General features: G+C 48.7%; 1 protein-coding gene across 2 annotated transcripts; it reads right to left on the reverse strand.

The window, feature by feature from the left end:
* Window positions 1-23,121: 23,121 nt before the first annotated feature.
* Window positions 23,122-60,171, reverse strand: GABRE (gamma-aminobutyric acid type A receptor subunit epsilon). Of its 2 annotated transcripts, none has more exons than XM_059824500.1 (9): window positions 60,116-60,171; window positions 54,595-54,743; window positions 54,324-54,391; window positions 33,593-33,813; window positions 32,915-32,997; window positions 31,324-31,461; window positions 29,623-29,775; window positions 24,525-24,727; window positions 23,122-23,415 (listed from the first exon to the last, which is right to left on the reverse strand). In XM_059824500.1, the coding sequence occupies exons 1-9, from the start codon at window positions 60,169-60,171 to the stop codon at window positions 23,122-23,124; spliced, it is 1,365 nt and encodes a 454-aa protein (XP_059680483.1). The 2 variants fall into 2 exon arrangements, with proteins under 2 accessions (XP_059680483.1, XP_059680482.1); XM_059824499.1 differs by lacking the exon at window positions 60,116-60,171 and adding an exon at window positions 54,925-54,998.
* Window positions 60,172-62,061: the final 1,890 nt, after the last annotated feature.

Consider the following 62,061-nt stretch of genomic DNA (forward strand, 5'->3'; position numbering starts at 1 on the left):
ATCATTTTGCAGGCCACTTGCACATGATGGGCTAGGGTATTTAAGTATTATTTTTAAGACAGCCAAACTTTTGCAGAGAGAGAGGGCAGATTTTATTTTAGCAAGGGACTGCAGAAGCTATGGGTAACTGCACTGCTTGATGCTATTGTGCTGGGCTCCGGGTTAAAAGGGGCTAGTAACCTCTAGCAGGATTAGAGAGAACATCGAAAGGAGAACCCTGAGTTTGGATTAAAGATGTTTAAAAGTCTCTTGTATCAGCAAGCTCTTTTCTCTGTGAGAGATTAGGAGTGCAGCTTCTCTCAGCCACTCTGTTAATCTGGTCTCCATGGAAACAGGATGATGTTAGTGGTGATGAGCTCCCCTAAATGGCTGTTCAGCAGCCGCGTTAGAGGGGGAGACTGGCTTTAGTTTGCCACCCAAATCTGCTTAGCTCATCCCCTGTCAGTCACTGACAGTTGCTGCTGGGGGAATTTTTGCTGCTCATTTTGTGCTGGTGAACCTGCACCAGTGCACCCATGCTGCAGATATTTTGCTGGAGAGTTCACAGGCTCAAGTCTTCACACCTTGCTCAGCCAATCCAGAAAAAGCCACAGACATTTACACAACCACGATTTTACTAGTGCTCCTGAGTGGGACAGACTATGGCTCTCCTGCAAATGTGGCAGACCTGTATGTCTCCCACCGTCCTACGTTGCCTGGTGTGACTGAGGTATCTCCTTATCATTGGACTATATTCAGGAGGTCTCCTGGGTCTGCTGCAGTGACCACTCTTGGACACATATTGCAATGCAGCCTATGGCCAAGGCATCGAGCAAGAAGTAAGGAAACTTGCCTTGTCTTAAAGCAAATCCAGCCGTACAATGCCCAGCCAACAGTAATCACTGAGGCTGACCTTGTGCGGCTTTGCTCTGTGCCAGTTTGTGCTGGATACAGAAGAAACGCCTGTCCCAGGGATTCATCCCAAATGCTGGCCAGTCTGGCCTCTAAATGCAAACTGGAGGTACTAATCAGGCCATCCAGGCTGAGGATGAAATGGTGGGTGGCTTGTAAACGTTCCCGGCATCTTTCTAAATCCCTTTTCATCCTGAGTCACACGTGGAAGGAGCGTGGGTGAGTGTGAGTAGGCAGAGAGAGAGGGATGGTAGGGCTGCATGAATTTGGATATGCACATCAGCTATCAAACATAGTGCAAAATTGCTGTTAAAGCAAGGGAAAAAGATAAATTTCATGTCACAGTCTTCAGATGATGAGCTACTGCTGTTACTGTTTTCTGTGTCAGCAGAGTTAAAGTGGGACTTGTTTATTGAGATGAGCAAGGTGTCTTCTGCACCTCATGTCTCCTCTTCCTAACCCTTCCCTCTTTTTTTCTTTCCACTGCTCCACAGCTGTGTTTCCCAGTGGATCTCAGCCAGGTATGTGTGACTGCTGCTGCCTCTAGTCCTTTCAGATCAGCCACAGGTTTGGCTAAAGAAAGTTGAAACAAAGCAAACAAAACGTAGACAACCTTTCTGCCTATCTGACTCCAGCTTCTGCTTCAATAACATTTTATGCCATCAGCTAATTCCACCTAAATCTGGAACTGTATACTTATAAATGTCATGAAACTGGAGTCAGGGGAGACACTTTATCAGTAGTCTTGTTGGCCTCACTGTGAGCTCAACCCTAAATCAGAGTTCAGAGATTTTCGTCCTGGAGACAACTCCACAGTGATCCAAGCTTCCCTCGCAGAGCAGCTCACTGGCTTCCTGGGTCCATCTGGAATTGCACTGGAACAAGGCCATGGGTGTTCCCTGTAAAACCCATTGCTTTTTCAGCCCATGTGAAAGTTTTTGCAGAAAACATGTCTAGTCCAAACAGCCACTTCAGATTTAATATGAGTGATGACTTGAATAAAAAACCAGCTACAGCAGCACAGTGTCAGCCAACACCAGGAAGCCTATTAAAGAGGGGCCCAGCCCTCGTCTGGCTGTGAGTGAGAGACCGGCCTCTGCGCACCTTGCCTGGGTGGCCCCTTCCCAGCTAGCAAGCCCTGTGGAGGGGTCCTGCAGCCTCATGTATCATTTAAAGAGTCTGCTCTGCAAAGCAGGCAGCAGCTCCCATGTGGGCTATACCTCAGCAATCGTAATTCGTCCCAGTTTATTAATAAGATGGTTTTCCTTGACTGCCAGGTCCTACTGACATCTACAAGGCAAGCTGTGATCTCTATGGCCTGTGAATCATCACTGATAATGGTGACCCTCTCGGCTGACTCCTACTTTGGCCAGCTGTACAGCACCAGAATTTGTAGATGTACCCAGAGAGAGCTCCCAGGCACTATGATGAGGGAAATGGCCTCTTCCTTCTGGAGCACAGCCCAGAAGGAGATCACCTGTGAGGGATGCTCTTATGGACAGAAGGGTGGTACAGCTCACCTCTGCTGTCCCTGGAAGGTATTCTTACCTCCCTGACACAGCCTGGGGAAGGTTTGGCTTCTCCCTTCCCCTTCCTTCATGTTCATTGACCAAGGCCAGATTAAATCTGAATTTTCTCCTGTCTTGCCCTCGGAACTGCTCACTGCCTGGCCCTTGTGCAATAGTCTCCAGCAAAAAGGGGAAAACTTTGGCTGTTCTTTGGGTCCCAGTATCTCCTCCTGCTCTTCCCTCTGGAGCATCAGCATCTTGGCCTCCATCCCTGGGATGTTTCCCTGCTCAGTTCAGAACTCAGGTAAGTCCTCTGCTTGCTCTGTGCATCAGTGTCCTCTTTTCTGTGATTGTAAGAGCATTGCCCTTTGTCAGAGTGAACATAGCATCAAAAACTGTGGGGCTTAGTAATGGACACCAGCTACATCTTGTATGGTGAGAGACTGCAACCTGTGCATTTGCTGGGAACAACGCTCAGATGATGCTGGAGGCACTGGCTGGTTGGTGAAGTGTCTTGGGTCCTCTACATCCTCCTCCTCTACATCCATCTGGCACAGCTGATGGTGTGTTATTTAGTTGCTCTGCACCTCCCTTACAGCCAGGATAACAACACCTTGTGGGGGTGAGAGTAGATGTTCACTGGCATTTGTAATTGGCTGGGCTGCAAGCACCCTGGGGAGGCCTATAAATAAGTGAGGGGCTGTGATTCAGCAGCCACTGGAAGAGCAGCAGCTGCCACTGCGTCCATTTCATGATTGCTTCAAAAGCCTAATCTCTCTTTTTGATTTGTGTTTTTGCATTAAATTTGCAAGAGCCCCCTCTTGGAACAGGGGAAGGCGATCTGCTGTGCCTCCAGGGAGGATGGTGTGGAAGTAACCACTGTGGTAATGATGCAGCCCATGAGACTGATTGGAGGCTCCACCTCAGCACCCTCATTCCTTTTTGATGTGCACCTGCTTTCCTGTTTCTTTCTTCTTCTGTTTGCTAGGGTGGGTTTTCCTGATGTCTGTTGTCACTGGGCAGAGAGAGGCACTAAAAGAAATTGTTTAGGTCAGGCTTGTGGAGAAGCAACCAGGTATCTGGATGCGTTATCAAGGTAGCAGCGCTTTTGCATCTGCAAAGTCAGTGATGGGACTAATATGAGACTGAGTGATCTGAGCAAAAAGCACAACTGTGTACACCTCGAGGCTCTGAGCAGCAAAATTGCAGCTTGGATTTAGATTCAGATCACCGAATTCAGCTTTGCTCATTTAATTCACCCAGTGATTTGGGACATTATTGACAGTCATGCTTTTGTAAAGCTGTGTGGGCCTGTGTCTGCTGGGACATGCTGAAGTAAAGGTTCTTTTCTGTGTGCATGTTGGGGGAAAAAGTGTCTGTGTGTGTATGAACTTCTGTCAGCTACAGCATCAAAGCAGCGCTGCTCTCTGTGGCATTTTTATGGTCTGTCCTCTGCTAAAATAATCTTAGTGAAGACCTTGGCTTTGGCTCTGTTTGGGACAGAGGATGTATGTCTGTCCCTTGTGTCAGGGTGTAAATGCCCCCACAGTTTGATGGGGTAAAGCTTGCTGAGCAGAGCTGTCCATTTCCCCGCTGATGAAAGCAGGAAAATGTTTTGTGGGCAGTGGGAAGGGGAATCAGTTGGCCCAGAGGGAAGTGAACAGTAAGTAACCATGAGAGCACGTGTGAGACCTGCGATGCCCTAGGAGATCCTAGTGACTCCATGTGGACCCAACAGCAGCAGCACTGAGCTCCACTGCTGGCTCAAAACCTCCTGGATGTCAGTCCCATGACGTGTTTGCAGCTTGGTGAATGAACACATGCTCTATGCCCTAGACAAGAACATTGGGAAACAGACACAGAGGCATCACAAAGGCTTCTTGCTGAAGCACAGCCAGTGGGGAGGGAAGATCTCTCGGCCAGGTCATCCTGCGTCTCTCACCCTTTCTAATGAAGCCTTGTTCCTGGTGGCCTCTCAGCCCTTCTGCTTTCAAGTCAACAAATTACAAAAAAGTTAAAAAGCAAAGAGGAGGAGAAAAAGACAGAATGATATATTTTTGTGGACACTCTCCCTCTCCCTCTTCATTCCTTTGAGCCATTTTTAACCCAAGTTAATTCAGCTGGAAATATTAATAACCCTATAAGGACGCCACCTCCTTGTAATGAAGTGTAAAGGTCACTTCTGCTCAAATTACACAACTCTTTCATTTTGTTCTCTGCGAGGAACAGCTCCTCTCTTTAATTATTCAGTTTGCTTTTATATTGCAGTCACTGCTCTCTTGTCTCTAATCTCTGACACTTCCCCATTACACTAGCCCCCAGGAGGCTGGGTGATGCAGCCTGCTGGGTCCACCGAAGACCGCAGATGCTGTGAGCAGCAGTCGGGACTTGCCTGGGGGAGGAAGGAGAGGCTGGATGTGGAGAAGGAGAGCTGATTCTTGGTTTTCAGAGTTATTTCTTTGATGGTGTGGGTCCACCAGTGTTTCTTCAGGGTGTGGGCACTGTAAAATATATTAATTTTTGGTTAAGTTAAATTCTTATGCATGAGGTGCCACTTGATATGATGGCAAGGAGAGGGGCTGGAGGGGATTTGGGGCATTCCTGTCCACTGGGCTCACCTGATGGATGAATGGAGGTGGGAGGCTGTGGAATGGGAAGTGACCTCTGGCTATTGGCTGCTCGCTGAGGAACATAGGCCCTGAGATGAAGCAAAACCTCTGTCATCAGTGCAATATCCTCAGTCCTCAGGTGTCTCTTGGCCCATGATGCCCATGGCTGGGGAGAAATCACAGCGGCATGCTGCAAACGTGAGGACTCCTGTGACAGGCCATGGGAGTCACCAGCACAAAAATGGTTGATGGATTTGGGGAAAGCCATTCTCTGGGGATGAATTTGGGGTCACATGCAAGTCCTTCTTGGACTGGTGCCCAAGAGAGGGCTGAGGAACAGGGCCAGCAGGACCACGCCATAGCTCCCCCTTTCCCCCAAAGATGCTTGGGTTTGGCAGGCCCTCAGGGTCTTTCCCCACTCCATGCTGGCACCCAATGAGTCTTCCCAGGAAAGCTGCAGCATCCAAACAACGTGCTCCCTGCTACCCTCCCATGTGGGAGCAGCTCCCATCGCCCTCCACCCCTCATGTATCTGGAGGGTGCTGGGGCCCTGGCTGGGGTGGTCTTTTCTCCCTGCTGGGGCCACCAGCCTTCACTGTCCCAAGGGTGCAGTAGGGAGTCTAAGACCACAGGCAGCGAGACAAGAGACTGCATGGGAATCTGTGAGGTCCTGTAAGATCTTCAGGGGCTGGAAGGGGTTATTTCAGTGGCTGAGATGATTATTAAACTAATTATTACTGTAGCATCCTAAATAATTAATAACCATAATTAATTGTATGGACCCAAGAGATGCAGAAACAACTTTTGCAGTGGCTGTAACCCCTCCCTCCGCCAAGCACTGCTCCCTCCAGAACTTCTCTGCGGTGTTTTATCTCCCTGAATGTTTAAATGACTTGAGCAATGTGGGGTTTCCTCCATTTCCCCATGGGACTCCTCATTCTCTGCTCTAATTATAACACCACAGCAGCTATTAATGCCCACAAACAAACACAGGTCCTTGGTAGCTGAGATGAGTTAAGGTTTATATAATCATGTGAAGATTTAAGAGCTGAAAAGACTTTCACTGTGCTCTGTATTAATCATTTAAAAGGAGCCTGACTGATAGGTTTTGCATGTATGTGTGGTTGTTTTCTTTTTTCCCTGCTCCCCATGGCTATACTTGGTGTGCTCAGCACCAGCCAAGCCATTGCTAAAGCCAAAATGATTTCTGAAGACTCATGTTCACGTTAATCTGGTGATGCACTCATGCAAGTCATGTACTGTGCTGGTAGTAAAGAAGTATACCAGGACCTCTGTTGAGAATGTGTAAAAGTTTTGCTTCTTAATGGTAAGACATATTTCACGGTATAAGAAGTCTCTCACTGAAAGGATAGAACCAGCATGGTCATTTCCAAATTATAGCTGGCAGCCGAGGCACAGAGATGTGAAGCAACGCTGGCACAGATATATGGGAAGTCTAATGAAGAGCATAGCACTGATCACCTCTTTGGCTGAGGATGGAGATGTCCTCTTCCAAGCTGTGCTAGTACCAGGGGTTTACCCTCTCATTGCCCCTTTTGGACATGCTGTGGGAGCAGTAGCAGCATGGTTAAGTGAAGCTACCGATTTAAACTTGGAAGCTATTTTCTCTGATGTTGCCTGAACACTGGGCTTCAGCAGCAGCCATCCTTGACACAACTAGCTACAGAAGATAACTGCTGTCCATAGCATAAGCTGTGTACCAGAATCATCCCTCGCTCCCTTCCCTTCTATGATTGCTCCAGCAGACTGTTAACAGCAGTGCAACATGCAGTAGCGCAGACCAGATTGAGGCACAGTTTTCTCTATACGGATTTACAAATGTAGCTTGGTTCCAGCTGACAGGCTTATATGACCTCATCTCTATAAACCCGGATCTTAAAAATGCATCACTCATTCATTCAAAACCTCACATGGACATAAAATCCAGAGTTCAAAAGCTGTAACTTTCCAGAGGCAGGGGAGGGAAAAAATAGCTGTGAGATTTTAGGTGAAAATCCAGAAACATTTGACTGTGTTTTTGCAGATGTGATTTCTATGCTGCATCCAGGATGAACTTTGGAGAGTACAGTGTGAGGTTCGACACCTCTGCTGCCACCACCCTCCTTCTAAGCCCCTAAGCATGGCTCATGGTAATGAGATTTAAGGATATCAAGAAGTCTTAGAAGAGCTAAGGAAAGATAATCAGGGTTAGTGTGTTGACAATGGGGGAACAGGCTGAAAAAGTGTGGGGGTCTATGGCCAGGATGGCCGAAATGACACTTTCCAGAGTCATCATTAAGGCAAATCTAGTCTTCTGGCTGAAGATGTGGACTGTTTTCATAATGAAGACATCGGGATTAGAAACAGAAGCTGAGAAAACAAGGGGACTTGCTCAGTCCTATAGGTAGTAATGCTCTGGGTAATTCATGTCCTAAACCTGTTTGTTTGAAAGCATCTCTGCTGAAATTGATACAGCAGGTATTCCTATGGTAACCATAAGTTATGATGCCTTCTGGCCCCAGCCAAAGGCATTGCAATTAAGGAAACAAATATCAGCTTTTTCTCCTGGTCTTGTTTAATACTCCAGATGTCTGGTGCGGTACTATCTTGCTCTTTGGTGGATGGTCTGTGCTGTACAGTGACAGCCCTCACCTGGGTGGAAACGCTAAACCCTGGCATGCAGGGGCTGGTGTAGCTGTCTGTAACCCGGGGGAACAGATGGCACTGCCTGACAAATGCAGAATGTCCCCCCCTTCCCTGCTCCTTTCTGCTGCAAATTGAGGCCTTAAAAAGGATTGATGGGGCTAACAACAACCTCATCTAGGATGACTCTTTGGGGGATTAATGACTAGTTGCTGAGGAAAGGTTTAATGGTCCAAAGAGATCAGCAGTCTCAAGCCAGTTTATTAATCAGCTGGGGCTAAGGCCATTATAGCTTAACGGCTCAGATTGCGTGGAGGCAGAGGAGACAAGGGGCGGCAGTGATCCATCTCTGCACAGAAACAAACCAAGCAAAGCAAGGAGATCCCTGGAATCCAGTACAGAAACTCACTGATTGTAAGGGACTAAGATTTAGCAAGGAAATGCAAAGAGAAGAAGGAGTGACGGGCTTGTTTAATTTACACCTCATACACTGCAACCCACCTCACTCCCTCCCTGCTGCAGCAGCTCCTCAACAAGCCACTAGACACTACTAAACCCTATGCTGTGGCCTGGACGGTTGGGGACTACTATTGGGAGAGGAAATTTCTTTCTAACACCTTGTTCAGAGATCAGGTTTCTGCCCTGGAATATGAAAACTGAGGTTCTTATTATTTTTATCACAGCAAGTCGAAGCGCAGAAGCTATTCTTATTCATATAAATGTCTAATCCTACTCTGATTCCTCCTGAGCTGTTGCATTTGCTTTGATTACTTTTTCCCATTATAGCTAAAATAAATTTTGCAGTATAATAATCTGCCTTTACAATTCAGCAGTCCCTGAGATGAGGAGAGGAGGCACTGAGCAAGTCCTGCTATGGACCCTGTCCCATCTCAGGGCTCAGGGAAGGCTTGGCTGTGTCCTGGCTGCCCCAGTGAAGTTAGATGCCATTTGTTTGGCATCTAATTGTATGGCAGAGGGGGCTAGTGCTATTTCTGGATTACCTAATGCGGTGTCTCAATGCCTGAATCTAATTACTTGCTCTTCAATTTAGACCCTTTGGGGGTAACCTATAGCATGATGTCTGAATACAGCACAGGGATAAAGTAATTTCCCCTGGGGCACAGTGTGGGCAAGCAGCAGGAATGCTGGGAAAGGAGACCTGCTCCCAGGTACGGGAGGTCTCTGGAGCAATTTTCAACTGCCTCCATGCTGTGGGACTGAGTAGGAGCCGCTGACTTATTCTGGCCAGGCTAGGGTCTGGGAAATATTACAGCAAGCTGGTACGGGCAGTTTGGGGTCAGTAGCCTCTTTACTTGCTTCAAAGTGAGGTCCTTGTGCTTCATCGTCACAGAGTCTGATTTAAGCAGCCTACAAAGAGTCTGATCTTCTGAAGAGAGCTCTGGCTTTGCTCTAGAATCTGATCCCAGTGAGAAATTGTTTCTGTTCTGATACATTTTTAGGTGGCCGAAATTTTAGGGGTTTTTTGGATATTTTTTTTTTTGCTGTGCTTGCCCCATCCAAAGTCATGAACTACATGTGAAAGCAGATACCTTATCTGCATCCATCAGCTGTCTTTTTGGGTAAAACTTCTAAACTTATATTCTGCTCTTCCTCTTTCTTCCTGTAAATGCACGTATCAGCTGTATGCATTTCTGCTCCCTTGAGACCCTTGCTGATTCACTCTTGCTTTCCTCTGTAGAGCTCCTGGAGATCCTGGACCTCTGGCTGGCCTAAGATGGTGAATACCAGCATGCTGCATACATTCCAGTGCCCCAGCCTGAACAAACATCATGTACAGCACTACAGGTCTCTCCTGATTTGGTGTTTTCAAGAGTCACCGACACAAACTCTTCCCTGGAGAGGAACCTGGACAATCAGCAGGTGAAAGCTGTTTGTGCAAGAGAGAGTTGGTGGCAAAAAGAGTGTGTGTTTGTGTCTTATGGAACAAATGGCGAACTATGTCCTGTGTCTTTGGATGGTTTCTGCACATCACTTAATAAAGATTTTCAGTTTGCAAGGGCAGTAGCCTAAATTTAATGAATCACAGAGCAGAAAGAAGGTGGCAGGCACCAGGGACAAGCTGAATTCTGGAGTGCTATGCCTGGGCCTCACTGCTTTTTATCCATGTTTTCACCAGTGGAATGGCATATGTGGACTCAGTTTTCTGTACTTTTGGATCCCAAGAGTTCCAAACTAAATGTTTCTATTGCTTTAGCTAACAAAGGATGGGGATCAATGTGTAGCATGCTGTGATCTGTGATTCTATAAGATCAATCAAAATTTGGTTATGAGACTTTGTAGCATGTGGCAGAACTTTATACCACTAGTTCAGCTTCAGAGGTGACAGTTCTTGGTGGTCTTGCTTTCTATGACTATAGAGACTCATGCTATTGAGTCTGATAATGATGTTGGCAAGCCAACACGTGGACCTATCACTGAAATTAATCCAGTATAAAATCTCCTGTGTTTTGATTCTTGAAGACTGAGGGCTGCAACAACTGGGGGAGCTGTAGGAGCCAACAAATAACTCCTTTACATGAGCCTGAAGTCTCTGTGCACCAAGTGGAAGTGGAAGAGCAGAGCTCCCTCAGATGAGGTACGCTGGCCCTGCTTGGACCTCACCTTAGACCAAATTCTGAGGTTTCCTAGGAGATGAAGACCACATTGAGGAAACTATGTTAGAAATATGCTGAACTATGTTTCAACCTGCCAAGCTTTCCCCTAATATAAACATATGTACTGGTGCTGAATTTGAATTCAGGTCCTAAACTATGTAGAAATGTTGGCTACCTACAGTCCACATGGAATGGTGACCCTATAACTCCTTATCTGAAGTCTCTGTAGCAAACATTTCAGTCTCCTCAGCCAGGAGAAGTGGGTTACTTTGTGAATATCAATGCAGATCAAATAAAACTTATCTCAAGGACAAATGTATTTGTTCTGAAAATTTGGCCAAAGAAATCAGAAATGGTTCTTTAAAATGTATCAGCCTAGAGCAAGTTTTTATCTTCCATTTTGAGAAGTTGAAAGTTGGTGATCAAGCCATAATTTGAAATATGTGGTAGGATACAGCAAAATTAATGCCACTGAAAATGCCTTGCAGTTTGGACATATGGATCTGAAGATTTGACAGAAATGTGTTCTCTGTTCTACGGACATTAGGCTGCTTTCCTTTCATTTGATTTCACATATATGTAGCCACCCTGGCTTGTTTTGCACTGATCACAACTGCTCTTGTGTTCTCTTTGATGAATCTACTTGTTTGGTTTGTTTGGTTTGTTTTGTTTGCTTCGTTTGGTTTTGGTTTGGGTTTTTTTTTTTGTTGATTTGGTTTAAGGTGGTTTTGGAGGGGGTCATATTGGGCATGATGGTGAGTGTTTTGGGAAAGGGATAGTTATTTTACTTCATGCATTTGGCATAACTGGGCCGTCAATCTCAGAAGAGCATGTACAAGGTGACTAAGTACAGAGATACAAAGATGCAATTGCTGTTTTCTTCCTTTACTTATGTAAAATGAAAGCAAAAGACTTGTGTTTAAAAATCCTCTTTTCTCCTCTGGAGCGAAGCGGTTTATGCCTGCGGCAGGAATAGGTACCTTCTGGTTCCAGGCTGCATGGAACAATCCCAGGGCTATCAGTCAGCAAAGTTGGAAAGGGAGAGGAAAAGGAGGGAAGATGATGACTCACAAGAAGTTTTCCTGCCTGTTATGACTTTGCTTTGTTGCTTTGTGTTCTCTGTATGGCTTAGGGAGAGATGCTTTTCCCTCATCTATAATTTTGTGCCAGATCAATATATTGAGAAGCAGAACATTGAGAAATCTTGGAAAACTAATGAGAAATGCCTGAATGAGCTCCGTGTGTTTCTCCATTCAGCTGTTAGGCTTTCATATCCCAGTGGTGTTGGGCAGAGGGGGCATGGAGGGACTTTGATATGGTTCCACAAGAGTTGTGCGGTTCCATTTCCTTTTTGGTTTAGTACCAAAATAGGACAAGGGGTAATGGTTTTAAACTAAAAGAGTGTAGATTCAGTCTAGATATAAGGAAGAAATTTTTTACAATGAGGGTGGTGAAACACTGGAACAGGTTGCCCTGAGAGGTGGTAGATGCCCCATCCCTGGAAACATTCAAGGTTAGGCTGGACAGGGCTCTGAGCAATCTGATGTAGTTGAAGATGCCCTTGCTCATTGCAGGGGGGTTGGACTAGATGACCTTTAAATGTCCCTTCCAACCCAAATCATTCTATGATTCTATGATTCTACCTGCTTGGCCAAAGCATCAACATACGGTCTTACTCACAGATTTAGTCACCTAGCATTGTACATATCCTTTTGAGGTGTGATAATTCTAGCTTACTAGTTCTTCCTACAGCTTTTTCTTCTCACACATTGCCTTGACTTTTTTCCCTGAGCTGTCGATCTCTGTTAGATACTGCTGGAGGCTGGCTGAAGCTCTGTGATAGAAGGGTTGGTTGGTGAACGACATTTCCTGGAGAGGAGCAATAGAAGATCTCCATTATGGCAAGGACCACAGCAGGTGCCTACCATTTTCAAAATGCTGACTGTAAACTCTTGGGTAGGGATTTCTCTTTTTCTGACCTGGTGTCTCTGCTGCCATATATATTCTTTGGGGCTACTGGGAGTTCCTGTGGCTAAAACGTGAGAAGAGTTGTGGAATTACTGCTGGATGTGACTTAGAAATTAAATCTATATTCACATTTTAAGAAAAGGTACAGCATTGAAGAAACTCTCAGGGTGGAGTGTGGCAGTTATGCAAGGGTTCCATCCCACAGAAGTTCCCTAGGCAACCTTAGATGTTGGCACACCAGGGGAGCTTGTTGTGCTGACTCTAAGAGAAAATGTAAGGAGGGTGGAGCACAGTGGAGAAACCACAGCCAGGCTCTGTGATATGATGGGAACTGGAAGGTACTATGGAACAATGAGATGGAGGCTCACCCTGATAATTAGGATACGTACCTGATCAAAGACAATGCTACTGTACAAAGATACAATAACCTGTTTAGTGTGTGTAACGGTGTGTAGTGGAGTACCTGGGAACGGGCCCCCAGTCTGCCACTTTTTTGACAAAATACTATCCTTGGGTGAACTTGGCTCATTATAATCTCATTATAATACCAAAACACACCTCCATCCCAAAAGTTACCCGCCTCCAAGGTGCGACCACCCCTCACTGAGCTTGTGCTCTGAATTTTTCGTGGTCTATACCTTTAAAAGCAAAGCAAGAAACTTTTACACCAATTACAACAAAGATATGTATGACTAGAGTCACTCAAGCTCCACCTGTAAAGTAAAAAATAGTATAAAAAGTCTTAAGAGAGGAGGGATGTTAGGGAAGATACCATCGCAGACCTCTGACATCTGGGATCAGTTGACGGGCTGAACCTCTCTTCCTCCCCATCGGGATGCCTTTGGGTAAGATTCGAACACTTGGTTATACGTGCTTCCCCGGGAGACTTAGAAATCTCTAGAGTTGTTTTGTATTTTAACACATTTGTAGCCAGGCTATATTACTCATATTCTTGTTATGTGCTTTGTGGGCAGTAGTTCTATCACCGGCAATCCAAAAGAACTTGTGTATCTGTTGCTTTAATAAACTACACTATTCATTAACTTAGCCATGAGAGTTCTCATTGAACGTGACCAAATTCCTTAAGGGTGGCTGTGCTAGTTCATGTAATGCAACTAGACTGAAAGTGTATGGTGTTACGAGTGCATCCGTAATTGTGAGAGTTCAATACATATATTGAACGCAACCAGACTTGTAACACAGAGAATTGGGCATCACTCAGAATCTAAGCCTAGCTGCCCCCAGACCCTCTGATATCTGAGGACAAGCTGGAACGCAAGGGGGTTTATTTTCTGCCAAATTGCTTTGCCCTTTAATGCGACAAGTGTGTAGGCCCAGTTCTGCATTAAAATTGATTTCAGATCTACCTGAACATGGTCCAGCTGTCAATATGGTAAAACACTTTTCCCTTTATAATGGACACAGCTGAAAGCATGGCTGCCAGAAGCCGTGAACTGCGTGATCTTGAAAAACAGATTGCAGCGTGAATGCCTAAATTGGTGCCACAGGTATTTCTTTGATCAGACCTAATGTATTTCTCCAGGAAGGGTGACGTATGCAAGGAAGCTAGTACTCCACTCCCAGATGGGAATTTTTGCCTTCAGCTCGGCTCTGATTCAGGTAATGTTTTACCCTGAGGAGATAAAAACACCTAAGAGAAGCAGAAGAATGTGGAAGGCATCTGTGTTTCACCTCGCATTTGGAAAGGGGAGGTGTCAGAAAAGATTGCCTTAGGAGGTTTGTCAGGGTCAGTAACACATGAAAGATGCAAATCGGCCCAATGGAAGCCTGGCAATGGCTCAACCTTTCCCTACAGCCTGTTTTGCTCGTGTGTGTGAGAGAAGCTATTGCAAAGCTGGCTTTCTGTGTTACCACTACACATGAGGGACTTATCACCTTCCTTGGGCCTTTCACGCTGCAGGCTGATGAAGGGCAGGAAGCTTATGGCAATAGAATAAAAGTCATATCCCAGCAGCTGTGAAACACAAGTCACTACCTTGTTTTTCCATGGAGTCTGTGACTGGGCTTGAAAGAGCATGTTGACACCCATGGGTGCCATCTATTGTCCACAGTGGTTGCTTTCTCTTGGAGCCCTACAGACATGTTATGGCATACGTATCATCCAGAAACCTCACTCAGGGGCACCCGCCATATGCCCTATGGATTTCACATCACATGCAACTTGTATTGATAAGATGGGTCCGTGCCTTCTCGCCTGCTCCTGTACAGCTGGCTGGTGCATCTTGGACCTGCCAACCATTCGAGGTCCAGCAATGGGTGATCTGATTGCAGGAGAGGTGCTGCAGTGTCATTCAGCATCTCACAGAGGACCGGGTGGCTCTGCCATCTGATTTCAAAGTTGTCTGCCTTGACATGTGGTGTCCTGTGCCTTGGTTCAGAAAGCAGTCAAGAGGCCTGAGTTCTCTCAGATAAATGGCTCAGCTTGGAGCACTGTGGCTTGATGTTCCTCAAGCTGCTAATTCTAATTAACAGCTTTTCTGAGTCCATTTTATACTACTCTAGCAGCCCAAGTGGGCTTTAAAGTGAATGGAAATGACCCCATGGAGAGCTCTCTCTGGAGATGTTGCTATGCCGACCTGCTTACAGCGACTATTAAGGCTTCAGTTGCTCTCTTCCATCCTACGGTGTTGTTACTGTCATATGGGCTCAGATGGTGCCAGAAGTGTGGCTGGGATGGATGAGGCCTGGACTCTATTATTTACTTTTTTGAAAGATGTGGGGAGAAGGGGAAAAAACAAGGTGAGAGGGGTAAAATGCCAGGCAGCAATATAAAGAATCAGCAACAGCAACACCAACAAAAAAAACAACCTGAAAGACCTGAGATTCCTCTGACAGAAAATTGAGTCAATTTTCTCTTGCACCACCCTTAAAAAAACCCAACCCCCTTTTTTTTTTTTTCCCCAAACACACTTCTTTATTGAAGGTCTGCAGGCAATAGGGCATTTCCCCTGGGTACCTGGGTTTCCTCACCCAGTCTGATGGGAACACTGGCAGCCTAGCCATGTTACACCCCAACACTTCACAGCGGGTACCTCCTGCCCCTAATGGGCTGCCAGAAGTTGTGCTCTGCTGTCAGGTGATTGATGCCATTTCTCCAAGAGGGGACCAAGATAACCAATTGGCGCGGTGTAGCAGCCACCCTGACACAGGCCTGGGGTGGCAGCTCCTGTCCCAGCCGCGCTGGGGCTGCACAGGCAGAAGTGTTTATGTCTCCCCTCTTGCCCTGCGGCGCACAGCTTGAAACATTTGTGACCACACTCATTCTCCTTAAATTCAATCATCTTCCCAAAGCCTATAATCTGAGGCATTAAGAGGAAGACAAATTATAATGAATATATTTTAGGAATATAAAAAGTAACGACTTAATATAACTTTCTCTCCCCCCCCCCCCCCCTTACCACCTCGTTTTTTTAACATTTTGGGAACTGTCAAAGCTTGAAGGGACATGATGTGCGCCGGAGAGAGGCGGGAGTTTTCCCCTTTCCGGGCTGTGTGAACTGTGCCTGCAGGGCCTTCCTCCCGTGGGCCAACAGCCCTCTGCCCCGGGCACCCCGGCCTCCCTCACAAACCAGCGCCTCGGAAACCAGCGCCCTCCCGCTTCAGGTAAAAATAACGGCGCCTCCCGTTGGCACTCAAAAGTCGGGAAGAAAGGGGAAAAAAACACGTTAGAAATACGATGATTTTACAGTTCAAGCACCGGCGGCTGCGCCGCGGCCTAACGGTTTCCACAGCAACGCGGGCGCGGGTGGGGACGACGGAACTATCGCGGCCCCGCTCCCCGCGTGCGCGGGAGAGGCTGCCCCGGGCCGGGCGCCGGTCGGAGGCGTGAGGCCTGCTGTGTTGGGAAAACCCCGGGCGGCCCGGGGCGGGCTGGGGCGGCAGGATGAAACCCAGAAAACAAGCCCCCGAAGAAAGATTAAGGAGCGGAAATAACATAAGGGGGCGGGAAGTGGCGTGGGCTGCGGCCTCTTGGAGACGGCTCAGCCCCCCGCCGGGAAGTGGGTGAGGTGAGGCGGTGGCGGAGCCGCATCGCCCTGCAGGTTCATGGAGCACATACGGGTTGCAGAGGAGAGGTGGAGGACTCTTTTCAGGGCAGCAGGCCATCTTCAGGCAGGCCTCGAGCAATGCTTTGTGGGTTAGGATGGTCTTGTGCGGTTTTTAAGGGTCGGGGGAGGGGCTTCTTCATTAGCATCAGTGCTCCCTTGCCGCCTTCCCTCACTAAATTGGATGGTTAGAGGAGATTTTAGAGGCGTTTCAAGGCCAAGGGAGTGGCAGTAGCGTGGTGGGGCTGGGCAGGATGTGGGGAGGGAGACGGCGCTGAAGGAGGGAGACAGTGTTTTGGGGGGGAGCGAGGGGCCAATGAATTTCTCTAGCGCATCGAGCATGACTAATGAATGCTTTTCCAAAGGAGCAAAGGGTAAGGTTTCACATACACAGCTGTGTGGGCCTAGGGCTGGATTTGGCAGCCGCACAGGCCTTCGCTCCTCTGTGCGTTTTGGGGACAGGAGGCTGGGTGACTCTTGGGGGAGGCCTTCGTCAGAGCTGGGATTGTCCTTTTGATTATGATCACCCCAAAACTCACCAGCATTACAATGGGGAGCAGAAAGGCCAAAACAGAGTCCACCAAATATTAATGCCAACACCCCCCCCCGCAAACACTCGGAGGAACATCGGTATTTTCTTTACAATGGCAACAGACTGAGGGGACCAAGCAAGGGTTTGTCTTGCATTAGAAACAATGATTTTTAAATCGTAGAAACTGCTTCTGAGCAGTGTTGATTTGAAACAACTTCTGTCTTTCTTTAAAATAAAAAATCAGAAAAATCCCCCACCCACCCCAGAAATATCAGACCAAAATTTTTCCCCACTTTCCAACAAGATATTTATCTCTGGGGAAATAAAGATATTAACCAGCTCCAGTAACCCCATCAGGAGGGGGACAGGGGATGATTTTTAACCTTCTTACAAAGCGTGAATAGACAGTGCTGTTGAAGACGGGTAGTCCATACTGTTGTTTATTATCGATAATAAGTAGCATCCAGAAATCTCAGCTAAGGATCAAGCCCTGGTGTGCTAGTCCTTGTACAAACATACAATAACAGAGTCCCTGCCCTGAAGAGCATAGTCTAAAAATGGTCCCTTACATGGCATAATTTGGAGGGGAAGGATAGGAAACAGGGACAGAGAAATGAGAAATGAACCTTTTTCCTGACTTCCTTTTATCTTCCAAACAAAAGCCATAAAACATAAATGCTGAGGTCATTGTTTCCAGTCCCTATCACTAGCCAAATGTTAGAATCATAGAATCATAGAATCATTTAGGTTGGAAAAGACCCTTAAGATCATCAAGTCCAACTGTTAACCTAACACTGCCAAGACAACCACTAAACTATGTCCCTAAGCTCCTCATCCATGTCTTTTAAATACCTGCAGGGATGGTGACTCAACCACCTCCCTGGGCAGCTTGATAACCCTTTCAGTGGAGAAAGTTTTCCAAATATCCAGTCTAAACCTCCCCTGGCACAACTTGATGCCATTTCCTCTTGTCCTATCACTTGTTAGTTGGGCAAAAAAGACCAACACCCACCTCTCTCCAACACCCTTTCAGGTAATTGTAGAGAGCAATAAGGTCTCCCCTCAGCCTCCTGTTCTGCAGACTGAACAACCCCAGCTCCCTCAACTGCTCCTCATAAGACTTGTGCTTTAGACCCTTCACCAGCTTCATTGCCCTTCTTTGGACATGTTCCAGCACCTCAATGTCCTTCTTGGAGTGAGGGGCCCAAAACTGAACACAGGATTCGACATGTGGCCTCAGTAGTGCCGAGTATAGGGGGACAATCACTTCCCTACTCCTGCTGGCCACACTGTTTCTGATACAGGCCAGGATACCGTTGGCCTTCTTGGCCAACTGGGCACACTGCTGGCTCATATTCAGCCGGCTGCCAACCAACACCCCCAGGTCCTTTTCCACCGTGCAGCTTTCCAGCCACTCATCCCCAAGCCTGTAGCATTGCATGGGGTTGTTGTGACCCAAGTGCAGGACCCAGCACTTAGCTTTGTTGAACCTCATACAACTGGCCTCGGCCCATGGATCCAGCCTGTCCAGATCCCTCTGTAGAGCCTTTGTACGCTCAAGCAGATCAACACTCTGGTCTGCAAAGTTACTAAAGGTGCACTTGATCCCCTTGTCCAGATCATTGATAAAGATATTAAACAGAACTGGCCCCAATACTGAGCCCTGGGTGGCGCAGGAAGGAGACAGCTTGGCAGTGAGTCACACTGCTGACGTTGACTCCATTCACCTCAAGAATATGGTCCCCAGGTGCTATTCTTCCATCTGCAGCAATGACAGAATCCTGCAAGACTTCCTCAACAGCAGTGTTTTCTAGTAGGGTGCCTTTACGCCCAGCTGTCCTCATCCTCAACTGTTCCTCTGGGTCTTCTCGGTGAATTTCAATTGTGTTCATTTTGGCCATAAGACTAACTCTCTGAGGAGGGTCTTCTTCAGTCTCGTCAAAAGCTGGATTAACCAGTCCAGGCTCTGCAGTCCCTAGTGACACCACAGCAGCTGCAGAGCTTTCTGCCACAAGTGACGATCCTCCATTTGGTACCTCTGGATCCATGGGTGTGTTTGTCTCCACCTTGGTAGGAGGATGTTACTTTCCTTTGGAAATGGGATTCTTTTTCTGCTGTAGTTAGGACACCTGTTCTGCAGATGAGCTTCTAGTTCACACCACTGCATTGTCTGCTAACACTCTGCCTTGAAAGGACAGAAGGCAATCAGCTTATCTAACAGGTTTTGTACTAGAAGGCTGGTCTTGTGGCACTTCTGGAAAGAGAGCTTCTTCTGATCCACAGGACAAATTTATATGTCTGCATGAAGTTTTCAAGGCATTTGAAACAGTACATATGTCCACAGGGGGTGTCCATAGATTGCAGCAGAGCCTAAAGGCAGGTATGGCAGATGAGTTCATCGTCCAGTTCATCCTGGAAGTTGTAGAGATGATTGTCCAGCAAGAGGTGGAACTGACCACATTCACAGCAAAGTTCACTAACTTGGGATATGTGTTCTTCTGCTACGGGATCAGCCATGATAGCCAGCATCAGGTACTCTTGGGCCACCAGCAAGGAAACATCATGTAGTAGCTGTCTGACAGAGGTCTTCAGTAGGTGCCAGGGGCAGGAAGATGACTTGCTTGTCCCTGGAAAGGGGAGGGAGGAGGTGAGGAAAGCCCAGCACCAACTCACCTGTGACTGTGGCAATACATGGCTCCTCCACCAAGTTTCTGGGCAGGTAAGAAAGTCAAAACCTACATGAGAGGAGGCAGTGCAGCCACCCAGGTGTCTTGCAGCCACCCAGGTGTCATTGTCCCTCCTGCCCAGCGCAGCATGGCTCAGCCCTGTGTTCTCAGCTCAGCCCCATGTTCTTGGGCTGTGTCCCCTGGAGTGAGCTAGTCAGATGCTGGTTAAAAGGCAAGGGCTGTCCTGGGCTGAAAGACACTACAGTACCATAATCCATTCCAGCATGATGGCAGAAACGACAGCATGCAGGGAAGGGCAGGTGGTTTATGCCAGTCTAGGAGGGGACCAGTGGGTCTTAGCTCCCATTGCCTTGCTGAGCAGGGCCAGACATGGCTACTGGATGTTTCTGTGCCCTGGATTCCCTGCTGATAGCAGGGAAACCTTTTTTCGGGGAACTGGAGCTTTGCAAAGTAATTCCAAAAAATGGTGGATTTTTTCTTTGTCTTTTCTTAGCTTTCCTTTTTTGAGATACTGTAGAAACTTAAAAACATGATTGAATTTGTGCATGCCTTTATTTATTGAGCTATTTATGATGGGCACAGATTTCCCTAAGCCAAAAAGCCCCCTCCCTCCTCCTTCCCCAGCCTTAGTAATCAGCTTCCTTGTGCTCCAGCCTACGCTAGGCTATTTTCCTCTGTCAAATCCTCCATCATTGGTTAAATTACCTAGGTGTGTGTTGGCTTTATCTTTTTTGGTGAAAACTTACAATCTTTCAAGTCTACTTTGCCCAAGTCCCTGTCATCCTCTTAGGTCTCTTGTATACCCTGCTTCTCTCCTTGCTGATTCTGTAAAAGGTCTAATTTCAACAAGCAGCTGCTCTCAGGGCTGAAGTCTGTACTCCGGTGCCCATGGCAATCATCTGTGTCCATCAAGGCTCCCAAGTGCTTCGAAGCTACAGTGAATTGCAGATGTTTGGACTCCTTTGCACATGGATGTTAAGTTTTCCCTTCCACCACCCCTCTCTCAGATGCTCCCCTTCCACATTTTGCTGCCTGTGTTTGCTGCAGCCTATGTTGCCGCACACCTTTCATACCACCATACCGTTAATGAGCATATTGGGCACAGGCCCTGGCTGGCCACCAGGGTGCCCCTCCCACGCAGACGCTAGCAGCTGCCTTCTAATATGTGAAGACATGCTTCACTCAGTCTGTCACGTGAGCCAGTTTTAATATAGGATGCTCTTTCCTTTTGGCTCCCCACAGAGATCACAGGACCCTGTTTAATCCAGCTCCCTGTTGGTGTACGGTTGAGTCATAGGAGGTTTTTCTGTTGCTACATCTAACAGCGCTTTGCTATCAGGAACAGAACATCAACCCGCTTGGCTTGGCTGGGAGTTGGCACTGTCACCCAGCAGCTCTCCTTGTCTGGAAGTTGTTTTGATTCTTTTCTTAGACTTCTCCCTCTCTGTGTCTTTCTCTCTAAAACATTAATTTCCTCTAATTAGAGCCTCCTTAACAATTCTTTTTTCCCCTCTCCTCAGTTAATTTCCTCTAATTAGAACCTCCTTAGTAATTCTGTTGCTAAATCAATTTCCTCAGTTAGAACCACCCGCCATAATTTCTTTCCATCCTTTCAGAAGCTGTCGGAGTAGCTAAGCAAATTATGCTTCTGGGTAACTTTTATCTCTTACTTGGTATTTTAAAAGAAGAACTGTAACAGGTTAGACAGGCACAATTTCGCCTTCCAGAGCTATGCTGGTCTGACCCCATTAGGTTATACTTAGCTGAGTGTTGTACTACTGTGTACTTAATTAGGTGCTCTAGCTGTTCCTCTGGAACCAAGGTAAGGCTGTATTTATGAATGAATTAAACATGACACTTCATTATTCAGATCAGATTTAACAGTGTCAAAATCCATCTTCAAACCAGATCAAATTGCTCTCTAAGAATATGTAAAACCTCCGGCCCCTGTTAGCTGTCCTGTGAGCCAGCCATTCCTAACTTTTTCTCTGCAGCCATGCCAGCTTTCTTCTTGTGGCAAGCAGTTTAAGTACTAATTGTTTCTAAAACATGCTGTTTTAAAAAAGATTTCTTTTTTGTTTGCAATTTACACAGTAAGTAACTGTTAATGGCACATTGCTTTTCACAATCATGCTGTGGGCCACATCAGCAGTTGGTATAAATGGGGAGGCAGCTGGTCTACACATTATGGACCTTGGGCCTGAGTTTCCTCTTCTGCATTATGCAGTTTCTTCCCAGTTGAGACTGTATTACGCATTTCTCTAGCCCTTTAAGATGGACTGTAAGAATCCATGTCACTATGCCTGACTTTCCTGAAATCTACCAAGGATGACACGCTCCATTTCCTGATTTTGGGAAGAAAAGGGCCAAGTGTTGGTGGCAGCGGGGAGGAAACATACAGTTTTAGTGAAGTCTGTTTTTTAATGTAATTATTTAAGAAAAAGAAGGAAACATACATGAGCTGCAAGAATGCTCTCTCCCCACCACTGGTAAGGTGCAGCACTGGTAGCTGATCGTGTTCTCTTTTCTAGTACCCTTTTCTCAGGTTATCACCTACTACTAAGCACAGATCTGATGGTTTCAGCAAGTGTTGCAAAGGAGAGCAGTGCCCTGCTCTGATGCATGGTACAGTAGAGCCCAGCCCACATGAGACAGGCCAAAGAAAGCTACCTCACAACTGGCTCATGAGACTGCTTCTGGTCTTTGTAGCGTAAGGACTTTCTCCCTCTTTTGACTATCTGTGCACAACGTAAGCTGCGTAACCTGCTCAAAGTCCTGATCTCAAAGCAGAATATCACCATGGGCCCTGAAGAGTCTGCTCCAGTAAGGCAGAGGGGCCCTTCAAACTTGTGAAGTGCTTTTTACCACCACCTGTAAGAATCAGCAGTGCCTCAGTGGGTGGATGCCTTGGGTGCCACTTGGTAGAACAAGTGGAGTGATCCATGAGGAATGCTCCGCAGATATTCTACAGGGAGCTGGTGGAGGCTTGCAGCTACTCCATCCTTCTCAGTGCCACTGTCAGCTTTCTGGGCAGGTTCAAAACATTTTAGCCAAGCCCAGCTACTGTGGGAAAGCTGTACTGCTACCCTCTTTTACACTTCCTTCCTTCTGACCTTTCCAAGCCTCTATCACTCCACAAAGTCTATTCTGGTGGAAGTGGTGCAGAAGTTGTAAGATCTACTTTATTTCCTTTGCAGTCTTAATAACTATGCAGAAAACTCCATTTGCCATCACTTCCCATGGAATTTTGGAGTAGGATTGGATGGAAAAATGAAACGCATTAAGGTTTTTGTTTTTGACAGAATCCCTAATGTTTGAGATGGGTATAGGATGTTTTTGGGTAATCTTACAAAGAGTAAAATGCTGGTGGTGCTGGAGAGGGAGTTGTTTGGGAAGGGTAGAATCTCTAAAAAGATATGTTAGAAGGCTAAAAAAAAGCTGTCTGGTTCTTCTCAGAAGAGATGAGAGAGCAGGAAGAGGGAATCACCAGGTTGGATTGTTCAGACTGACAATCGACTACAATGGAAGAGATGCTGTTCTCTATGCTCCTTGAGAAGCCCGTCTTGCTGGTCTGGAGTCCATTCCAGCTGAGGACAAAGAACAGCTAGAGATAGAGATAGGCAATCCAGTATACAATGTTGAAGAGCAGGAAGGCGGTGGGGAAGAAGACACGAGAGTAGGAGTCCAGGCGGGAGATGTGAATGCGGACCCTTCCCTCCCGCCACATTCCTGTCTGACAGTCCTCAATGCAGCAGAAGAACCTCTCACATTCCTTTCCTTCCAGGCATGGGGAGCCAGGGTCTTCATCCTCATCCTCCTCTATCTCTGGGGGCCAGTGCATGATGTTGTTGATGTTGATGGTGGTAAAGGATGGCATCACCTGAGCACCAGCAGGCGGCTGCAATGAGGAGGGGGAGGTGGGTTAAAGGGAAGGAAAAGGCAAGAAAACATGTTCTAGATACCAAAACTCATCCAACTGGCAATAGATCAGTTCATAGCATAGGTGCAGTTCAATGAAGGCGGATGACTGATCATCCCCCATCTCTTGCATCTGGTTGTAAATCACCACCTTGGCATGCTGTGGGGACTGGCAGCTCCCTGCATGATAGTGAGTTTTCTCCCTGGCACCCGAGGGCATAGCCCTAGTCAGCAAAGATCTAATTGCTCTGATTCCCCATGTCTAATCACTAACAGTAAATGCAGAAACAGGACCTGTTTGGCTTCAGCTGTGCTAGCCTCTTCCCTCATTCCCCTGAGTTCAGCTGTCTCTGAAGACACAGCACACAGTCCAGATGTGTCTTCTGGTTACTGTCAGTTGCTGGAGAAAAGCTGGGGAAAGGCTGTGTGTGACTCATAACCTCTTGGCCCAGGAGAAGAGGCCTCATGGAAGAGCTCTCTCCACCCGTGCTGGGAAACAAGGCTAGCACGGAGGAGATCTGTCTTTTTTGGCTTCAGTTCTGTCCCAATTCAGAGGCCTGTTTCAGCTGATGTGTCCGAAGTACCTGCCATGAGCTTGGGCAGATTTCAGGAGGGTGATGACCACTCTGGGTTCACTATCCCCACACTCAGGAGGTCTTCTGATGGACAGACCACAAAAGAAAGTAGATTTCTGCATCTCTGTGACCTAAGATACCTCTGTAATCCACAGAAATCAAACCAGTACAGGTGGAAGAACCTGGGTGTGGATAACGCTGTCTTAAAGTGGACATTTACATTTGGTCACGTGAGTCATCCTAAACTGTACAGATAAGCTCTCCAGCAATTTTGAAGAGAGCACAGGGTGCGTGGGTCTGACAGGGACCTCATTGTTTCAGGGGAGCCTCAGCTGCTTTTTCTGATTGTGTCTCACCTTTCAAGTGCTCAGACCCAGCACATAGAGTGGTCTGAGGATCTTATGAACACAGTATGGGTCAGGCACTAAACCATGTCAGCAGTTTCCAATGCAAGCTCAGGAGGGATATTTCTAAATAGCTAAATAGTTCTAACAGCATCTAGTGCTGGACCTACCAGCCTGGCTTTCCTGTTGTTGTGCTCAAGTGGTTTCTTGTTTCCCACCAGGTAGTTGAGTGTAGCGTACTCCATGAGAGCTGCAAAGACGAAGATGAAGCACACAGAGACAAAGAGGTCCATGGCTGTGATATAGGAAACACGGGGAAGGTGCTTGCGGGAGATGGTACTCAGGGTGGTCATTGTTAGCACAGTCGTGATACCTAAGACAGAAAAGAGCTGGTTTAATCAATGAAGAGGAGCACTTCTGTCTTCTACATGCATCCAACCCCCAAAACATCCCCATTTTCCCTCTCCTGTGGGAGAGAAATTCCTCTGGTTGTCTGATCCCATTTTTGCTCTGCCCATTGAGACTCTGGTCTTGAGGTGCCATCTGACAATGCTCTATGGAAGAAGAGCTGTTCAAAACCCAGGTGTCACACAGGCCATCAGTGTGGACTGGTAAAGGAGTGGGGAACTCGGACTCTGCTTAAGGCTGTACGCAGGAACAACTGGGAGAAGAGTCCGAAGGAAGGATGCTAAGAGGCAGTAACACTGGATGGATGGCTTTGGGCAGGCAATGGGTGAGTTGAGATTCAGTCACTGATGTCTGGTTGAGTCAGCAATAAGCATGGCAATGTCTCAGATGACACAGGACTGCTATTTCTGTGTGATGTGAACCATAGCTGGAATGCAAAGGCCTTTGTTCTTGTTCTCCCTTTGTCTTTGAGCATTTGCTCCCAGGATGAATTCAGCCCAATGCAAAGCTCATCATAGAATAGTTTGGGTTGGAAGGGACATTTAAAGGTCATCTAGTCCAACCCCCCTGCAATGAGCAGGGACATCTTCAACTACATCAGGTTGCTCAGAGCCCAGTCCAACCTGACCTTGAATGTTTCCAGGGATAGGGCATCTACCACCTCTCTGGGCAACCTGTGCCAGTGTTTCACCACCCTCATCGTAAAAAATTTCTTCCTTATATCTAGACTGAATCTACTCTCTTTTAGTTTAAAACCATTACCCTTTGTGCTATTGCTACAGGCCCTATTAAAAAGTCTGTCCCCATCTTTCTTATAAGCCCCCTTTAAGTACTGAAAGGCCATAATAAGGTCTCCCCGGAGCCTTCCCTTCTCCAGGCTGAACAACCCCAACTCTTTCAGCCTTTCCTCATAGGAGAGGTGTTCCAGCCCTCTATTCATTTTCATGGCTCTCCTCTGGACCCACTCCAACAGGTCCATGTCTTTCCTGTGCTGAGGACTCCAGAGCTGGACACAGTACTCCAGGTGGGGGCTCACCAGAGTGGAGTAGAGGGGCAGAATCACTTCCCTTGACCTGCTGGCCATGCTTCTTTTGATGCAGCCCAGGATGCAGTTGGCTTTCTGGCCTGTGAGCACACATTGCCGGCTCATGTCCAGCTTTTCATCCACCAGTACACCCAAGTCCTTCTCTGCAGGGCTGCTCTCAATCCCTTCAGCCCCCAGTCTGTGTTGATACTGGGGTTGCCCCAACCCAGGTGCAGGACCTTGCACTTGGCCTTGTTGAACCTCATGAGATTCACATGGGCCCACTTCTTGAGCTTTTTCAGGTCCCTCTGGATGGCGTTCTGTCCCTCAGTCATGTCAACTGCACCACTCAGCTTGGTGTCATCTGCAAACTTGCTGAGGGTGCTCTCATTCCCACTGTCTATGTCATTGATGAAGATATTAAACAGTGCTGGTTCCAATACAGACCCCTGAGGGACACCACTTGTCACTGATCTCCATCTGGACATTGAGCCATTGACCACTACCCTCTGGATGTGACCATCCAACCAATTCCTTATCCACCAAACAGTCCATCCATCAAATCCCTATCATCTCTCCAATTTAGAGGGAAGGATGTTGTGGGGGACTGTGTCAAAGGCCTTACAGAAGTCTGGATAGATGACATCAGTAGCTCTTCCCTTGTCCACTGATGTAGTCAACTCATAGAAGGCCACTAGGCTGGTCAGGCAAGACTTGCCCTTGGTGAAGCCATGCTGGCTGTGTCAAATCATATCCCTGTCCTCCATGTGCCTTAGCATAGCTTTTAGGAGGATCTGTTCCATGATCTTCCCAGGCACAGAGGTGAGACTGACAGGTCTGTAGTTCCCAGGGTCCTCCTTTCTACCCTTTTTAAAAATGGGTGCAATGTTTCACTTTTTCCAGTGACTGGGGACTTCACCTGACTGCCATGACTTTTCAAATGTCATGGAGAGTGGCTTGGCAACTACATCAGCCAATTCCCTCAGGACTCTGGGATGCATCTCATCAGATCCCGTAGACTTAGGTATGTTCAGGTTCCTCAGGTGGTCACGAACCTGATCTTCTCTTACAGTGAGAGGGACTTTGCTCCCCCTGTCTTGCAGTCCATCCACTTGAGAGGTGTGGAAAGAAGTTGTCAGTGAAGACTGAGGCAAAAAAGTTGTTGAGTACCTCAGCCTTCTCCTTGTCCGTTGTTACCAGTTTGCCAGTCATGTTCGTCAGGGGGATACACTTTCTTTGACCTTCCTTTTCTGGCTGACATACCTATAGAAGCCCTTCTTACTGTTCTTTGCATTCCTTGCCAAGTTCAGCTCCATCTGCGCTTGGGCCTTTCTGACCCCATCCCTACACAATTGGATAATGTCCCTATACTCCTCCCAGGATACCTGTCATTCACAGAATCACAGAATCATTAAGGTTGGAAAAGACCTGTAAGATCATCAAGTCCAACCATCAACCCAACACCACCATGCCCACTAAACCATGTCCCACACTGCCACGTCCACATGTTCCTTGAACACCTCCAGTGATGGTGACTCCACCACCTCCCTGGGCATTCCCTTCTTGCTCTTTAGTTTGACCAGCAGGTCTTGACTCAGCCATGCCTGTCTCTTGCCTTCCTTTCCTGATTTCTTACACCTGGGATCAAGAGCCCTTGCGCTCTATGGAAAGTGTCCTTAAAGTTCTGCCAGCTCTGTTCTGCTCCCTTGTCCCTGAGGGAAGTTTTGCAGGGGGTCCTATTGACTAACTCCTTGAACAGCTGGAATTTTGCTTTCCTAAAATTCAGGGTCCTGACTTCACTCTTCACCTGACCCATGTCCCTTAGGACTGCGAACTCCACCAGTGTATGATCACTGCAGCCCAGGCTGCCTCCAATCTTGATGTCACCAATTAGCTCACTTGCGTTGATGACCAACAGGTCCAGTATCGCATCCCCTCTGGTAGGGCTGTCTATTACCTGACTTAACAAGTTATCCTCAATGCCCTCCAGGAGTCTCCTGGATTGCCTACAGCTCGCTGTGCTACTTTTCCAGTGGATGTCGGAGTGGTTGAAGTCCCCCAGCAGAATGAGAGCCTGTGAGCGCGATGCCTCCTGCACCTGGAGTAAGAAGGCTTCGTCAATAGGCTCCCCTTGATCGAGTGGCCTGTAGTAGACAACAACCACGAGGTTCCCTTTGTTGCCTTTGTCTCTAATTCTTACCCATAAGCTTTCAACCTGCTCGTGGCTATTCTTCAGAGACAGCTCTTCACAATCTATCCACTTCTTGATGTAGAGGGCAAGTGGGTAGGAGATGATAAGGAATCTCTTTTGATTTGAATGGGGCTTGGAATTGTTTTTGCAGCAGCAGTAATGCTCACAGACCTGTTTCCAGAGATGAAGTATCAGGAGCCAACAAAGGATCAGTTGCAAGAGTTGGTATTGTGATCTCATCCACTGCTTTTTAGGATGTGGACAAGAAGCAGGAACTCCATCTGTTCCTCCTTCTCTAGCATTCATCTAAATCCACCTGCCACCCTTTCCTGGGCTCTGGGTGGGAGCATGGCAAGAGATTTTCATATTTTCCTGCTGTATTTGCATTAGCAGATGTGATGTGACGTGACTTCCCATATATTTGAAATGTCAATGGAACTGGTCCGGTTTACATCTCCCTGACAGGCTTGAAATGTACTGGGGATCATTTGTATTAAGTACAACAGGGGCTGTGGAGAGAATACGTTACTCTTGATGTGCTGAGATCCCTTCCCACAGAGAGGGGCCCCCTTCCTGGGAAGCTTGCCTTTGTTGTTTGAGAAAGCCACCATAGTGGTATCAGCCATGCAGAACATTTTGCCTCTTGCTGTTCATTCCTTAACCAGCCACGTACTATGGTGTACCTTCATTGCCATTGGAAATGACACCCCACTCCTCCTCCTGCTCTCTCCATGAGCACCAAAGAAATTGATTTTGATAGAGAGGTGGAGAGAGATGGTCAGAATGGATGGGCTCTGAATAGCCCTGCCTGATGCTGATGGCCACTCACCTCTCCTCTCCCTCCCGGCAGAGGCCTGCAGGCAGGGCTGGAAACTCTACCTCCAATTAAAGGGAAAGTCAGCAGCGCTGATGGGAAGGACAGTGCTGGGAAGCAGAGCTCATTACAAAATGCAGATACAGCCAAAGTGCATTAAAGATTCGTAAAGACCTCTCTAGCACCTGTCAGAGCAGGATTCAATCCACATAAGCTTTTTCCTGTCTCAATGAGCTCCTGCAGGTTGCTGAGAAAATCTAAACAATAGGCAGAGCTGTTGCCTCATCCTGGACTCCCACTGTGGTGTGACTGACAGAGAAAGGCTGTACCTACAGGGCTTCCACATCCTGCCAGAGCTTGGGACTCTATGGATACAGCAGAGCAACTTTGCTCATTACCCTACAACCTTCATGTCACTGGTCCTACACTGAACCCTTGAAAAGTCATGAGGAAATGCAGAATACATGCATGTGACAGGAACCCTTTGGCCAGTGTTGCAATGCCACAGCTCACCCCTTCCCTCTCCCTTTCAGCACATGAGAATACCACATTGTCCACTTGGAAAAGACTGTGTTCAGGTCTCAGATCAAGGTCTGAAAGTGTTGTGCTATCCTGAAATAATCCAGTAGTCCAAGCTAGCACAGCTGGAGATTCAGTTGAGCTTCAGGATAGTGTTACAAACAGAAAGACGGAGGAGTGGACTATCCTCCAGTAAGAGAATAATGCCAGAAAATGGCAAAGTGCTGTAGGAGATTTTGTACTCCAACACTGCCAGTCTGCCAGCCTTGTAGAGTTCAACAAGCATCAGACATGCAACAACCTGTCTCTTACCCAGAGATGTCCTGGCTGGCGTAGAGTCTCTCTTGATCCAGAAGGAAACCCAGGAAAGAACAACAGTCAGGATGCAGGGAATGTAGGTCTGAATGGCAAAATAACCCATACGTCTACTTAGATCAAAAGAAACTGTCATCACCATGTATTCCCCTAGGAAAAAGCAACAGAGACATTGGAATCATAACATGTGGCTTCCCAAAACACAAAAATCAGCAAAGTTTCAGAATTGGGAGTGTTTCTAATGAGGTTTTCTTGTTGTTTTAAGTGCCTGTCTGGCTGGTTTTGTGGCTGGCTTTGTGGCTGCCCAGATTGTTAGCTTCATGGACAGCTGTGTGGCTGGCTGAGTAGGTTTGGTGACTCTCTGGCATTGTGGCTGGCTTGCTGGTTTTGTGGCTAGTGGACTCTGTGGCTACATGGCTGGCTCTGTGGCTGTCTGATCTAATGACTTTGTGACTAATTTAAGAGCTGACTTTGTGGTTGCCCAGCTAGCTATCTGCCTTGCTGGCTATGTGGCCACCAGGCTGCATTGGTACTGGCCTGGCTGTGTGTCCAAGCACACTGAAAAGCACACTGTCTGGAAAAGTTTGAGGGAAGTAACTACAGAGAGTATTCATCTTCAGGTGATTGCTGCAAGGGTTTCTTTTCTATAGAAGCTATTTAGCTGTGCAGGCTACATGGCCTGGCTTGTCGACTAACTACCTGAGCTGTGACAAAGGAGGTGTCCTTCAGTCACTTTCATCGTGACTCTGGTTCTGCCCCTGGAAAAGGCATGTGGTGCTGTACATCCTAATTGCTCATTTGGCAACTTACAGCTGAAGTTCCTCCTCTTTTTCAGAGGCTCTTAGTGAGTATTGGGAGAAAGCCACCCAACAGCTCTAGGGTTAAGATGGAGCTTGTAAGCAATTACCAAAAAAGAGAATTACAAACGTCAGACAGCCACTGGTGCATTCAAGACACTTTCACTGCACCACTTCTTGTCCCAGTTTGTGCTGCCTTTCTAGCCCGGTTAGAGGCTGGCTGCTGGTGTTGGCAACAGCAGCTTTCTGCAGAGTGGGAGAAGCACTACCTGAACTTGCTGCTTCAGAGGGCTTAAAAATATGAGCTCACCCCACCTGCAGGAACCCAAAGAGGCTTTCCTCAGTTGTCTGTGGGAAGGAAAGGGGATGTGAGCTATTATGAGGAAGAGGAGCTGAAGGGCCTCCATTCCTTGGTTTCTTCACACATGCAGCCTTGTCCTGTCTCTTGAAGCATAATTCAGGTGTTCATCAGCCCCACACAACTTTACAGAAGGAAAGATTGAGACCTGCAAGTTTGGATTTCCCCACCCCTGTTCCAATTATGAGCATCACCCAGGGATCACATAGTATGCATATACTGCAGCAAGAGGGAATCTGAGCTCCATCTCCTCTCCCTCCTGACCCTTCAGTTAGGGATAGCTTCATTCACGTCAGCATTGTCACCCCACAGTTCACAGATGTCAGTGGTTCTGGCCTACCCCTGCTTCGTCTTCCCCTCAGCCTTCATCTCCACCACTTCTGCCCCCTCTAGCAAAGGTCGATCCCTTCATCCTTACGTTTCTCTAACTGTGCTGGTGTGACCTTCCTTCCCCACCATTGTGGAGCTGTCTGATGACTCCTTTGCCTCCCACAAGGTCTCCAACATACTGACATTTCTGTGGGCTGTCTCCCTTTGCCTTACCTGCCCCAGTCCTGAGAACTTCCGAGGTGTTCCTCAGCCCCGTGAAGTCAAACTGGTAGAGCCTCCAGGTGCGCTGGTCGGAGACCTCAATGGAGTAACGCCTCCAGCGATAGACAATCTCCTCGCGTGGGTAGCCATCTGGGAAAAGGGGCAAGGACATCAATGAAAGAGTATGTCATGTGCCTCCACCTCATTCACCACCCTGACTGCAAAAGCACTGGCATCTCACTCTAGCTGTTTTGTAAACATGACGCATTCGGGCAGGTATATCAGATGCCTTTTGTTTAGATGCCCTTAGGCATCCCCACATGCAATGGGATTAAGGGACAGCATCTTCCCTTGTGGGCTGCTTCAAATCCTAGGGATGGGAAAAGCAATGCTAGAAACGGAGCCTTTCTAAGGACTGCACTGGTGGGAATGAGACTTGGCTTGTTGTAAGAGAACTCCCCCAGCCTGAAATCTTAAGGGTTTTAGCTCCCTGGGGCAGCATGGGGCCTTCACCACTCCTCATGACTACCTACCCTTCCCAGGCATGAGTATACCAGGAATACAAAGCTGCCAACATAGGAGGTAGCATGGCTGTGGCTGCTCTGACTCTCTCTGTACCTCTCACCATGGGAGCTGATCTATGTATGGAAAAGAAGGGGTGCATTCTCCATCGAGAAGGAGACCTGGCTCCTGCAGGCTGGAGCATGGCTTCTCCTGGCTCTGGCTTTCTTGGCAAAGAAACAAGCCTACTGTGAAGCAGGGACCTTGACACCTACGAGAGAGTTCTTCAGAGGAGGGAAGGAGCAAGAGCTTGGCAGCTAACTGAAAGTGTGTTTCTAATTATCAAGCATGTATGGCATGTACTGTTAATTAGCAAAGACTGAGGGATGGTGGAAGATGAGGGGATGGTATCTCCTCAGCATGCTGCCTCCCTCTGAAGCACCTCAGAGCCACGTGAGGTGAATCTCTGCAGTGGCAGGGGCAGTGGGGGAGGCCAACCCGAGCTAAGATAACTAAATTACATTTCCAACAAATGCATGAGGATAGGAATCTCTTGGTGCAGAAAGGGTCCCTGCAAAATTACCAGTGGAGATGTGCCAACATCAGCAGCCCTATCTGCTGATGAGAATGGACAAGTGGGGACTGAGGGGGCAGGTCTGAGTAACCCTCCTTTGTGATGGCCTTGGGTGCATGAAATGGGCCTGTCAGTGGGCTGAGGTCTGGAAAGCCAAGCTGCACCTTCAGAGAGTGGGAGAAGGGGGAAGATGCAAGGCAGGACAGGTGCCATTTGTCTGCTAGCTGAAGGGATATATTCTGCCTAGTAGGTCAGAATGACCAGAAGGTCAGTGAAATAATCACCTCCAACCATCCACCCAAATTAAGGAGAAACTCAGAGGTGCTGTGAATCTGTCCCTGAAGACCTCTGCTAGCCCAGGAGTGGGAGGATGCTTCAGGGCATGATGGGTAATGGCCCAGGAAAAGAGTCATAGACATTAGGTGAAAAATGTAGCTAAAAGGGAGGATGGTCTCCCCAGAAGAGTTTTACTTTACTGAGGTTTCTCTACTTGCCTTCTAAAACTATTTTAAAAATATGTATACTCACAACTGGAAAAAACCAAAGGGCAGGAATGAGTGTCCATTGGGAAATTCTGCAGCTGGAGCAGACATTCAGCCTCGATCGTCAGCCTGAGAGAGGAACAGAGAGAGAGAGGGAGACTGAGATTTTGTGTTGGTGAAGGTGGTTTGATTCCAAGAAAATGTGACAGAGGGATTCTCGCTTCCTTGAGAGAGAAACACTAATTTGTTGAAGATCAGTCTGTTTGCAGGAACATTTCAAAACAGCAGCAAAACAAAACATATGTTTGGATATTTTCAAAGTGAGAAAAAACATCTAATTTTCACATTCAAAAAGCCTTTTTGTTTAGTGAGCTTTTCAGATTCATTTATGGGAGTGAGAATTTATGGGAAAAAAGGCCAAATATTTATTATCAGAATGAAATAGCTGGACTGACCAACATAAACTATCAGACGATTTTGGTTTAGGAAACCATTTGTAGTTTTGACTTTTTTCTAGGTATGATATGGAAAACCAGTGATTTTTTGGAAGCCTTCATCCTGGGAAGAAGCAGCCCATTCTGCAATCAGTACTGCATGTGTACTCCCATCAGCACTGGGAGACATCTTCACTACTCTGTCCCAGGGCATCTGGAAACCTCCTCTACTTTGATTAGCTCCTTGTTCCCTCACCTCAGCAGCCAGCTTCAGTGCCTGCTGGATGTACCTGAGTGTGTAGAGCACTTTTCCGTCATTCCAGATGCGGAGGAGCTGATTAGGAGTGGTTATCCAGTGGGAATCGGCTCGCTTGGAGTTCCTAAAAAAGGTATCTGGGATCCAGATGCGGCTCACCATGTTGGTGTTCAGTGTGAGGGCCTTCAAGGTGCTGTTGAAACGAAGACGCCGGTCATACCACGTCTGAGCAAAGAAGATATCAATGGTGTATTCCTGTGAAAGAGAAGGAAGAACATGTTTTTCTGAGAGGGATTCGGGCAAAGCAGAGCCCTGTCCTCTGGTCTGCAGGCCACCGTTTTGGAGTTATAGCCAGAACATTTGCTTTTTAAGTCTGGCAGCAGGTGTTGGTGACCACTGATACCTTTCCAGCCTCATCTTTAGCTCGGGGGCAGGACATCCATGGCACACTTAGGAAGAGCCAAAGACTGTGTGTTGACTGATGGGCTGAGCCATAGCATGTTTGGCCTGACCCATGCCTGGAAAGCCAAGACTATATGAACAAGGGCTTGGGCTTCCTCTTGATGGACTACTCAAGCCAAACACTCCTTTTAAGCACAGGCATGAAGGGGCAGTGTGGATGTTGGCTGAATTCAGTCCTCAGTTCAGCTACACGTTTCAAACACAGGCAAGGAGAGCTGCTCACCAGGTTACCAGAGAAGGCAAGCAGACAGCTCTTTCTGTTATTTATGAGGATACAGCCCAGGAGTGCTTCGTACACCTAATTTGTACATATAGCAATAGTAGTGTTGTGCATAAACCTACTGAGAATCCATCCTTTGCTGCAGGACTTATACTGTAAATGGTTTGTATGAAAAACTGGGGCAGATACCCCTTGCTGAAGATTAGAAAAAGAAGCTGGGGCAGGGGCTGCTATGGACCCAGCTCTCGGTGCAACCAGTTGAAAATCTTGAGTCTTTTGCAGACAGAAAACAGAGTTTCCACCATATTGAGGACCTTTGGTTTTGGTGAGAGACAGGGTGTCCTAGCTCACCCACAACTAGTATTTCTGGGAGGCAGCATCTGTCTGGATTGGACCGGCACTAGTCCACATCATTAGCCCACTGTTCTGCTGCTTGCTGCTGCAAGCCAATTTGCTCCTTACCCTCTTTTTCAGCCTGCCAGACAAGGTGCTAATTAGTGCCATGCAGGAGCATGTCTGGCACTCAGTGGCTGTCTGAACCAGACCCCCAAATCCAGTTCCACCAGCCCATACAGCTGTAACCTGCACCTGACAGCTCCTCTCTGACTTGGACTTTGCTCCCTTTCCCTCCCCCATGACCACAGAGGCATTGTCTCCCTCTCTCCTGTGGGTAGAGATGAACAATGTCTGACTTGGCCATCTCTCCTTCCCATTCTCCTCCTCCCTCTATTCATTTATCTCGGTCGAATTTTTATGACTGCAGCACATCCTCCCTCTGCTGCCCTCGCTGCTGGTTCAGACCCAACTTCCTCAAACCATGCTGTTAAAATAGACGTGGCGCTCTTAGCGCACTCCCTTGGACAGCATGTCCTGCCTGGGGAGGCAGAGGAGGGCAGCACATGACTCCCCGTTTCATTTTCCTCACTCTCACTCCACTGTCAGCCAACCGGTGATGAGTGATTGGTACCGAAAACGGCCCTTGCATAGGAATGAGATCATGAGAAAAGAGCATTTGCCATCAGGCAGTCAAGTCACTCTCTGGGCTGATCCTTCACCCTGGTTAGACACAGGGATGAGCAAAGGTGATGGGGATGAGGTCCTAACATATCTCTAAATGGGGACAGATGCAGCACATCCGAAGAGATGACGTTGCCTGTACAGTTCATTCAAAACAGACATGAGGAGACACAGAGCTAGGATAGCAGCAGCCCTCAAAGCCAAGCGCACAAGCATGGCCACTGCCTGAAAACAGAAGGTGGGGAGAGCCCATCCAGCATCTGAATGCTCTGGATCGCACTGGGTACTGCTTGGACATAGGGCATGTGATGATGAAGGCATGGATCAGGTTGTGAAACAGTAGAATGGAGCCCACAGGCGGGCAAAGAAGCATTGGCACAGCAGGGACAAGATGAGGTAATGGCAGCCCAGGAAAACAACGTATATGGGGAGGGCTGACTTTATTCTGCTTGGGGCCATTTTCTTTTCTTTGCCAGCTGTTGGGGCCAAAATAACACAACATTTGACATATTCTCCCCCAATCCTGCAAACCCTGTTTGAGCCAGTATGAGCTTACGTTGCTCCTGTTCAGCAATATCTCTGGTGTAGGAGAAAGCAACCAAAAATGCAATGATAAATCCATGTTAGATGCCACTGTCAGTTTTTAACTTGTAACTGGAGTCACTTGTGAGAGCTCGCTTCTGGGCTGGCTGCTCATGCCAGATGTCCTGCTGTAAAGTTCAGCATTCAGGTCTGGGATAACCAATGCTAATGTTTCGGGAGAGCGGAGAGTCAGCTATCCCAGCGGGTTAGTATTTGTTGTCAAGCCCAGATTTTCAGAAAGGAGCTCCTCTTATGCCATTCATAGCCAGCCTTTGCAAAAGGTGTAGTGCACAAGTCATCCATCTTTTCTGAAAAATCTGAGCTGTATTGTCACTGTCCTGTGGTTTGATCTAATTTCAGTGGCTATTATAAGCTATTATAAGCACACCTATTCATGAGGAAGAACTTACTAGCTGAGCTGGCTCCCTTGCCTTTAGGTGCGGAACCCATTGGGAAGTGTTGGCATTTACAAATGTATTTTCATTCAGAATTATCTGAGGCAAGATTTATACAAAAATGCTCTGGCCTTTGGGAGCACTTTTACCCTTCCAATTCTCTCCCCCATCCCACTGGGGAGGAGTGAGCAAGCGGCTGTGTGGTGCTTAGTTGCTGGCTGGGGTTAAATCACAACAGTTCCTGAAGACTTAGCACCTGTTCCCATCAGGCATGGTTTACATTGATGCTGAGGCACCTTGCACGACTGCGGCCCTGCACTGATCAGCTGTGGGATAGGGGACAGTGCTCAGACCCTTCTCTGAGCATTAATCAGATCCCCCTTAGCTGTAGGCATCTGACCAAGGTGATTAAAATAGGAGGTGTTTGACCATGGGTTCCCTACAGCCATTGGAGAGGGGTAAGCACTTCTGGAGGGAGATCACAATATGAAGCAGTCCAACTTGTCTTCTGGAAATGCCTCACACTCTTACTTACCTTAGAAGAGTCCAGGCTGATCAAGGCTGAATAGCTGAAGTTTGGCAGGATGAGCTCAGCCCCTAAAACTTAAGCAGTGCTGTTACTTGAACTCCTGCACCCCTGTCGTTTCTCTCTGCCCCTGATTCATTCTCAAGCATCAGAAAGAGACTTCTCAATACCTCAATTTCCCCATGTGGAAAAAGGTTATTGTAAAATATGCCTCCAACATTACTGTACCATCTGCTCTGCAGCACATGGAGGTTGTTAACTTCTCTGTAAAAGCACAGGCTTTTTAGTGTTTTCAACGGAAGGAGCTAGTGAAATAAGAGGAATCACTCTAAGAGTTAGGTCATGCCATTTGGATCACACATCGGGTAGCACACACATGTTGGCATGCATGCAATATTACATCAAACTTCAGTCATAAAATAATAAATCAAACTATCTCTAAGGTAAACACTGAAGACTGCCTACCCTAAATACTATCATGTGAGTTTATCCAATGCTGAGGAATGCCCTGCAGCATGGCCGCTGCTAGTTGTGTGGGCTCGTGTCCAACTCAGCCTTTCAGCATGTCCCTGCTGGCCCTTGGTCACTGTCATCACCTGGCACTGCTGCACATCACTGATCAGTCCTCGTTTTCCTCATGTGGGCAGCACAGATGCTGGTGGAAAACCAGTTCCAGATAATGGTAAAATCTGAAAACATTTAATGGAAAAAAAGCCTGTCCTATGAAAGACCATTTGTAGGAAATAAGGGGATGTGGAGTTGACAAGAATATTTCATCTTGGAAGAAAAAAATAACAACAAAAAGATTTTACTGCACTCTCAAACCCTTTCATTTTAAAAAACATAGTTTAAGTGAAAAGCTATGGAATTTCTATGTGAAAAGTAATTTCAAAGAAAATCCCAAATTTTTCTATTCAAAAGAAAATGAACAGGTTCAGAAATCAGCCTGTCCCCAGCACAAAAGATTTGGGAGCTGGCCACTGTTCTCATTGTGTGCTACCCTAAGCCCTGTTCCTTGGGTCTTCCCAGCCCCAGCCGTTCTGTCTTAACCTTCCTGGCCCCGGAGCACCTCCCTGCTCCCCATATTGATCTCCTGATAGGGCAAGGACATCCAGCCTGGCCCCAGTTAGCTCCTCCCTGTGCCTCCTCTCTCACCTCTGTGTGTATGTGCACACACATGGGGAATCAGCCCAAATTTCCAGTTGGATTTGGCCCCAGGAACTCTACTCTAGACTAAGTTCCACCCTAGGTTCAGAGCAGATATGAGTTAGGACGACTCAGTTTCAGACTAACAGCTTAAATTCACAGGGTGAGCATGACACAACTTGAAATCAGCAGTTTGTATTTTCAGGTTACCTTATACACCAAATAAACAGCTGTGTGCTGCCAGAAGATCCTTTTCAAATGGCTGAAAGCAAGTTTGTGTGTGCAGTTCAGCTGACCCCTCTCAAGGGTGCAGTTAGTGGGATACAGAGGAGTCGGTACCCCATGGTTCCTCTGTATCCATCTATGAGCTTCTTTCTGTGTTCTTTAAGAGCTCAGCTTTCTGAGAAATGCCAAAGAGAGAAGCAAAGCCATGAGATGAAGATGTCTTAGATGTCTTCCTAAATTAGGATAAAATTAAGGGTTTAGAGGTGTTTTTTGCAACTTCACTTGTATTCAACAGCAACAAGAAAACCTCCAAACAGAAGAGACAGAGACATGGAAACAGGTTCCTCCATTTTCCTCTGCTGGAGAGATAGCTTGGGAAATCCTAAATAACAGTGGGGCTGAGAGATTAATATCCTAGCCAGTCTCATTCTAGCTTTTATTATTCTGATATTTGTCTTTATTCATAGAGCCCCCTTCCCTCTACACCTTGAAGCAAATCCCTCACTGCAGTACAGTAAAGAAGCCTGCTTTCCTGGGAAGCATGGCCAGCACTTCAGGTGGGCTGATGTGAATCTGATGAGTTCATGCTGTCAGTCACTGACCTAAGCAAAGCAAGTATTACAGGCAAACTCTTCGGGGTGCTGCAATTCAGGAAAATCTCAGGAGTTACTAGAGGAGACCCAGGAATGGGGTGTATTTCTTTCAAGGGCTGGTAGGTCACTCTGTGCAGCTCAAGGTAAGCCAGGAAGTCTCCCCTCCAGTGTCCCTGTTCTGCAAAACAGGGGTCAGCCCAAGCATCCCCCCTTCAGACAGAACTACATTCAGCAACTCCACACCCCCACAGCCCTGCACAGGCAAGCATTTTCCTCTCCACGACATCCCACGCATCCCTCCCAGCCTGCAAACATATCTGACAAACCCTAGGCTGCTCCCAGCAGCCGGCTCCATGTCCCAGAGAACATGCTCAATAACAGCAAAGAGTCTGGAGACACTCTCCACACTCAGATAACTAAATAAAATAACCTTATTTTAGAATAATCTTCAAATCTGATGCAAAACTTCTTGTCCCCACAGCTTGCGGGCAGGAATGTGCTTCTAGCATGACATGTGCAAGCACTCTCCAAAGGCATCAAGCAGAGAGGATATGTACTAACAACATATGCTAATACCTGACACTGACCACATCAGCGAGCGGCTGGGCAGCGTCAGGCTTCTCTCAGTTCTCCCATTAGCAGTGTGAAACTCCTTGCTTGTGGATGCCTCCATGTCCCTGTTCTGGGTGAGTTTTGTCTCCCCAACACAAAGAGCAAAAGAATGACAATATAAGTTTCCTTATGTTTCCAAGGTCCTCCTCTCTCCAAGTCACACCCCAGAGAGCTTTCTGGACATGATGCTGGTGTGACTAGGGGAGCTCGCAAGGACAAAAGGAGCAGAGCTCTGATGAGCTGTGTTTTCAAGGTGACACACTGAACTTCCCATCTGTTTCACTTCTGCAGCAACACCGGCAGCACTGTCCTTGTCTGAATGTCTTTCGCCTCTGCCCAGAGAATCTCAGTTGAGACAGCTTTCTTTTTATAATACAAACTCGCTGTTAAAAACCATCACCATGTCCTGTGCTCGTGCCAGGAGCCTTCAAACAAGACATGCTGTACATGCTGCTCTGTCGATTGCAAACTCCCCAGTCATGGCTTGCTCACCCTTTGCAGACAGGAACTAGACAGGGCTTTTGAAACCAAGTGCTGGCTTCTGAGATCTCTACCTGCCCATTCCCACACACCTCTGCTCATGTCTGCTGCCATGCATGTGCAAGGCGGGACATCTAAAAGGCAGGCTTTTATACTCATGACAGCCAACCACACCAGACTGTTTCTTTCCCTTCAAACACTTTCTTCTGAGTTGTTCCCTTGTACCACTGCTTCTTGTCCTTCAGTGATGTTATCTCCTCACATGCACCCCCAAGACGGATGCTGATTGCCATGATGCCCGTTCTTCTTTTCATGGGAACATAGCCTGGCACACGGAGTCTCTCACTGTGAGCCCCAGGGACATGTGACCTAGACGTGTGTGTTTTAGCATCTGATTAACAGTCATTACCCGAAGAATCAAGGAAAGTCCTTGAGTCGAGACATGACATCAGCCAGACTCTGGTTTATAGAAGCACGGTCTGTCTGCACTGTCCCTGACAAGGTTATTACTAAAAAGGCACAGGATGCTATATGCAGATGGGGCAGAATTGATTAAAGGGGAAGATATTGAACACTTCAATGAAGTATTATGCAAAGCACCACAGGGAAGGAGCTGCCTCCTTTTAGTTTGGTTTTTCACCACTCTCAGGACAGGACATAGCCTGGATGGAAAGTCCTGTGTAAGCACCTTCTGATGCAAACAAGGATGCAGCCCAGTTGCCATGATCTCTAGAAAATGCCTGGGCTGCTTGCAGAGCAAAGCCACACTTGTCCAAAGTTTTGTTTGCATGTCAAACCTTACTGCTAAATGCTTAAATGCTCCCCACAATGTTGGGCTTGAAGAAACTTTGTGCTGGAAGAAGAAAGCAGGTGGGGGAAGAGAAGAGGTGAGGATGGAAGCACACAGGATAATTGGAACAGAATCCTTAGCACTTCAGGCAGGTGCTCATGTTTATTTGTCCTTTATGTTCATGGGGTGTTTGACGAGACAAAAAGAAATTTCCTTTGAAAGGGCTAGAAGACAAACCTTCTCACTACATACAGTTAACTCCCCAAGATTGCTCTTCCAGGACAGCTTGGCAAGATTCAGATGAGAAACTGGAATTTCTTTAATTGCACTTCCCATTCCCATGCCACCCACTGCAATTAAAATGAAACACTGGGATGGGCAGTCTAATACTGCCTAGGACTGGGAGAGCAGCTGCTACAGCTCCCCTGTACCAGGCAAAGGAAGGTAGAACGTCCCACAAATCCTGCAAGGTGTCCAGTCCTAAACACTTTTGGGGAGGGCTGTCTGGGATGGTCAGCTTGTCCCCATGGAGACATCTGCAAATCTGTAGTTGCCTGGGAACATGAACAGTTCCTCCAGCTCTGAGGTGCTCCTTGCCCCATTTCTCTGACCTTACAAAACTCACTGTCCTGGGCTGCTGGATTCCCATGAGGCTGCCTGCAGGCTCCTGCTCAGGTCAGGAGCTGGACACTGCAGCCTCACTCTCTCATCCCTAGGATGGAGAGGCAGGAATGAGAGCAGTATCCTGTTGCAGCAGCAGGGAAATGGCCCTCAGGTGAAGCAAAGGAAAGCAGGGAAGTCCCCCAAACATTAAATGACATGAGTGCCTTCAACTGTCAGAGGCATGTGGCTGTGTGGTTTTGAAGAATTGGAACAAGAATCCACCTAGGCTTAAGGCTTGCCAGCTGGGCCCATCTCCCTGCCTCCAATCTGGTACCTCATACAGAAGGGACCACCACTGGCATCATCAGTGGCTTTGCCAGACCCCAGTACAGCCTACTGCTGCTGCTGGCTCACCAGATGGACCAGGGGGTGGCAAGGTCAACACTGCCTCTGAGATTTAGGGTCTGATTCTCATTTACATCCAGTCCATATTTGGGGGGACTGAGGGTTTTGGAGAAGTAGAATAGTCCACAGTAGTCTGTAGACCTTTGTAAAGGTCTGAGGGCATTTCCCTGTCTGCTCAGGGACTGAACAGCCCACATCTGCTGCCCAATTCCCTTTGCTATTTCTTCATCTTTCCAGGCTTTCTTGGGTTTTCCCTCTTTTCCATTTGCTCCCTGCTCTAGTCTTCTTTCCTCTTCCTCCTTCTCTCCATGCCCCTCTCCACACTCTCTTTGGTCTGTAGCTCACCACTCTGCTTCTCTGCCTCAGCAAGAAAGGCGTTACCACCCTGCCCACTCCACTCCTCAAACAGAAACGGCTTCAATTGTAATGGCCCTATTCAACCATCGCATCATTTCCCACTGCCTTGCCACATTCTCATGGGACTTTGCTTTGTTTAGTAAGGCCCTATGCTCTCCAGGGCAGGGACTGCCTCTCTCTATGGACTGAAAGGTGTCTAGTGATCTCAGCTGGATGCTGATTGTCATGCAAAGAGAACAGACAAAATCCCTCCCACTGCAGTCTTAGTGATGAAGAAATTGCTACAGAAGCTTTGTGCTTTGAGGTCAAAGGAAGGAAAGGGTGGCAGAGACAGGGAGCTTTCTGTGTGGATCAGAGCCAGAAGCATCCTTCCAGTGCAGGAATTGCATGCCATGGCACAGCAGCATGCAAAACCAGAGGAGATAAGAATGGGCAAACAATGTCAGGTGGTGTCCCTCTGTCCCAATAGCCTCTTACAGTGGCCAGTCACAGGTGCTTAGGGACAGAGTATAAGGAGCAGGAAAATCACTACAGCCTTCTCCTAAATATGCCTTCCTCTGTGAAAACCACTCGCTTCCATCAAGCACTGAGCTCTGTCAAGCCACCTTCACGGGCAGCACGTTGACAGGGTGGTGAAGCCAGCAGAGTCCAGAACTGGCGCTGAAGGCGCTGGCTCACCATCAGCCATGGGAGCTGTGCTACGCCTGGGAGTTGAATCACAGTCTGTGGTGGGCTAATGGGCTGCCCCACATGAAAAGTCATGACACAGCACAAAGCATCATGAGGAAACTGGCCCTGGGTGGGCAGTATGGTTCAGCTCTCCAAGAACCAGAGAGCCAGAGTGGCACCTAAGAGAGAGGCCCACCTCCCAAACCCCGATGCTACTCTGTCCTCCCACCAAAACACATCTGAGAAACCACAATGCACCCACATCCCTGTGCTGCCATCCATTGTACGGGAATGCCTGTTCTGGCCAGGAGGAAAACCACTGTTTGCCTGTATAAATCCTTTTCTAATCCTCATCCTCAAGGAAAAAAGCACATTCAAAAAATCTGAGAAAGTTCTGCTTTCACAAAAGCGGAGGGTTTTGTGCCCTCTGCAGAAATCCTCCCTCCTGACACCGTTCTCTTCTGGCCCCAGATGAAGAAGGAGGTGGGGATAGTGTACTCTGCTCCACTAACTCTTTCAAGGAAACCTGTTTCATGTTGTCTCTCATGCCCCCTTGCTGTGCTTGCCAGCTTTCTCTTCCTGCCCTGCCAGTTCCTTGATTTAGCTCCTTCTCCCTGCTTCGTTTTGTTTTTCCCTTCACAGTTCTTTTCAAGCCACCACAAAGTCACAGCCCAGCCCTGATGAGATTTCAAGGGAGCACCAAGCTGAGGAAAACAGCTGGGAGAAATGAATCAGGTCACAGAGAAAGAATTTCTTTCTGTCTCTCCTGTTGGGTATTTGAAGGGCAAAGCAAGCTGGACTGCAGTTACGGAAGGGACACGAGGCCAGCTGATTTTCCTATTCAGGCATACATCTGCACTTCAGACCAACTGTGGTGGTCATTTGGAAGCCAGGACACCAGCCACTGGGCAAGCAGGACCTGCGGAGCTCTGCTACTCTGGGCTGCTCTCTTCCCATAGCGCCTGGCAGCTGCAAAAGACTCTTATCAGAAACTGGGGCCAGTATTCCCAGTCCTTTTTTCCAGCTCCTAACTGTTTTGTAGAGATGCAGCCTACTGCCTACTCCTTTAAAACTCAACCACTCTACCTTCCCCAGCTCCCCTAGATGGCTTTAGGACATGTTTGGGGAGTAGTGAAGATGAAGGCTCAAGTTTTCTACACAGAGGTATAAGGAATGCACTGGCAGAGCTTGTATATCCCAGATTCGTACATACAAAGAAACCAAACAATTTTGGCTCTTGAGCTTAGTCCAGAGTTCCCAGGAGCTGGACAGCCCATTCTCTGCTGCTCCTTACCAAATCCCAGCACTTGGATCTGCCTTTGGCTTTTTGCGATAGCAGCAACACTGAGGTATTTTCATCTCCCTTATTGCTGATCCAGTGAGAGAGGACCAGCATCTAAGCAGCCCCCGACCTCACTGATGCAGAACTGGACTGAAGCTTGCTGCCAGCTCTGCAGGAAGCTGTGTGCAGAGCTCATCTCCAAACAGCCATGAGCAGCAGGAAGGGAGCTTGGCTTCACGCAATGGCTCACTCCTCCCTTGCAGTGCAAACTGGGTCCCTGACATCCCCATTCCCAGTGCTCCTTCCATCCCCTACCTTCTCTGCAGAGACCCTGCCTCCTGGTGAGATTTACTCTGCAAATACCTCTGGCATACTGCTCCAAGCCATGCCACCACTGCAGTGGTTCTTTGTTCTTTGTTGTGGTAGGGGGAACAAGGGTCCATCCTGCCTTCTCACAAGGTGCAGATTCATGTGACAAACTAAGGCTGCAAGGTCTGGACAGGTAAGACCAGACTTACTCCCCCACCCACAGTGCCCCATGGAGCCAGCATGATTTCTCTGGGGCTTTTGAGGAACTGTTGCATTGGGAATTGGTGGGGCCAGTCTCAGCAGCGCTGGTGTGAAACAGCTGCATCGTCAGCAAACCAGCAGCAGGGAAAGGATGGGCTGCTGCTGACAAGCGAGGCATCATCGCAGCAGATGACTTTGAAGATCTACCTGCCCACTCACTTGCTGACCGCACAAAACACACCAAGCTGAAGACATAGAGGCACTGAGGAAGTGCCTGGAGGCATGGAGGGGATGCGAGGGGTTGCAGGGAGGAGAAACAAAGCACTGCCTCAGCCCAGCCAGCCCCGGTGCTGGTGCAGGGGAGAGGAGGCTTAGGCTGGTAGTATCACCATTCCACTGCTGTTCGCTTGCGATTTGTATCATGGGCAATTAAACCCTTCCTGTGCACAGAGATGGGATGTAATAGTCTGAATATTCAGCCTTTAACACCGAGGCATGAAGAGGTCCTTGAAGCATATTGCCTCTGGTCACCCACAGCCACTGAATTCTGAGAAATGGTCTCCATTTCATAACACATTTATAACAGGCAGATTTCACATCAGCCTTTTAGGGGAGATGGAAGACTGCTTCATCTGGGGATGCAGGAAATAAATAGAAATTATTTCAACTGAAAAGAAAACTGAAGTTTTGTTGAAAATAAATTAAAATTGACAAAATCTAAAATTAATTACCTCAACCTCATAATTTCATTCAGAAACTTTTTTTTCTTCAGTAAGCTAACAAAGTATTTTGCTTTACCTTTATCTATTTGATTCACTTCATTTTGACTTTTATTTTCAAATACTTATTTTCATGCTTTACTTATAGGACAGAATTTATCACCATATGAAAAGCGAATCAAAACAAACTGATGATACTGAATGTAAATGTTTTGATTGTCCCTAAACCCATTTTCCCTCAGAAATGCTTAAGAATTTTGGCTGTTTGTCCCAAGTGGGAGAGGGGAGTGAGACCCCCCTCCCCTATGATGCTGGCTGTTCACCCTAGACCAGAAACCCCGGCCTCTGACCAGCTCTTTGACTTGGCTCTCACGCATCTGAAATATCCAGACCTCTCCTGTGGAGAGATCTAAAGCCTTCAGTTCAGATAAATCAACTCTGCCTTAAAAATAATTCAGTCCATCAAGTGACAACTATTGGTACAGCTCAGAGCCCGTATCTTTCAAATTTGACACAATAGTGCTTTCCCTTTGACTTGGAAGAATCAATTTAATGAGGCTCAGAGCACAGATCAGTACCCGAATCAAACACACACTTCCTGGCCTGTCTACGCATACACGTCTGCGTATGGAGAAGCGGGGCCATTGGGGGACCGCAGAGCACCTCCATCAGCTAAAGACCTTGTGATGGAGATAACTGCATCCGTGCTTTTCTTTGCAAGATGCAGATGCACGTGGCAGCTCTGAGCCTAAGCCCGCATCTCCCAGGCACATCCCTACCAGTGTGTGATGGGCAAGGTTGCATTCCCACTGCCCAGCGACTAGAGCCATGTCCACACCTGTGCATCGTGGCAAAGGCTCTTCTAATGCCCTGCCAGATGTCAAAGCTCTTACCAAACCAAGAGAGAGCTGCTAGCTGCCAGGGTTGCCAGGGTAGGGGACATCCCTCCCTGGGATGTCTCCCTGGGATCCCTCCCCAGGCCCCAGTAAGGAGAGTCTCCTGGTCACTGGAAAACTGTCATTATGGTCTATTAACAAGCAGAAACCCAGTTGCTGGCAGAGATGTCTGGAAAGGAAGACCAGGAACAGCTGCTGTGGTCATGAGCTGTGTTAGAAAGGTTTTCTGTGAGTAAGAGTGAAGAATTACAAGTTACAACACTTTCAGGTCAGGCACAGAGAGGACACCAGATACTCGGGAAGTGCCTACAGTAAGCATCCTTCCTGGGCTGCCTGCAAGGGTTCAGGGCAAAAAACCCCTTTGTATTCAGCCTGGCTGAAGAAATTTGAGTTTTGTCCAAAGGCTGGCACAAGATGAATGCAGGATTGAGACATTCCTGCCAGCAGAAGGACGGAAATTGTGTTCGTGAAGGAATTTACAAGAGCTGCTTACTTAATTATGAATGTTGATTTATCCCATATTACCCAAGGTCCAGAGGCCGCCCAAGCTGTGGGCTGTGTGGAGGCACCTGTGTGCCAGGACTAACACTGCACTTTAAGAAACCTGACCGAGTACGGCCACATTCCCCATTCAGTGTTGGACTAGGGAGCACAGATGTTAATTAACTTTAGGGCTTTGCTCTCCAGAAATGCCTCTGAAGAAAAGTGCTTTTCCCCCCAGGAGACTGCTATCCAGATTTTCATATTTTATTTAGCTTCAAATTTTAAAGGCAAAACCACTGCTTTTTGTTCATTTTCCCTGATAACAGACTCCTTGTTTCTTCTGCACAATAAACAGCCTATAAATAAAATACCAACATGGATGTCACACAGAAAATATCTAAAGGGGATTAGTGTATGTTCTGGATAATAAAAGGAGCTGGCTGAATTATTCATAGTGAATAAATCAGCCCTTTTCTGGTTTGGGAGCAGACCCTGAAACTTGTGGAAGCTCTTGGGATACATTCAGGATGGGAGTAACTCACTTATTTCATTAGACCTTCTGTTGCGGTTTGTGATTTGTCTCACAAGTCACACGTAATTGGTGCTATTCCTCCATGCTGTCATGATTTTTTTTTCTTAAGGCAATGACAAACGATGGCTACAGGATGGCCGCTGCCCTTCTCCGTGTACCTGACCTCACCATCACATGAACACGAGCAGCTACCTGAGGAACAGTCACTCTCCTAGCACTTGGGCACACAGAAATGGGCTCGGGTGACCATTCCCGAACATCAAGGAATCAAGAGATATGAGCATTCTCTAAGCAAATGAGTATTTGTGAAGATGTTATAAATGCACCACCAGCTCCAGTAGTACTGGGCCATCACTCAGGCATGGAAACGAATGGCCAGAAAAAGCACTGGGGCCCTTAGTGAGCAAGGGCCTATATCCCAACCCATATCCCAACATTTTAAATTTCTATGATATGCATCTTTATCAGAGACCAAAACCTGACCTAGCTCATTACATGAGTGCATGTCCTGTGTGACTTCACTAGATTTATGCTGATGCCTGACTCTTGCTGCACGCTAGGCAGGCCAAGAAGAGTGCGCAGTCCTTGGCAGAGCATTGTGGCATGCTTCAGGCATTGCAGTCCACCCTAGAAGTGGGTGCATCTGGGCTATTGCCTCCTAGACAGATGATTTGTGAAGCGTTTTTAAGTCCTTTCAGTTGAGAAGTGCTGTGCAACCGCTGGAGTCTATTATTATCAGGGAAGAAGTGGGGGAGGTAACAGATTTCCTTTACCTATAGGCTTATCTTGTGCTCCAGAGCAACACATTCAAGCATCTTAAAAAGTGTGCCATTTTCATTTCATTTCCTTCCTACTTATTCCAAAGCAGCCAAAACTAAGTATAATCAAGACTTAAGTGTCCCTCAGAGCCAGACAATTATTACTGGTCTCGGTTTCTCCATCTATTAAGAAGAAATGAAGTTATTAACCCAATCCTTGCAGCGAGGCACCAGGGCTGTAACCCAAGGCTTCCCACTGCGGCTCCCACACTAAGTGCCTCCCAGCCAAGCACAGCCACTGTTCCTCAAGATGCAGCTCCGCTTCTGTGCAGAGCTGCCTCAAACCGCCTGAGGTCTCTGCAAGGGTGGGTTAGCCCTGTATGGCTTTTGTAGAGCCTAGCTCCCATCTTGGGGATCTTTGCCCTTGCTGCCGGGATAGCTCAGCCATTCACAAGCAGCTGCCGGCTTGCTGCACACGCTGATTACATAGCATTGATGGGGATTTTACTCAAAGAGCTGTGATTCAGCAGCTTGGCTACCCGCAGCTCTGAGTGGGGAGGGAGCAATCCTTGGAAGAGGGTTGTGCGGACAGCCACTGCCTCCCTACCCTGCTAAGCCATCCCTGCATGGAAAGCACCCACGAGCAAAGACAAAGCGCCCCAGGTCCCCAGGCTGGCTTTGTCACAGCAGCCCCGTCCTCACTGCTACTCCATGTCAGCTTTGACTTTGAAAGCCAAACCTCCCTCCCTGGCTCCTCGGGGTTTACATGAAAGCAGTCAGTGGGGAATTCTCTTCATCCATGCTGGGCTTATACTTCTAAATTATAAAGTGTGTCAAATGAGGATTTGATTTCTATTTAACAAGACAACGTTTGTAAATTAATTATTCATCAGCTGATAATGAATAAACTTTTCCCCCTTCCCTCCCTCCCTCCCCCTTTTTCACAGTGTTTTCACAAATGCACCATACATGGAAGTCTATTAAATCTATTCTGCAGTACTCCAGACGTGGGAAAATATATTTTCATCCTCAATTTCGTTAGTGTGTTGCATGGTAACTAATGCAGCCAGGCACAGCATTATGAATTTAATAGCGCGCAGCAACTCCTCCCTAAAGAAGGAAGGGGTGAATATTCAACACGTGTATTTGGACATATCACCCTCTTTGGGTTCCAGTCCCCCACTCACAGGCAGCGCTAAGAAAACAGTTTGCTGTAATAATGGAGGCAAGAGCTTAGTCCTACCCCCTGGAAATCACAGGCACTTCAGAGGCAGCAGAACCTGGCCCCTGGTGAATGACAGAGGCCAATTTTGCTCCTTCCATCTTTATTAAGTAATGAGATTGAGGTGGTGCACAATCCCAGCAAAAGAGCTGTCATCAAGTTTTGCTACAGAATTTGGCACACAAGGGCATCTCCTCGCACATACCGAAGAGAGGAGTCTCCAGCATCTAAACTAACCCTGGCTGCACCGCTTCTGATCCCAGACACCTGAAGAAGGTAACCAAGGCAGGTCCCTGGATGAGTGGCATGTCCCCATTCACTTTGCCCAGGAGGCTAACACAGTGTTTGGGCTATGTTCTCTGTGTTCAACTCCTCAAGCCTTACACTTGGTTTTGTGCAAGAAAGGAAGAAAAGGACGTTCAGCTCTGACATCTGGGAGAAATCTGAGAAGCTTCTTGCTTAATCCCCAAGCTCGGAACAGAAGCACTTTTTCCACTCCCACCCATGCTGGCTCTCTTGGACACTTCACGGACAACCTCAGGACTGAAAGACACTCGGCCCCTATAGTTGGCAACCGCTTTACTCTTACAGCATCATTTCCTGAGAGTTAAGCATCCCTAAAGGAAGGTGATCTAGAACTCTAGGTGCCCTTGACACCAGTTAAAGCTATAATCTGTAGCAAAAAAGCCATTACAAAACAACATCAGGAACAAATCCCTCCAGCAAACAACCAGTCAGCGAAAAATTTGAACCCAAAGTCTGCTCCATCGGTCCCTGCTGCCGCAGCCCTCCCTGACACCTCTTCCTGCAAACATGCTCGGAGAACCGAGATGGGTCTTTGCACCAGGCACAGCTTAGTGATAAGCCAAGGACACCTAAACACTGTCTTTGTTAATGGGAATCTAATTGGGCATCCAGATCCGTGACACAGCTTGGAAAGCTGCGGCACTGTGGGTGATAACTCATTTGGCTTGAGGTGCTGCTGGCCGGCACCCAGTGGCAGCAGGCGGCTCTGGAAGGGCTTGTGGCTGAGTGCATCCTTTCCCTAATGGTGTAAACGCAGCTTCCGACCACCCTGAGAAGCGCCAAGTACCCCAATCCCACCCAAAGACAACAGGTTCATGGGGATGGGGAGGAAACCCCAGTCCATGCAGCGATGGGAACAAACAGCTGTGGGACCTCATGGTCCCACTTTTCTGCACCCTTTTCCCTCTCAGCCCATCCTCTTTCAACCAAGCCCCATCCCACTTCCTATCATTTAACCATCTCCTAGCTTTATTTCTGGTTACTGCCGCATTTTGGCTGGCAGAGCACAGAGGGTCCTTTCCCCAAGGAGGAGAGAATGTAAAATTTGCTCAACTGCCTAAATGGGAAACAAGACTGCCAATTCTGGTCTACAAAAGATACCAGGAAATCACTTTATGTTTCTTCCCCCTCCAAACCTGCCCGCCTTCTCCTGACTCCTGAATGTTAATGCTATTTATGACAAGTGATTGATGAGGGGGATGCAGAATTCACACCCAGCACAGGGCATTTTCAAATCACCTATTCATTTTTAAAGACCGGAATCAGTTTTGTGTCCTGACATGATTTATCATTTCGAGGTTGAACAGCAGCTATGCAGGGCCAGCTTCCAAGCCCTGTCAGAGCATCACCAGGCTGAAGGTAGTGGTGAGCAGTTAACCCTTTGAGGGGTGAGCAGATCACAGGACACCAGTGTTTAAACTACACTGCTTAAGTTAGAGCCTTCTATTCCACCAGCATGTCAGGCCATCCTATAGCCTTCAGATGAACAGACCATGCTGGTCCAAGCTAATAGCCACGGTAATGCTTCTATATTTCTTAAAAGCAGAACTAGGTTTTTATCTTCCACATAGCCTGGCTCGTTTGCCTTGAGGTGCTGCTGGCTGGCACCCAGCAGCAGCAGGCAGCTCTGGAAGGGTTTGTGGCTCAGTGCATCCTTTCCCTGATGGTGTAAACGCAGCCTCCAACCACCCTGAGAAGCGCCAAGTGTTCCAATCCCACCCAAAGACAACAGGTTATGTGAAAGAGAAATATTTACGTTAGACGCTGTCATCACAATGGACCTAAAAGAGATCGATGGAACATTTCCCCTCCGGTGGCCCTCCAGCCTACGTGAGCCTCCGTATCTGCGGCAGAGAGAGAAATCTCCCCGCAGGCTCAGAAGAGATCTAGCTCAGAGTCAAATTCTGGTTCCCTTCCCTTGGAAACGTGCATTTCCTCAGGTTGCGTATGGGAAAAGGGAAAGATCAGGCACGTGGAACAGGCCTGACAGCCGGGAGAAGGCAGAGCTTCTCAGGTTGGGAGAAGCTATATAAAAAGGGACAAAGTGGGAATAACGTGTCCCCAGCAAAGACAATCTGTATCATACGTTTGATGCCAGCCTGCCAGCAGCTGGCACGACCCACAGAATGACTTAATTCATTGCATCAGCATGGAAAAGCAAACAAACACAAAACAAGTGGGTGAAGCAGCCAAGTCCAGAGGTGACACTGTGGCAGCTCTGTCACAGCCCTTTTCTCTTGCTTCAGGAGACACTATACAGGATGCAGCCTCTCTCATGAGCAGGGGAAGGTATTCGGAGTACAGATGGCAGAAAGCTGCCATCCAAGGCTACAAGACCTGGCTCTAGCTGTCCTCACTACCTTTAATATCAGCCCAGCATTTCAGGGAGAAATGTTTTAAAGCTCAAGGGCATCACAGATTCAAGCTTAGGAAGTTACCCAAGGGGTTGGGGAAGGGGACATGCCCATAGAGAGTCTACTTGGGGAGTCATATGGAGATGTCTTCAGATCACTATTAAGTGTTGGGACCCAGCAGGGACCCCTGGACTTGTAGCATCTGGGCACTTCAGAGGAACAGTGCAGTCAGTTGTGACTGACACCACAAAAATCCCTCAACTGTCTCTACCCCAAGTTGTTTCCTCCCCTGCCTGAGCAGCTCCTCACCCTGCCATTCCCACAAATGGCAATGCCTTCCTCAGGTGGGAAGGGTGCAGATGAGTAGATTAGTCCTGTGGCAGCAGCTTCCCCAGCAGAGTCCCTGCAGATGTAGGCAATTCCAAGTGCCAGTCTTGCCTTCACACTCCTGGCTCATATTGTGCACTGCGACCCCCTGGGATCCTGTGCAGTCATGGAGCCCCACTTCATGCAGCATAGAAGCTTCTGCTGAATCTTAGAAAGAACTAAACACATGGGTTGAGCTGCTCTAGGAACGGTCAGGGCTGTCTTCAGCAGCACTCTCCCATATGATTCTCTGGTGTCTGGTAAGGGTTGAGTTCACACAACGATTTTTCCCCTCGGCGGGGGTGGCTGTTGTCATTGTCTTGCATCCTGTTTTCACAAAAATACTGGAGATGCTGAATATGCCTGAAGCTCCTATACCTGCAGCCATATATGGTTGGTATTAGCCCAGCTGATCTAAAATGCTGAAAGATTGGGATGGTCATACGTACGTTCGCACATACCCATCACCATGGCATAAGCTGCGTTTCTTAGGAAACCAGACTAGCAGCAATGCCTGGTATCTCCATTTAGGATAAGAGATGAACTCTGGATGCAAGACTGGATTTTATAAGCCACTCTCTACTGCTACCGCTTGCATGGCTATGTAGTGCTCCTGCAACAGGGAGGAGAACAGAGCTTCCAACAGGGGTGGAAAGGAGTAAAGTAAATGGATGAGAGGGAAAGACAAGGAATGAAGATGTGCACTGTGGTTTTGCGTGGTTTTCTTGGCATACCCTTGGACAGTGCAAAGCAGATGGGACAGTCACCTATACATGACTCTTATGCTCTACCTCCAGGCGCAGCAGTGGCCGGGCAGGTGAGTACACCCAGCCTTTGCACCCTTCCCCCTGCACTGCTGCTCTTACATCACTGCGGCTTCATGTCCAAACACCCACATGGGATGGAGGAGCTTGTGTTATCCCTGGCTGTCAGCAGATGACATCCGCATGGCTTGGGCTGTGGTTCTCCTCCTGGAAACTGGGCCCACAGAAACAATGAAAGGAATTTTTTTGCCTTGAGGCTGTCCCTGCTGGGCCTCCTGATGGTGCCCCCATCTTGCAAGCAAGTGCCCAGCTAGGTGCCCATAGGCTGGCCCATGAGCAGGCGCTGCTTGGAGGCACATGCTTGGCGACGGCCAGTCAGAAGGGCTGCTTCAAAATGCTTTTTGGAGTGAAAATGGTACTACAACTACAATGCCATTCCTCCATCCCCAGAGGGTTTGTTTAGTGGAAATTTTCTGCTTGGGAAACTAAAAATAATATGCCCAGCCCAAGAACTTTCTTTTTTCTGTTTAAGGGGGTTGGTTTTGTGTCTGCTCCATTTTGCATTGAGAGAGATAAGAAAAGCCAAATTGTCCTGACTGTACCTCTCCTTTGTCCTCTCCAACCCACTGCCCAGTGGACCAAAGAAGTCTTTCAAAACCTGACAGCAGTCAGGTTTGTTTCTTGCTAGAAAAGAGGTAAAAATGACTTCACAGAGAAAATAATAATGGAAGTTTCCTGTGAAAAATAAATAATCAACAGTTGCTCTCCAGTGCGTAGCCTGGAGGCACTTCAGACCAAAGAGCATCTGTTGAGTGTTTCTGCATCTCCTAGTACAGTAGGGTCCTGAGCCATGAGCAGAAACTCTTGCAGTCATTGTGGCATCAATCTAAGGTACTACTTCTGCTTACTGAAGAAGAGCTGTTGGACCTGAGGCACCCTGCCTGCCCCTCCCAGCACCACAGGCCAGGCCTGGGCATCCAAGTTTCACACCATAAGACCATTGCCATGGAAACCATCTCCAGGTACCTATTTCAGTCCTACTGAGAAGCATGCTGCTCCCCCTCCCAGCCACCACTGCACTGGCTCAGCCAGAGTGGTGCAACTTGCCCCGACCATCTTGGTGTCTGCACGCTTCCCAGGAAGGAGAGGGCAAAGCCACCACACAGAGGTGTCTGTCCACACATTGCCAGTGGAGACCAAAGAGCATCATCATCCTTCTCCCTGAGCTCATGAGCATGGTAGCATTGCTGAGCTCACCAAAGGCACTTGAGGACCTTGCTCCTTACCAGGGATGGCTGTCAAGCCTTTCTAGCTCCATCTATTAGAGGGTCAGAGCACCTCTTCCCAAGAGAAGGGAAACAAACCCATCTCTTCTTATGACAACGCCACGTCTAGCCAGCATGACACAACCTGCCAGCAGCACTGGGCCAGCTCCCTCCCGCGCTGTCAGTTGCGGTGCTACCATGACCCTGCAGCAATGATACCACTCACCATCTGGATGACAGACACTGGCCCGATGCTGTTCACGTAGATATCCACATCGATAAACGTAGGCTTGACTGTAAAGAAAATGAAATAGGTATGGATGAGCTGGGGCTAGGATCATTTGTGAAGGGCTGAGGACCAGGGTAGCATCTGGGATCAGTGTGGCTCCATCTCACCAAAAATACCAACTACAGCAGCCACAAAAGCATAGAAAACACAGGATGCTGCTGGGCCAGGTCACCACCTGTGGCCACAGGGAGCTTCAGGGGACACTTACTGCCAATGTCGGGCCTCAGCTTGTTGTCATAGTTCTTCAGCAGTGAGTTGAGGATCTGCGTAGCATCGGTCTCCTGTGCCTTGGGGGTGAGGACCCAGGTTTTATTGATGCTGAGGTAATCGTAATCGTATTCCTCTGTGCTCTCGCACCTGGACCAGAGAGACAACAGGAGAGAGACATCGCTGAGGCATCTCTTGGCGCTCTGTGGGAGTAGGGGCACAGCTGGGTTTCAGAGATACTAAAGGAGGATGATGCAGCGCTGCTAAAAGGCAGAACATAAGGAGCTCAGGGATCTCCTCTCAGTCACACTGCTAAGATGATACAACTCACCTGGCGCCTTTGCTCACTTCAGGGTCCCCAGACATACAGAGGCCTTGCTGCCAGAGGTCAGGACTAGCAGGCATACATCCTCCCCAGCTCCCTTAGGAGACACATTGCTCATCCCCAAAGCGTGGGAGGCAGTCCCTGCCCTGTTCCTGCCCATCCAGCTCTTGGCCCTCCTCTGCTGCCCCAAGCTCCTGCTCCTGGAGCTGCCTGTTAACCCCAAATACCTCAGCTGCTCTGCCTGATGCTTGCACCTGAAGTGGGCTTCCTCTGAAGAAGATGACAGTGAACAAACAGCATTTTTGGGGAGCAAGGCGTTCACAACAAGAGCATTTCAGAGAAAACACATTCTAAAACTACCAAGCAGGCAGCATGCATGCCTGGCTTGCCAGGAACCCAGCCATCTGCCCTGCACAGATCCTGGGAAATTAAAGCCTTATGCAAACTCTGCTGCCCTCAGGCCAAGACCTGCCACAATCCATTCCCTGTACTCACCAACCCTTCCTCCCCAGACTTTGGCATAAGCTCCCATTTAAACATGTTCCATCTTCCTGATCTTCCAGTTCTAAGCCAGGAGAGGAAAGCTTGCAGCCTCCCTTTGGACCTGATCCACTAATCAACAGCTTCTCCCACTGCCTTTCAAATCTGCTCTCTCTAAACCTTTTGCACCCCTCCCTTTTCCTAAAGGAGTTTTCCTAAACCCTCTAATTAAATTAGGTCCACATAGTCAGCCGGGAAAGTCTAACCACCTGCTGCTGCTCTGGGCAGCTCATTCACAAGACTGTCTCCGGAAAGACACAGCCATATGCAGTAGAGGATGCTGAGCAATCCCACACCCGGCACACCCCCCTTGACGTCTGCCATGTCAGTGTGTCACCTGCTCCAGCACCAGAAAGGGTCTCGCAGCGGGAGCTGCCACTGCGTTGACACTTCCCAGCTGGAGACTTGCGGCTCTGAGGTGCAATCAGGCACCACGCATACACATCTCCCTTCAATGCCTGGGGAGGCAGAGCCTGGCAAAGGTGCTTGAAGGGGGAAGAAAAGCATTAAGTTGACATGTTGCAGTCAATTTATCAGATGCTCCTCTTTTAAAACCCCAGATAGAACCTGCTTTCACAATCACTTTAAAACTCTTTGCATCTCCCAGCTTTCAGGCACTGGGATGGGTCCCCTGACTAGGGCTGGGTTGTGTGCAGCTGGCTGCCTGCCGCCACATGTTAGGTATTGGCACATCAGCTTGTTGTTTCCTGTCTGATTGCGCTGCACTTTCTAACGATGCTTAAGGAGTCTTAAGCAACGTTGTCAGGATGCGCTTCCCTATCTGAGCAGCAGCAGCGCAGGCTCTCCTGGCTGTCGTGCTATGGAGTGCCTTCGAAATGCAGCCGAGCAGACAGCTCCACAGCATCCAGCAGCTGCAGGAGGCACAGGGGACCATTGCTGCACCCACCCGAAAGCTGGCCAGAGCTGAAATCTGCAGCTGGCCCTGCTCCTGCGGGTCACAAAGAGGGACACGTGTCTCTGCCCACAGCCCAGCTCAGGGCAGGGGAAAGCAACCCTAACTGCTTTGCCTTGCTGCCAGCATTTTGGGTGATGCAGGCTGCCTCTAGCAGAGTGGGAACAGTTACATCGAAACCTTATCTCAGTGTTCCCTTGACCCTACTTGAAGTCAGCCCAAGACAGGTCACCTGCCAGCACTGAACATGCCCCACTGCCCTGCCAAAATCCAGCTTCTGCAAGTGGTAAGGCCACAGTAGAGTCCAAAACATCCCTCCGGGGCCAAGCAAAACCAGGCTGGTTACTCTGACCTCAGCATTCTGGCTTCCCCCCAGTTAGTGTTGCTGATGAACACCGTAAGGTATGGGGCATTTCCAGGGAGTCACATCCCTATTACAGATGTAGTGACACTACCAAAAATATGCTTTTTGCTAATGCAGCTAATCCTGGACTACTAAACCATACTAAGCCATCTTAGCATAAGCAAGCCAGCTTTTGCTGGAGAAAATATGCTTTTGCTGGATGTCTGTGCACACACAGACACACACCAGCTCTTGCTGCTCAGGAGCGTGACTCTCATGCCATCCTGTGCAAGCCCCTGCCTCCTCCCCAGTCTCTCTTCCCAGTGGCCCCACTTCAAATCAAGAAGGGAAGAGTCCAAGAGCTACTGCAGAGGAGAGGAATTAAGGTGGCATGTGCATGTCCCCCCACAGCTGCTAATGGAAATGTCACACTGCAAACCTGCAGCGATCCCCAACACGCTGTGAACACTTGCCAGCCCGGCGGCTCCATCTCCTCGCACAAAGCGACTGGCTTGGTGACAGGGGACAGCCAGTTCTCATATGTCTCCATGCAGCCAGCAGGAAAGGCAGAGCCACGTTTCCTCACCTCTGCTTGTCGAAATGTCAAAACATCCGCCTCACAGCACTCCTGCACTCAGCCACGGGGCTGGGATGCAGCCGTGAGTGTGGGTAGGGGGGATGACAGCAGGCCATAGCTGGGGACGTTGTGAGGAAACCCCTGGTCTGACAGACACGGTCAGGGCGGTGGCAGCTCCCGGTGATGCCCAGAGCAGGAGGCCTGCACAGCAGGGAGGTGTTCTCTCGGATGCGCTCACATATATCGATGGGGTTGGACAACCCTCCTTGGGCAACCCTTGGCATTACAGCAGGACAGTGCTCTGCCTTGCCTCCCTAATTCCGTTTTACTCAAGCAGACGCCTGTTTTGCTGAGGTTTCCAAGCACACCGATGGTCAAAGTAAAAGCCACCCAAAGAGCTGGTGGCTGGCTACCTCCTCCAGTTCCCAAGCTGTCTGACAAGGTTTCCATTGGCTGGAGGAGGGGAAGAGCAACATGTGCCACAAGCCCTCAAAGACACTTCCGCTCCTTGCCTGGTAGGACAACTGATGGTGCTTGACCAGGATGCATACCCACTACTGTTTGCAACCTAGTGTGTTAACAAAGTCTTAGACCAGTAAAATTTTGTACTGAGACCTGCACCCGCTGGGGAGGTGACACACACCTTCTCAGCTATCCCTAGCCCTGAGGCAGGAACATCCTGGAGCAGATGCAGATACCAGGGCTGTGATTTTCCAGCCCCTATACAAATGCAGCTCAAAGCCTCCCCTGCTCCAGAGGAACAGACAGCAACAAAATGCAAGAACAACATTTCCCTTGGTTGAAAACCACTGTGGTCAATCCTAATTACCACATGCTAATGCGTCCTTCTAGCCACCCATCCCAATGCTTCCAAGGGTTGTAGGCACAGGGACCTTCAGGCAAATTACTTTAAATGAGAAGCAGGCGGAGGATTTAAGGACAGAGGGTTCACTAAACTGTACCCTACCCGTTTCACATGCCTTTGTACCTCTCCTTTTCACAGAACGCTCCACAAAGCCCCAATGGTCAAATCTGCACAGTTTCAACCATCTGCCAAGCCCAGCTTTCCGGTGGTGTGATGCTGTGCAGGGTTCCTGCCTTCAGGGCTCAGAGTTGGGTGCCTTGGTCCCAGCCAAGGCAGTGCCCTGGGAAACGCTGGTAAATTAGGTTCTGCAGTGGGGGGGACTGTCTGGAGAGTGCTGAGTCACCCAGCACAAAGCATCCAGCCCGCTCCGATGCCAGGGGTTGGGTCTTGCAGCTTGTGCCAGGAGAAGAGCTCGCACACATGCAGCACCTGAACCAGGCTTCTCACCCCAGCACCCACCAGCAGGTGTAGGACAGGCAAGATTCACCCTCTGCAAGCTGCAGCCAGGAAAAACGCAGTGAATGCAGATTAAGACCCTGATATAACTTGCTCCTTTTCTCCTTCTTCTTCCACAGGCTTCCTCTTCTGCTCCATCACCCCCCCCCCAAAATGCACAGAGACACTGCTCCTGGCAAAGCAGGGCTCAGCGAAGAAGTAGACATGAGGGACTGGGCAGAAAGGAAGCCAGGCCAGCTACGGGGTAAATCTTGCTGCTCAAGGGCACGTGAATACATGACTTAACTGCTCCTCCATGCGATCTTGCAGCTTACCGCTAGCCCTCTCAAAATGCAGTGCTCATGGCAGTGCGCTCCAGGGACAGTAGGGCAGAGGAACTGGGACCAGCATGGACCCCCCTCTCGGCCCTCAAATGCCCCCCGGCACCAGTGTGCTGGCAAGAGCCTGGGTGTCAGGGCACGAGCCATGGGGCAGCTCTCGCTGCCTCGAGCCTGGGAAGGCCAAGCCCTGGAGGGCCACGCACCTGAGGTCGGGGAGCCTTGGCAGAGCAGACCATTAGTAGCAGGATTCATGCTCCCCGTCCCTGACTGCATTTGTAATGGGATTTGATCAGCTTTAAGGTGGCTTATTCTGCCAATTAGCTCCAGCCGGTAAAATCCCTCATCCCCCAAGCCCTTGGGCAACAATCTGCTGATAACATGTTCTTTCCCGATCTAGCCATTAAACTCACCAGCAGGGCTAGGAATTGTAAAAAAAAAAAAAAAAAAAAAAGGTAAAAGAAACTTGAAAACCCCTTGTGCGTGGGGCCTTTCATCGCTGTTTACAGAAAAGCACTACGAACTGCTGGCCCTGGGAGAGAACGGTAATCTGCCAGCCCCGTGCCTCTGCTCGCCTTCTCACCCAGCACGCTGGTGGCACCAGGCGGGCACTGGGCTCCCAGCCGGTGCCCAGCGCTGGGACCTGGGGCCAACCTGTAGAGCAAGGCAGGAGCCCGCGCTGCCCTCCTCCCGCCAGGCTGCAAGTCCTGCGGGGGCTTTCGGGGTGCCAGGGGATGGAGAGCAGGGAAGGGGACGCAGGCTCCTTCCCACACAGCCCGACTCCGTGTGGAAATGCCCCGGTGATGGATGGAGCGCCCAGGAGGTGCCGAGCTCTCTCTGGTCCTGCTCTGGGCACCCCCAGAAGGGGCTCAGCCCCCGGCAGGATTCAGCCAGCGAGGTGATGGCGGGGTGGAAAACGGGATATCCTCTTGATTCGCGGCATGCGAAGGGGGGACCCGGGGTGCAAAGGACATGCAGGCACTAGGTGCCGCCGCGACCAGACCTGATCCTGCCGCGGGGCCGACTGGAGGGAACCGCCGGGGGCACAGAGGTGCCCGAAGCCCCGCGGAAGCCGGGGTGGGGGGGCGTAGGGACAGATGCTGCGACTGCAGCCCCCTCCCTCCCACCGCCCCCGACGGGTAAACTGAGGCGGGGAGGGGGCGTCCCGGTCGGCGGGGGGGCTCACCTGGCGCGCAGGACCGGCCCGAGGGCCAAGCAGAGCAGCAGCACCGTCCCGGGCATCTCGGCGAGGCGAGGACCGGCCCCGGGGGGGCGGTGGCGGCGCGCCCGCCCCGGCGGGGCTCAGCGCGGGGCCGGGGAGGGGGCGGCGGCGGGCCCCCCCCGCTGTCCGCTGCGCCGCGCTCCAGCCCCGCCGCCGCCCGCCGGGCTCCGCGCTCCGCGCGCCGCTCCGCGCCGCCGGGGAGGAAGGGGAAAGTTGGGCATCTCTTCTCCGACTCCGCGGCGGGGAGGGGCTCGGCGCAGGGTCCTACCTCCCCGCGCAGGGGCTGGCTCCCCCCGCATCCCCCCGAGGGCTGAGCGCCAGCGGGGGGGGGCGCACGGCAGAGTCAAACCCGCGCATCTGCCTGCCGCCGCGCTGCAGGGGAGCGAGCACCGTCAGCTGGTGCGAGGATCTGCCGCTCCCCCTTTGCGTAACGAGGCGCTTGATTTCTCTTAATAGTAGCGTTTTATTTTTTAATGCACAACAGTTGGGGCTTTTTTCTAAAAAAAAAAAAAAGTGGGTAATTATTGTTAAAATACACAAGGTATGAATCCCCGCTGGGCTGAGCTGCAAGGGGGATGCAGCCGGGAGAAGGTCCTTTCCCACCTGTTGGGGCTGCTGTCCGGCAAAAAAACCCGGGAGAGTGCGTGGGTAGGAGCTGTGGGACAGCCAGGGGTCGCGGGTGTGTGGTGGGTGTTCAGCCTGTTGCTCTCTGCTCTCCCCCGTTTGCCAAGCTGCACTTGGGCATTTCTTTTCACTGCTGGCATGCGACTTGTAAACAGGAATAACAGATTCCTTCTTGGTGAGTTTTGGATGAGAGTTGCTTAGAACCAACTTTGTTACAGCTACATGAGGTACCAATAATTGTCCTTCATCATCTGGTTACAGCTGTGAGTTGCAGGACCCTCTCCCCAGAGCGGCCTGGTCCTGCATCTCCCAGAGGGTCTGGTAACACTGATGACAAATGGGGATTTGGTGCCACCCCGCTGGACTGAAGTGGGACCATCGCTGGTACTGGAGTGGGACCACGGACAACTGACTCCCTCATTCCTGTCCTTGTCACGGCCTTCCCCACATGAGCATGGGCAAATCACTTCTCTGCTCTCCATCTGCAACATGCTAGTAGCCACTGTTTCATTTGCTCAACTCAGCAGGATGGGGAGGAACCTGTTCCGTAGGCATGTTCAGTGCCTAATAGTCAGGACCATTCTCTGTGGGGACTAGCAGTGCTACAGGAGTACAAGCAGTAAATAACAGCAGCACACCTGAGTGATTTTTCAAGGCTCTTCCTACGCAGGCTCTCCCTTGCTGATTCTTGCAATGATCACCTTAAACCCTCAAGCATGAGATCTGAGCAGCCTCAAAGCCCTAGGAGCCAGCTGCAGGCATCGCAGCTCTGAGATGGCATTTCCCTGTAACGAAGCAGCTGCAGATTATGTTTCCTTTACTGCATGCAAAGAACCCAGCTCTGGGATGGCAGTTTACAGGAAGCACATGTCAAAAGAGTAAATAATGAATATCAAAGCAGCAGTGAAGGTGAAGAGAGCCCTTTAAGCTTCAAAGTAAGCCACTGGATTGCCCCAGAAGTTCTTCGGGGATACAGATGAAGCCGAAGTTGGGAAAGGTGCAAGAGCAGCCACAGGGAGGACGTAGCTGTCGAGGATTCTGGTCATGAACAGATCACAGAAAATCCAGAGGTTCATATATGTGCTCTCAGCTCCCCCTCAAGACGCAGGATGTGAAGTGGTATGTGGGGAAATTGATGGAACTGATTTCTTTTGACCACCCCTTCTGCTACCTGAGAATGGAGAGATCTGGGGAGGGCTGGTGCTTGGAGAGCTGGAGGTGGTCTGAGCAGTGTTAGGGAATCACAATATCCATTTATGATGCTGTTTTGGGGACACCTTCCAGGC

The sequence above is a fragment of the Gavia stellata genome, chromosome 14 (assembly GCF_030936135.1).
Source record: "Gavia stellata isolate bGavSte3 chromosome 14, bGavSte3.hap2, whole genome shotgun sequence".
Taxonomy (NCBI): Eukaryota; Metazoa; Chordata; class Aves; order Gaviiformes; family Gaviidae; genus Gavia; species Gavia stellata.

Excerpts from the sequence above, each read along its gene's own strand:
- GABRE (XM_059824499.1), bottom strand. The coding sequence starts at position 54,998 with ATGCCTGCTAGTCCTGACCTCTGGCAGCAAGGCCTCTGTATGTCTGGG. Across the intron at positions 54,392-54,594 it reads GCTGAGGCCCGACATTGGCA|TCAAGCCTACGTTTATCGAT; the intron begins GTAAGTGTCCCC and ends TTTTCTTTACAG. Across the intron at positions 31,462-32,914 it reads CCCTTTGGTTTTTTCCAGTT|ATGGCTACCCACGCGAGGAG; the intron begins GTGAGTATACAT and ends CCCTTTTCCCAG.